This window comes from Pinus tabuliformis, chromosome 6, assembly GCF_031772625.1.
Source record: "Pinus tabuliformis cultivar Carrire ecotype Pingquan chromosome 6, CPIR1, whole genome shotgun sequence".
In the NCBI taxonomy this organism is placed as follows: domain Eukaryota; kingdom Viridiplantae; phylum Streptophyta; class Pinopsida; order Pinales; family Pinaceae; genus Pinus; species Pinus tabuliformis.
Window position 1 is genome coordinate 1,096,233,162 of NC_142292.1, and position 72,089 is coordinate 1,096,305,250.

A 72,089-nucleotide genomic window follows, 5' to 3' on the forward strand; every position below is an offset into this window, starting at 1 on the left:
ATTTTGAAGTTTAACGATGGCCAAGTGAAAGGTTTCCTGGCCCATATGCCCATATTTGTCTAAAACTAGATTCCGGTGCGATCTCTTGGAACAAACTTGTTTTGAGGGGAATGATTCATTCTGAGTTTCGACCAGACTCCATCTGGGGATAGCAAAAGGCAATAGATTTTTTGAAGGACGTTAGCCCCAAAACTAAGATTGTACCACCGAAAATAGGAGACGCTGATAGACCACGAGAGTGGAATTAGATTCCTGAAACAATATAAGGAAAGGCAGCGGATTGCTATGAGCCAATTGTTTCATCAAAGCTTCCAGATTACGATCCTGCAAACCAGCCAAAGTCCTCGTGTGTCAATTCTTTCAATAGAGAGCCAATTCTTTCAATAGAGAGCCAAGCAAGGGGGTTGAAGACGTCATATTATTTAGGTTCTTATAGGAGGATAGTACAAAATCAGTTTTAGAGCTACCACTAGCCTTTCATAGTTTGGCCAAGTGAAAAGATACCCTCAGAGGAAAAAAGAGAGGGATAAATGATATATTAATGATTATTCAGAACCCCGATTGGGAGATTTAACCTGATGTCGCATATATGTAGATAAGTTCATACAGTTAGGTTTGTATTTGGGCTAACTTCTAATAGTGGCCATTAGCTGTTTAGATTAAATCCTCGGGTCAAGTGTTGCGTATTAGAAAAAAAATTTCGACTCTGTCGAGTTCTTGGACCCAAACATGGTCGCTATGGCAAGAGATTACTGTTAATTTTAAGTAGTTGGGAATATATAAATTATTATCTGAAAAATCATGGAAGGGTCCAATTTGACGTTTTTTACCTCATTTTGATTGGAATTTCTAGGAAGAACAGCTACTTATCAGTTAATTCCGTTCGGTCATTTCCTTTTTCTCCTCAAGCGAATTAGCTAGTTATTTCAAGAATTGCGAGACAAAAACCTGAGCACACAAATTATATAAAAACGGCCAACCACTGAAGTGATTTCAAAAACTCTAATTCAAGGTAGCAGCATGACAGCTCCGCAACATCATGCCTGCCCGCAACCCTAACAAATGGTAACACCCTGATTGGCAAATGGTAACACCATAGACAAACTATTAATCAATACAAAATACCATCAAATACAATCTTATCAGATGCCGGATGATAACATGTAAATTTTTTATGAGCATTTTCATTTCATTGTGAGTCTCCATTGTGCCTTTAAGGCATTCAACTCGTGCGAATGATAACGTATACTTAGAAAGGTGTTTCCAGGCTCTCCATACAACTGACTGGCACTGTGTAATAGTCACGAAGCCAATAAAAAGAATAAGTACTAAGTCACAGATTACCAAAAAAAACAGGAGTAGCCCATCTCTTCAGAAGTTCAACCTCGATGCACCACCTGGTGGGAAAATCATTTGAAATAACATACAAAATAGACAATACCAAATCTGAATACCCTTTCAGATGATGTAGATGATCATTTTCTTGTAATTTTGCATAGAGACTCACATGCCAAATAGGAGGGTAGACAACAGCTCCTTCGTTGTGCTGTTACAGTTTGGAGGATTGCCAAAACTTCTTCTGACATATCATAAGCTTTCCTTTTAGACCTTTACTGTCCTCTGTCCTGCAATCCCATCTCATGGCAGAGGCGAGAATTAATGTTCTATTCACAAAATAAGAAGAATCGTGCATGATGACATAGCCATTTGGACGAAGCATTCTATCCATTTCCAGCAGCACAAATTTCATCTCACATCTGTCTTGCAGGACAACAGACAGCACCATTATAGTTTTTTGTCACATGCCCTGCAAGCTGACTTTCTTAAAACATATATGAACCAAGGTATCCTAAATCCCCCCCAAGATAAACCACATAACCTTTAGGAGCTACTTTGTGTGTGCAAGTGATATGACTCCACTTATGTCCTAGAGCCACAAGTGGCAAGTACACCTGCTAATCACTACCCACCCTTTCTCAATCTTCAAACATTTCAATTATGGGACTCAATCACCCACCTGTGACTTTCAGCAGTGAAAAGGCCGTCTAGATGCAGCAAATCATAGGTTCTAGGATAGGTCGAAAACGCCTGACACCTGGGGCAAGAAAAAAAACGAACTAAGATATGAACTGCTCCCTTAAAATGGTGCAACAAAGAAATCTAACCAAATGTATAAAATCAAGTGCACAAAAAGACAATCTTACCAATCATTGAATGTACCAATTAAGCCTCGATCATAGATCACGCTTAAAGAATTCGGACTATAGGTTGAGACCACATTCATGACCCAGACAGGATCATCTATTAATGCCGCAGCAAAACCTCCATAAAGAGTGTTCATATCCATCACATTCCTTATTGTGTCTCTTCCAAGCTCAGGGAGCAAAGTCTTGTAGTACTTAACTCGATCCATCCATTTGGCTGTATCCTTTTTAAATGCATGTGCATTACCCTGTGTGAACTCGTTCTGGGGGAACATTTAGACGCTCTGGCCACTTAGGAGTCTGCCCTACACCCAGTCTCTTTAAGAAAAGATTAAGAGTCACAATACATGGCCTCAAAGGAACATACCTGCAGGAAAAAGTAAAGGAAAAATCATTGCTGCAGTTAAAGCCAAGGACTGCCGATAAGTAAGTCCAGTCCAAATGAGAATAAGGCCTTGTGTGCAAAAGAACTGCCAGGAATGCCACTTCACTTAAAGAGATAACGAAGAGTCATCGATGACTCCAAACTTTACCATGCTGCATCTGGCTCTAGACTGCCATCACATTTGGGAGGATATGCTGTCTCTCCACGGCTATCATAGCACATATTATCCATTGGTTTCTGCCACACAGCAATATTATCCTTCTTCTTGTACAGCTTGTAACACATATTGGTCAGAAGATTTTGGAGGGAATCAAAACTGGCCTTCTGCTCTTCTATGGTTGTGTTCCAACCTTGCCAACGGTTTTCATAATTTATTGGTGGGCCAGATAACACCCAGAATCCTCCTGGTCTCAATACTCTATCAATTTCCAATAGGTAAACTCCACCTGCAGAAGATCAAACTATTATTTCAAAGTTTATATTGAAGGTAGACATTAGACTGTATCTAGTACCAATTATAACTCATTATTCCCCATTAAAATTAGTGTTTTAAGTAACACACATGCTCACCATGCTCATTAGACATACGCATTGACTTTATATTGGAGATACCTTACGCAGTGCACCTTGACACATAACCTTGCTCGTTTGGCTCTCTTTGGACGGCAGAATTTTATTTCTCAGTGGTTGTAACATCTGATTTGGATTTGGATTCAAGAATTTGAAGTGCTCCATTCTTTGAGGAACGCACATTTGGACATTTTCTAATGCTTGACTTCTTCAAAGCATGTACAGTTGGACCAGCCTTATACATACCAGAGATGAAACATGCTTTTCTCAATAGCAGAGGCTAACTCCCATTTTCTATGAAAGATAAGAAAACTATTGAGTAAAACTTGTGTGGAAATTTTTCTCTTCAATTTTTCAAATGAATGACCATTGGCATTGAGCGGGTACTAGCCTCTGCAATTTGCTACATCTCTCGCTGCTCTAGAAGAGTAATAAAAGAATTTTAACTATTAATAGAAACAAGTATAGACTAAATGCACTACAGTGTTCTTTCATATCGTCATTCGGCAACAAAAGGCCTTCTGAGACTTGCCATTGCAAATTCTTAAGCAGAGGGACCATTAAAGCACCTAAAGACTTTTTGAGATGCTACAAATACTAAAATCTCAATCCTCTAAATACAACAAGAGACATAATCCAAATCCTCCAAACACTGACTAAGCTAACAGAGAATCATGACTCAGTTTTTTTTAGTCTTAACTACAAAGAATATTTGGTTCAAGTCAAAATACAATAGCAGACCGATTAAATGGGAAAACTAAGTTGACCACAGCCTGAAGAAGAGGAATTCAATCTGTTTGACAACAATCTATGTTTCACAACGGTCAGGGGATCACAATGGGCAACTCAAATAGGTGAATCCATACTGTTATACCATGTCAGATTGTGATATATGGATATTTGTAATACATTGTAGAGCTGCAGTTCAAATTTCAACAAAACAATATCAGGTTAAGATATGATCTTATCTATTGAAAAAAGTGTTGGGCATAGGCAAAGATCAATAGAAAGAGATACAATAAACACTACCAATTTCCTTGACAAGACCATAAATCAGGATCTCTACGGTAGGCTAATCATGAGATGTTACAATTCCCGTTTTTCAAAGAAGGTACTTGTAAATTGTAATATCAGCATTCATTTCGACAATCTTCTAACCTTCTTGCCTTCTCAAAACAGCTAAAGCCAGTGAAAGCATTTGCCTCTCTAAATGCTGTAGTTTGGGTCATATGTATTTAAGTGCCTTGAGACAAATCTCTTTTGATTTTACAGTATAGACTAGAGCATAGACTCTTTTGTGTTTAGAATAACTTCAAAGACAGAAAAATAACTATAAAGCAAATATCTGGCATACCAAAATCTGTCCAAGGAATAAGACACCGTGAACAGTGAGCCATGTCGAATGCACTGGAGGGGTAAGGCAACCTCTGCGTAGCTATGATGCCCAACATTGCAGGAATTCCACGTTCAAGGGCAAATTGCACTTGAGCTTCATGGTTATCTCTGGGTGCCAGTGACATGGATAAGATTCCACGATCCAGTAGGTAGCCACCCCAGCTTGCAACCTGATTGGAGAACATCAAAGCATGTTTAGGCATAGAACAAAGCAAGAGCTATACTTGTCCGATACAAATTTTCGTTACTTTAAAGGGGAAATTGACGAGTCATAACATAAAATTGTCCATAAAATGAGATGCTATAATCTAAGCACGGGAAATGCCATGACGACTCCTACTGTCCTACATGCTCCCCAAACTTCCTTTTCAACAAAGGATACAACTTGTATTTACCCCTAGCAAATGCAGCTAAACAAGAAAAGACGTTGATTAAATGGGAACTTAAAATGAACCTATTTTTACCAAATGCATTGAGGCAACGAGCAGGACACTATAACATTTAAAACGTTTATCCTACCTGCAATAACTATCACAAGGATCATTATTTCATGATTCCGATAAACACAAAATAAAGTACAAAATTACTCACCCCACATCCAGTATCAAGCGCTGTTCTAACACTGCCATCTTTCATTCCAGGAATAAGCTCTTCCATTAAATCAAGGTATTCATTAACACCCCTGGGAAACATTGTCCCTCCACCTGGAAAAAGGAACTTTTCCCCTTTCTTCTTTAGCCAGTTTTGATTTGATTTTACAGTATTAATCCATTCATAGGGGACATTCCTGAAACGAAAAATAGATCATCAGTTGCGAGTACCACTAAAAATAAAGTAACAATCTCACAAACAATTCAGTTCAGACAAAGCTAAGAAATCTGAGACAGCCTTACATTCAAGTAGGGAATATTTTCAACATCATTTCATACACAATAATTGGCAAAAATTTTGTTTGATGGCATACCTGTACCAACACTCATCCCTGCTGCGAGGCCATCTGATGGGTATCTTATAGCCCTCTGGAGGAAGGATTAAGCATTCAACTCTTTTGGATGGTGAAGGACAGTGGCGTTCTAGAAATGCAAATCGATGGCGATCATATATTTTCCATCTCTGTCAATAAACAAGATGAGATACCATTAGAAATAGAAACTGAACATAATATTGAGTGGGCATCCTTAATGGAAATCTCTATTGCATTATATCACATTCCGATAACAGATACATCAAGCAAACCCAATTTAAAAAGACTACGTATGCTTACCTCAAAACATCAAATACATCCTACACAATATATATGATATGTATAAATTATGCATTAAAAGGACAAGATCCAAGGTCATAATCAAATATTGAGCTAAACAATATATGATATGTATAAATTATGCATTAAAAGGACAAGATCCAAGGTTATGATCAAAGATTGAGCTAAACAGCCCCACCGAATGGCAATGCTTATCGATATGGAGCTTTTGGGCTGACATACAAACCAGCATAGATCCATCTTAAGTATGGATTTAACATGAGCCGAGAGGGATCAAATTTCTTCACGTGTAAACTTCTTTAGAGTGTAAAATACAATGTGTTATTTTTCATTGTTGAAATTGTATTTTTGAATGCTAAATAGAGTATCTAATATATATAGTACCAAATAAACGTTTTAACCATAAAAACTTAATTTTTTCATGATATATACATAAAAAAATTTAAATGATATATAATGTATAGACAGTTGACATTAAAATATTCTCCATAACATGTACATTTAGACATTTATGACGCAAATTAAAATGGTTTTTTATTATTAACATATTTTTAAGTATATGTCAATATTAATTTGTATTAAAATATTTTATCAATAACCAAATTATAAGATTTAAACATCTTACTCACACCTTTTTTTTTACTTCTAATTACTTTATAACATGTTCATTTCTTTTTATTATAGCTGACATTATTTTTCTATTTAGAACATAAATTTTAACTTTTATTTTTATTTTAAAGGGGAACTGACAAACGGACAAACTTACAAATCCCTCTCATACTGGGCTGTAGAATGAGCCTTTTGGCTCAATAACGAAGTAGGACTCAGAAACCTCCTTGATGATCCAACTACCATTTTGAAATGAATACATATCATCTCAGAAGTTGTTAAAACCAATACAAATGCAAACAAACATTTTTAGAAGATAATGCACATAATTTTTCAGACCGTATAGGGTTTAACACAGCTTGCTAACAAGTGTATATGTATTTTTAGATTATAACTGTCCAAGATACACAGCTAATAATGCTGGATTCAGCTCCCTGGAAATCAGCAATAATCCAGAAATACATATGTATGTTGAACACATACCGTTTGTTGGAGGTTACTGCTGCTCATTAGGATGGGCATCCCTTCAATGGAATGTGCACCTTTCAGAAACTACTATCTTAATTCACACAATTCCTAATAGAAGATTTTAGCAGATCCAACAACCTATATCCCATTATCCATACTACAAAGAATGGATAAGTAGCAGATATTTTGTAAGAGAACATAAAATCAGTGAGAGTTCCACCGCCAAGTTACCTTCTGGCTATTCAGCAGCAGGTGAATTGTAAAATTGTCATGTCCCTTCTCACACACATTTGTAACAAGGTGCTGCTACACAATTTTGCACAATTTTAGCTAAGGAAGAGAAGCCATAATTTTTGACTTAGGGACTTAGGAGGCAATTCGACTTAATTTGGTTGCTAGTGGAATGTGGGGGCCACCCACATGGGAATTCCAATTGGCCCATTCGAATAGCATGGAGGGAAAGTCGAATAGGTGGATGGAGGGACCCACATGAGGCAAGGGAGGCCCAAGGAGTAAGGAGGGAGCAGCGCTCATTTTTGGATTTTTTTCATACATCTTGCAAACAAAATCACTTTATTGTTCACTTTGTTGTTTAGGTGAGTCAACCAACTGTTTAGCCATGAATCTCTCAAGCAGGAGATTCAACCTCTACTTCGGGGGACCATCCGTGCCCGCCCTAGAGAGACAGTTCTACAAAGATTTCAGGAGTTCTGCAGCAAGTGACATAGTACCACCAACTAGCGCAGAGCAGGGAGCGTATTTATGGGCAGCGAGAGAATACGCAGAGGGAGATAGAGGCCAGCAGGGATCAGATTGTTTACCGAAGAGTTAGAGAGTTGAGATAGTAGCAATAGACCAGCATTCTTGCTGAGTTTACAGCCAGCATTCCAGCAGTTCGAATTGCTGGGCTAGGGGACAGCGCAGAGGCCACTCAACAGTTATTAGTGGAGCTTAGGGGCAGGTGTCTTAGGCCAAGAGCTCACCCAGGGAGTCGGGGATTGGATAGAAAGGGTCAGTCCAGCACTTTGGGGGCATTTCTGGGAGGATTTACAGGCAGTTTGCAGCAGGCCAAGTTTTGCAGTTGCAGCTGAGGCTGAGCTCCAAGGGGGTCGAATTTCAGAAGTCTAAACCAGCCAAAATCCTTTCTGGGTTTTTGACAAGGATCCCAAATATAAAGTTTCATAATTTTCTGAGTTTTGGGGGTGGGGTTTTAAGCCATATCCTTGCAACAGACAATGTAGAATTGTTGGGGATTGAATAGTGCCTTTGGGAGTCGATTTTGGGAAGTCAAAATCGGTCTAAACCATTTCTGGGTTTTTGTGAGTTTTGGCCAAGGAGTTTGTGGCTGAAGTTTCATCATTTTCTGAGCATTGAGGGAGGAGTTTCTTGCAGTCCCTTTCCAGGCAGCAGTGAAGTTTTCTTGGCAACGCAGAGCATTAGAGGAGTAGTCATTTCCAGCATTTGAGATCATTGTATTATCACCTGGGTTCTGTCATTGAGGCAAGCCCAAGTGCATTCCTCCATACTATTGTACTTGCTCCATTGATTAATAAAATGGATGGTTCTTAATTCCAGAGTTTTTATGAGCATTTGCTGATTGTTTAAAAATTTTGTGTTGTAAATTGGTTTTGCTTTGCATATCACTATTTATTTAAGTTTGGAACATTACAGTGGTATCAAAGCATGATCTTGGCCCAATTGTGGGAAATTAGCCAAAATATCATGGAAGCTTTGGGTATGAGTGCATAGTAACGGGTGAAACCGGAGACAAACCCATGGCTCAAGGGAAATCCAGTATGCAGAAATTTTGGGGTAGAATTCATTGGGACAATGAGAGGTTGGCCCAGTTGAAGAGGGTGATAGACCAAACCCATCCTCACCCTTACAACAAAGACGCTAGAGGTGAGCAGGTCGTGGGGGCGCAGCCATCTACATCGTGTGGGGAAATTCGACCAGATCGGGGCACTAGATCTCCTGAAAAGGAGCAGACAGGACAAAGACGGTTAGAGGGTGAGACCAAGGGGCGCCTTTGCTAGTGGAGACCTAGCTTTAGATATCAAGAGCCTAAGGAGGAGGTTGAGCATGATGTTGAGAGACCACAGGATGGTGAGGAGCACATCGATATACCCAGTGTGGCGCAGGAGTCACCTTTATTAAAGACCCTGGTGGAGACGATAGAGCCTACTCGCATAGAGCCATTTGTTGAGGGGGTGACATCCTTGGACGAGATGCCAACAGTTGCTAAGGTATCTAGAGCCGTGACCGAGTTTACAGGTGATAGATTCCCACGAAGGTTCCATCAGTTTCAAGCCGACCTTCTAGCATTAAAAAGAAAGGTCGCGTTAGTGCGAGAAGCAATTCTGCAGCAGAATGAGGAGCTGGAGGGCATGAGAGCAGTTTGTGCTGAGTCCACGACCAAATTGACTCACGTTGAGGAGCAGTCGGATTCCCTACTGGTGCAACTAGAGTGCACTTTGGAGCGTGAGAAGAGCCCTCTTCGGGCATACATAGACAGGGTTGGCAGCACTGTTAGGTTACCTTGGCCCATTGGACAAAGGGAGACAGAGCTACCTAGTCAGATTGTATGTATTGACCAGGATAGCGAGATGAGACGACCTAAGTTGCACAGGGTGCAACACCCGCATGTTGGGGTTGTTATATGTGCAGGAGTTCGTGCATTCGATCCCTCTCTTGGGGTTGGGTGGCGAGAGATTCTGAGTTGGTACTTGGTGGAGTGGACTATGGAGATGGTAGTGGACCCAGGTGGAGCTCAACAGGAGTTTCTAGGCACTAGGGATGCTGGAAGCCCCGACTGGCATTGGGATCTGGGAGGGATTACCTATCATTTCCCATGTATGCTGGTTGACTACAACCGGGATAGTGTAGTGGACGTAGCAGTTGAGCATGCACATTTGTTAGGGAAGTCTCGGTCAGCACAAGTGGCCGACAAGTTTATGGACAAACCCTTTTGGTTTTCTTGGTATGGCATTTGTACACGGGATCTGATCACCATACTCTGGCAGGAGTTTGTCGGAGGAGGTCACATTGGTAGGCCACCAAACGGTGCCTTGCATGGAGTTGGGGGCTCTTCACTTTTGTGCGGGGCACAGAGGACGCAGAGGAGCGACGCAGTGGTGGCATCACTGTTGACACATAGGGAGAGTCATTTCTCGAATCCCTCAGGGGGAATTTGGAGGGAAGATCCATTCATCGACGGGGATACTGATGCAATGGTGGAGGTGATGATACTGATCGGGTGTGGCCTGACACGTAGAGACATGGCTCTATACCATCATATCCAGGGATGTGTGGGAGCATCTAGCATTAAGCAGTGGTCTACAGGTGGGCATGGAGATGCATAGTGGTGTGTTGTAGTGTGTTGGACTGCATTGCGGAGTGGGAGTGCCTCACATCGCAGTGAGTACATGCAGGGAGTGACAGGTGCAGTGACACAGGTAGGAAGTAGGACGGTACAGGATGGCATAGCTGCAGCCGAGGGTATCCAGCAATGTACAGGGGTAGGTCGCGATGTACAGTGGCATGTGCAGGAACACTGGGCTGATCAGCGGTATGCAGAGGCGTATGATGTTGCACAACGAGGTCCTAGAGTGTTGCCTCCAAGGACATCCATGGACGAAGATATCGAGCATACCTTTGGGTGTAGTTCACTCTGATCGATGGGGACACAGATGAGCTATACTTGATGGTATTTGCGGGGAATCACACTCCTGACCCTCTTCTACGTCACTTACAGGAACAGGTGATCTGGTTGTTGTCCTTTGACACTAGGTAGAAGCAGTAGGGAACGGGGAGCTCACCCAAGATATTTGGATGACACTTGGTGCGATAGAGGGGAGACTTCTCAGTGGGGGCATCAAGTTGGTGCGCGAGTTGACAGGCATAGGTCGAGGGATGAGGTGATCACCGACAGGGATGGCATATCATTCATCACTGATCCTATCCCTGGGGAGCTGCTCACATGGGAGACATGTTTCACTCTTTCCACAGGGCATGTCTACACCATGCATGAGCAAAGGATACCGTGCAGCTGAGATAGTTGTCTACTATGTATCCGGGTTCTCGACATTGTATCGACACATTCCCCAGGGGGCAGGTAGCCGAACCAGTGGCGATGGTTGGTAGGAGCAGGATGGATACACTTAGTGGATTGCGCATATCAAATACCCATCTATTGGTTGCATTCAGGGGGTAGTGTGGTTTCCAGTGGTCATCAGTACTACACAGTGGCAAGCACCTGAGAGTTTAGCATGCCTCAAATTAGTTCATGATATATGGAGCGTATATATGGATGGCATGCAGGGACTAGAGACGAGGGCCAAAGGGATTCCATCAGTGTCCAAGGCTATGCCACAGCAGGTCTGCCTATGGGATGCAGGGATTCAGTTGATCAATAGATCACTCGTGATGAGTGAGTCATGGCAGAGAGTGATATAGTTCACTCTTGGGATGACACATGGGGGTTCACAGAGAGTTTCATCATATGGGGAGGCAGACATTTTCTATTGCTACACAGGTTCGGAGTTAGATTTGGATGGGTAGGCCTTGGTGCCAGGGAGATGCCCATGCAGGATATGTCTCTCCTCTTTCAGTATTCCACCATCAAGTTCCAAGAGAGCAGGATACTGTCTGCGCATGATGGGGAGTATGACATAGTCAAGGTAGCACAACGTCATCATGGTGGCACCACTCTAGGACTAGCAAGAAACTGGGGCATCATAGCTCGTCACAACTCAATAACCTTTAGGGATGCATCGGCTACTGCAGGGGGAGATCATATAGATCTTCCATTGGGCTTTAGCGAGTCACTGATGGAGCAAGGGACTTCTGGTACTTGCACCGGGCAGGATAGTGAGTGGAACAAGGGGAGCTTCAAGTTGGACAAGATGGCTTGGGATCTTGGTATTGAAGGATTCTTTCATATCAAGGCAATGTTGAGGTCAGGGACGATTCAATGGCACATCTGGGACCCTAGCACATGTTGCAGTGACAGTGGGGAGCAACAGTTAGAGAGGATGCTCGTTCAGGCATTGCTCGAGGACAAGCAACTTTTGGAGCGTTGGAAGAGCTTGTTGGATGAAGATGCCACCTGGGAGCGTGAGCACATATTGGAGCACCCATCTTTGAAGTTGCTTGAGGGAAAGCAACATTTGAGAGGGGAGGACTGTCATGTCCCTTCTCAAACAAATTTGTAACAAGGCATTGCTACACAATTTTGCACAATTTTGGCTAGGGAAGAGAACCCATCATTTTCGACTTAGGGACATAGGAGGCAATTCGACTTAATTTGGTTGTTAATGGAATGTGGGGGCCACCCACATGGGAATTCGAATTGGCCCATTCGAAGAGCTTGGAGGGAAAGTCGAATAGGTGGATGAAGGGGCCCACATGAGGCAAGGGAGGCCCAAGGAGTTATAAGGAGGGAGCAGCTCTCATTTTTGGATTTTTTTCATACACCTTGCAAACAAAATCACTTTATTGTTCACTCTGCTAATTAGCTGAGTCAACCGGTTGTTTAGCCACGAATCTCTCAAGCAGGAGATTCAACCTCTACTTCGAGGGATCCTCTGTGCCCGCCCTAGAGAGGCAATTCTACAAGGATTTCAAGAGTTATGGGGCAAGTGACATAGCACCACCAACTAGCGCAGAGAAAGGAGTGTGTATTTCTGGGTAGCCAAAGAATACGCAGAGGGAGATAGAGGCCAACAGAGATCAGATTGTTTACTGGAGAGTTAAAGAGTTGAGATAGCAGCAATAGACTAGCGTTCTTCCTGAGTTTCACAGCCAGCATTCCAGCAATTCGAATCGCTGGGCTAGGGGACATCGTAGAGGCCACTCAACAATTTTTCATGGAGCTTAGGGGCAGGTTTCTTAGGCCAAGAGCTCACCCAGGAAGTCAAGGATTGGATAGACAGGGTCAACCCAACACTTTGGAGACATTTCCGAGAGGATTGTTTACCGGAGAGTTAGAGAGTTGAGATAGCAGCAATAGACCAGCATTCTTGCTGAATATTTGTAACAACCCATCTCAAATCACGAACAACATAGCAATATTAGCATGCATGTGAGGCATACATATGATAGCTACATATGCATGCATCATATACATTGCACTAGTATATATATATACATCGGCTATATATCGACTATTCATGGAGAATGTCTAAATATAAAAAAAATGAATTAATTATCAAAGGTGTAAATTAAATACCTAATTCTCGTAAATAGAAGAAATATACACTCAGTAAGAAATATAGTTGAGTTTATTCATATGTTTACATATATAACCCAAAATGTGTACTAATAAAACTAAACCCATAAACCTTATGATTAAACTTGATATTTTATAAAACATAAAATAATATGTAATATTTAAAATCATCATGGTCTTATACTATTTAAATTAAAGTACCAACTGTCATAATTAAAGTGACACCATTCGATGTTGTGAGGATCTGATTCAATTAAAGGCAAATATCATGACAAAGCAGTCACCGCCTAACAAAATCTTATCCTTTCATAAAGGCGGTGAACAGATGCGTAGAGAGGGAGGAACCTCTGCTATTTAAAGGGAGGAAGGAGGATTTCAAAGGGGGGGTGTTCTTTGCCTGTGGATGGGGAAGGTTGTATTTTCTGTGAGTGGAAAAAAAAACTGAACCGGGTGCTGTTGAAGGAAGAAGGAGAGGAAATTTATCCATACCGCTTATAATTCGGAACTATTGAGCCTTACTTGTTTTGAAGTCTCTGGGCACGGGGGAACGGTATGCATCGGTTGAGAAGCATACTGGATTGAGTATCTAGGTATACTCGGTTTGGCTGGGTGGTTTTGGTCATTCGGTAACGAGAGCGCTGGAGAAGTTCTGCAGCATCCTCATCGCAACAGCCGTAGCAGATCAGGTAAGTACTTCGTCAAATCTATTAATACCATTTCAGACAGTTTCAGCAATCTTTACAGTTTCACAGTTCAGTAATGACTCTTAATTTAGTACGGCCACTACATATGGTATCAGAGCCCGTCGTTCAAACCCTGCGACCTCACAGGCCCTACGGTCGTGTAGATTTTGTGGTTAAAATCTGCTGGGTAAAATTGGCCATTGTGAAGCTTGATTTTGTGAAATTTCTAACCTATTTGGTACTGGTATTGCTCCCGTGATGCAATTTCAAACCCCTGCCCTTGTGACCAGGGAAATTTTATTAAATAAGCATAAAGGTTTAGTAATCGAAGCCTCTCGAAGGCTAAACATGCTGTAAAATGCAGAGCTTTGAGGAATTTATGAAACGCAGGCAGAAGGAATTGCAGCGTAGTGTGGTTCTTTGACAGTTACTGTGCTTTATTTGAAGAAAATTAGTATTATTTTTGAAGTTTTATAAACCTAGGGTCCGGAAAATGGCCGCAGAGGAAGTTTGCTGCAACGCAAAGTTCTGGATTTATATTCTCATAATTCTGCTGCTGGTTCTTTTCGCGGGTATGATGTCCGGCTTGACTCTCGGTCTCATGTCGCTCAGCTTGATGGATTTGGAGGTTCTATCCAAATCTGGAACACCGGAGGATCGCAAGCACGCCGGTGTGTATTCGATTGCCTGTTCTTGGATTAAGACTGATTTGGATGATTTTTCCCGTTTTTTTATGGTGGACGATTTTAAGCTTAGTATTATTGCGGCGAATTCGCGCAGAGATTTAGTTTAGAATTTATTTCTTTGTTTTTTTTTAATTAATTAAATTATCTATCTGAGCCTGAATTTTGAGAAAAATACGGCAAATTGAGAGGGAGCTCTAGCTTGGAATTCATTTTATTGTTTATTCTTGGTTAAATTTTTTTTGGAAATATTTACGTCAAATTAGTGCGGAGATTTAGCTTGGATTTCTTTTCAGTAAATTTATAAATCAATAATCTCCTCTAAGTCAATTATATATGCTTAAAGATCTTGTAAATTTAAAATATTACGGCAAATTCTTGTACCCCATTATGTTGTTTTATTTTGTGTCTGAGAAAAGCGAGGCTCCGAACTTGAAAAAGAGGAAGAATTGCCCTGATTTCAGATGGGTCTCCTTCTCAATCTACATTTGATCAATCTGGATGTGACGATGTTGTTGACGCGTTTAAATTGGGTGAATGCCGCATCTGCCAAGAGGAAGACGAGGAGAAGAACATGGAGGGCCCCTGTGCCTGCAGCGGCAGTCTAAAGTTTGCACATCGAAAATGCGTACAACGATGGTGCAATGAGAAGGGAAGTATTATATGTGAGATATGCCATCAGCCATATAGTCCTGGTTACACGGCCCCTCCTCAGCCAGCACATTCCGATGACACTCCCATTGATTTGAGTAACAGTTGGGGTGTTCCTGGAGCACGGTTAGACCTTCATGATCCTCGCTTGTTAGCAATGCCTGCTACAGAGCGACATTTTTTTTTTTGGAAGCGAATATGATGAATATGCGGCAGCTAATGCAAGTGGTGCTGCATTCTGCCGTTCAACCGCATTGATTCTCATGGCACTTCTACTTCTACGACATGCTCTTGTTATAAATAATCCTGATGGAGACGATGATTCTTCAGCATATTTATCTCTCTTTTTTTCTGAGAGTTGCTGGATTTCTCTTGCCGTGTTATATCATGGCATGGGCAGTAATCATTTTGCAGCGCCGGAGGCCGAGACAGGAGGCAACTATGGCAGCTTGAGGAGGATTGTGATGAGAAATTGAAATTATGAAGTATTTAATATTGTAGTTCTACTGGCAATTTCTAAATAGCATTGGTTGTTTTTTGGTTTGCATAGAACTAGCTAGGTTAGCAGCTAAATGCTTGGCAACAGTGCAAGCATATGATAATGCAGCTGCAGATAGTGAGGCATTGAGCTTGGCACAGCTCAAGTTTGATGATATACTCAGTTCACCATCATTAGATGCCGCATGCAAAAAGATAGATAACCTGGCAAAGGCAAATCAACTTGATTCGACATTAATGTTGTATATCACTAAAGCATGGGCATCTGCAAAAGATTCAACAATGATGAAGGATGAGGTATGAAAGGTTTTTTTTTAAGTCTTATTAATATTTTGATGGTGACATTTTGAAGTAGTCCTTGAAACTCTATTTATATAAGAAATTATTCGTCTCTAATACTTAAGTAACATGAGCTATTTCCCTCCTGGATTATATAGTAATTTGTCACCTAAATTGTAATGGAAATATAACAAGCTGGTTAACTACTGCGATAAGTCATAGTTAGTTTGTTAGTTGCCAAGGTTGAGTTGTAAATTAGTTCTGTACTTGTCATTCTAAAAGGTCTCATTTCTTGCATGATCAACCTTGTGGTTTTAGTTATCTAGACATGCATTTTATTGATACTTGATATTTGTATATGCCATGGTTTTGTGTTACTTCTATGACCGACATTCTTTCATTATTGAAATAAATCGATTACTAAGCTACAATGGTTTATTCTCGAGCTGGAAAGGTTTCTTATGGAAACAATCTCTCGGGATCTTATTGCCTGATTCCACCTCCCCAGCTGGATGCTTGGCGACCTTGGAAAGCTTGTCTGCAGAGCGCCCAACTGCCTATGTCTCTCTTTCCTGATTTATATGGGCGTTCTTTACTGTGTGATTAAGGGTTCATCCTTCTTTTTACATACTTTTACTGTTTAAATACAATCCTGCATTGTTTGGTCATTCCCCAGAGAGGATTTATCATAACTAAACACTTAGTCCCATTGACAGAACTTTAGTCACCTGTGGGCATGAATATAATTTCTTTCTATCTTTCCCATTCTCGTCTTGTAGATATGCCTAGCTAACTAAAATATGCTTATTTATGTAAGTCTTAACTAAACGCAATTACTTGGATGAATGCACATGGAAAATAATAAATGACATCAGATTTGTTGAATTTTTTTTACAAACATCAAGCAGCCACTCCCTGTCCTTCGTGGAATCATAGCTTTTACTTGCTTGCATGGGTTGAACTTGAGAGATCCTTTTTGAAACTATAACCACTATGATGCCAAATAGAGAGCTCGTAGTTAGTCAACAAAAGTGTATGCTACTATGCAGGTATTCAATACTGGGAAATTGGAATTGATTTTAAGGAGCTTTTGTAGTTTGAATCAAAGGACGAAGGGTGTTGACATATTGAAGGTAGGTATGAGTGTAATGAAGAGGCTTTATTTATAGGTGCTTTCCTTACTCTCTGATTGAGGGTTCATCCTTTTTTTGTGTTTAAAGCTCGACTTTGTATTATTGCTTGGGAAAATTACATTAAATATGACTCTGTGTTATTGGCAGCCCTGAAGGGAAACTGACCCAATACCACAGATTGAGTTTCTTCAGATTACAAGTGTTCTTTCTGATGAGTTTTTCAGACAAAATGAAAGAGTGGCTATGATGCCTATTACTATGCCTTAGATTGTCTATCACCTGATATAGATGTATCACCTATTGTTCCAGCACTAAAGGGCTTCTTTGATAAATGCGCTAAATGCAGCTGTCAGCGAGCTGAACTTTAAAACTATTGTGGAAATTCTTATGGGGACATCATTTATTATCCTTATTTTGCTTGAGGTGAATTGCTTTTGCTAAAACTGATAAGTACCTACTCCTCATTCTTTGTACCAGACTCTCTTAAAATAAGACTCAGTTTTGAATTGTAAGAATCACTGTGATGGCTTCGATATTTACTTCTATTTTTAGACAGGATTATTTCTTAGTGTGAGCTTACCATTAATTGGAAACCCAGCTCTTGCAATTTAAAAGAATATATGTTGCATATATAAAGGGCATAGAAGTGTGTACTAGACCAAATTGGAGTTTTACGATCTACTGATTAGATGTATTTGGAAATGACTTCTATTCCTTAATCTTAGTGTCATGTGCTGAAAAGTATACACAATATTTCCTAAATTATGCACTGTATAAGGTCATACATGCAGTTTTGTGCTTCTGTACTTCAATTCGAAATCCCTGTTTTTAAATAAACTAATCCCAAGTATACCTAAGGTGAAACTGAATGGTCCATTGAGCAAATTTTGACTATCTTGAGGTGGCATGAAGAAATCAGTATATATATATATATATATAGAGAGAGAGAGAGAGAGTCTACAGTTCCATGCGAAAGGTCTTGACTGCCTCCCTAGGGATTTAAGATGTAGTATGGGCCATATCTATATGTTTCATATCTGAAAACTGAGAATAATGGAAGGAGAATGAAGAAATATAACAGATTCCTTCAATATTCACCTGAATATATCGGCTATCTGATATATCAGAAAGCAAGAACAAATTTGATTGGGAAACTATATCGAAGAATACAAATGTAGAAGATTGTAGATTAAAAAGAGAAAGGGACTCAAATACCAAGGATGCTGTGAATTGGGATGCAGTCAGATATGCTGATCTTGAAGATACTGCAGATGCCATCAAGGACCGAGGGATGAACAATGTTCTTGCAGGGAGAATAAAACGGTTTCTTGAGATGCTTCACACAGACATTGGCAGCATTGACCTAGAGTGGTTGAAGGATATTCCACCTGATGATGCAAACTGGCCTTTCCTGCCGATGATGATATGGACTCCTTGATGCTGTGAATTCCTTGATGATATGGACTTCCTGATGATGATAATATGGACGAGATTAACTCCTTGAAGAGTTGAACGAAAAGGAGTTGACTTATTCTCTAGAGATAAGTACTTTCTTGAATATTTTGATATTATGCTTTTAATTATTATTAGTCTCTTGTAATTGTAAATTTTGCTTGGATGGATTCGTTTTTACTATTATTTATGCTCCAGTAACAAACAAGTGGTAATGATGTTTATATTCTTACAAACTTCTAGATATTCATTTTGTTTAGTCATCCTCCTTTATAATTACTAGGGGACTCACTCCTCAACCTGTCTTCTTCTATCTTGCATAGAAACCACAAGTTGTTGAATGGTTAGAATCTGCTCTTGCCTTTTATAATCAATGGTGCTCTGTAATGATATATTCTTCACTGTTGGATTGATGCAATTTAGGAACATCTTTAACAATTGTTTGAAGGCTAGTTCTGTTGTTACATGCCTACCTCATACATGAACAGAACCATCACATAAACCTTAAACCTCACACATTCTACTGCTGGTGCATTTGATTACAGTTAATACAGTCTTTTTTTATTGGCTCCTGTAGTTAATGTTCGGGACATTTCAATCTCTAAGATATTTTGCTGAGATGTGATGATAATTCTACTCTACTACAACCACGTAGATATTCCTCCTTGATAATTGAGTTTGTATAAAGTTCCTCTATGAGACCTTTCTTCAAGTTCGTATGAAAACTTCTGTAGGTGTTTTCTTAATAGTTTTTACTTCAGAAAATATATATATACTGTGGACAAATAACATTCAATGAGGCCTCTAAAGAGTCACATATAATATCTTCCTTACTCAAAATTACCCCAGCTGTTATACATAATTTAGCCATATTATTATCACAATACCACAGTAAAAGATGTAGGATTCCCTCCTGTATATTCTCTTAGTTTCTAATAAATTTCTGAGTTTTGTGTGAAGGTTACAGTGATCCCTTTTTGCACATCAGTTGTTATCTGTTAGCTGTAGGTAAACAGTTTTCCACTATACTTCCAGTTAAATGATAACAGAACCAGCCAATTGAGCTCAAGCGGTTATATATACCATTCACAATTATTCAACAAGGAATACACTGCTATTAAACACCATGTGATGAGGAACTAACTCAGAATTGCAAACAGCCATTAACTCATTCATATAGAGGCATAAAAATAACTGGTATAATGCATAGAACTTGCGCTGGCAATGTGCGCTGGCAAAAGATCTGGAAACAGTAGTTCACTTGGCATGAATATCAACTCCTTGGTAGTGAAACAGTCAATAGGATCGGATACTACGCAACATTCAGACCTAATTTAGCAATAAGATAAGTGATGAATACAACCTGAGCAAAGGTTCCATGAGCATAAATTCAACCCATAGGGCCAAGGTATTGAAAGAGTACTACCATTTAAACATAGAGCAATGTTCGGTGTATTATTGTTAAAGGAAATGTTGAGTTCAAAATATGTTCCCCAAATGTGTTGCATACCATACTTTGAGCTAGGTATTTCAATCAATTTATATATAAAAGAACACAACAAATAACAGTATTGTTAAAAAGAAGGAATTGAGATTTGTCTTTGCTAATGACTGTCCATATGATGCATTTTGTTACCAAGTAAGACAATAACCCAGTTAGTTGTTACCAATGTTTTACAACTCGGACTCGGATTCGGACTCGGCCGAGGATCGACTCGGACTCTGACTCGGACTCGGTAATGACTCGGCCGGCTCGATTTCAATGACTCGGTCGTTGTAAAAAATACATTAAATATTTATTTTTTTTATAAAAAAACATAATTTTAAATATTTTAAACATAATTTTAAAGATTTTCATTCAAGTTTCCAAACACACAACATTATAATATACATGGAAGACAACATATGATCAAAGTAGGCTCATGAACCAATCCATTATATCAAAATGGTACGGTGTACCCAATGGCAATAGTAAATACATAGTCAACTGTAGTCTGTCATACATGATCAAAGACTCAAGAGTCAAAACAAAATACAAATAACCAAGGAGGCTAGTAGCTACTGCCAGAGGAGCCAAGATCATCTCGACCAATCTCTGGATCATCATCATCAGAGTCAGACAAGGGGCCCCATGGCTCCTCCTCATCATCATCGTCTCCAACTGCAACTGTAGAAGTGGTGCCAGTACCACTAGGCTGTGCAGCAGATGCAAGCTGAGATAGAGTACAAATGCGGCTGCGCTTCTGTCGTGGCTGAGCAGAGGAAGGCGAAGCACCTACAACTGGAGTCCTACTAGCTGGCTGTGAGACTGAGGCTGGTGGATTGGGATCTGCATTCAACTGAACACGCTGCAGTGGATCTCCAACATCAATTTCATCAAGATCCTCATCAGGATCAAACTCTGGTAGACGACTCTCCACTACCCAATCTGATGTTGGATCAATGTCTTCCAACACAATGGGATCTGAATCAGGTCTTTTGTTCAGCAATTGGTTCCGTCTGAGCCGAAGGTTGTATTGGACAAAAACTAGATCATTCAACCGTTTTTGCTCCAAACGGTTTCTCTTCTTTGTGTGAATCCTCTCAAAGACAGACCAATTGCGCTCACACCCAGATGCACTGCAAGTTTGACTCAAAATACGAATTGCAAACCTTTGCAATTCAGGGCACTGGCCACCAAAGGCCTCCCACCATTGTGCTGCAAAAAACATAGGAGTGTAATGAATTATGAGTTAGATGAAGGCTGAAGCTCAACAAAATTACAAATTATATCTAACTTTCAAATTATAAATGATTTAACAAACTTTAATAAAAAAAGTAAAACCATTAAGAAATTGAAAATTGAAATTTTTGTTTACCTCGCTCATCTGCTTCTCTTGCAATCTTTGCTAGGTTCTTCCCAAAGGTACCTGTTGCATTGCTGAAGGATGTGACCTGCTGATGTATCAGCAGCTGATCAGACTCCGATGGGACCATGCGCTCAATGCAATCAACCAGTCCATCTCTGACCTCCCCCCTCAAAGCTCCTGACTCCTTAGCTTTATAATGATACCGTGGGTTCAAAAAATACCCAGCTGCATGTATAGGGCGATGGAGTTGATTGTTCCATCTTTCATCAATGATTGCCCAAATGGGCCCATACTTTGCCACTCTATCCTTGTATGCTGTCTTTATTTGCTCCTTTGCTTGATCCATAGCCTCATAAATGAAGCCCATAGCCAACCTTTCCCCATCCACCAACCGCAACACCTTAACTAGTGGCTCAGCAACCTTCACAATCTCTGCTGCCTTTCTCCAAAAAGTTTCATCATGGACTTTCCTTTTCAATTCTCTGCCTTCTGGTTTGTTAGACCAACTGCTTTGATTCCAATCATCACTGGAAAACATCTTTTGCAAGTTTCTATGTTGGGAAAGCATAGATTGCAATGTCAAAAAATGTGTAGCAAATCTAGTGATGGCAGGCCTAATAATATCCTTGCCTCCAGTGTGTTTCCTCATGAGACTCAAAACCAGTGTATGATTGTAGATAAATTTTGTTATGCTTTTGGCATTATCTACAGTGTTTCTGACCCAATCTAATTTTCCAATATCCTCAAGCATGAGGTCTATGCAATGTGCAGCGCATGGGGTCCAAAAGATGGTCTTGTGTTTTTCCTCTAACAGTCTACCAGCAAGAACATAGTTAGAGGCATTGTCTGTGATGATTTGAACAACATTAGCCACCCCCACATCCTGAATAACCTCATCCAATAGCTGAAACAACAAGTGGCCATCTTTTACCTTATCAGATGCATCAACTGATTTTAAAAACATGGTTCCCTGTGGGCAGAAGACAAGAAAGTTTATGATGGTACGGTTTCTTTGATCAGTCCATCCATCTGACATGATGGTACACCCTGTTCTTGCCCATGATTCCTTGAAATCTTGCAAATACTCATTAATTGATGTAATTTCTTTCTGCAAACGAAACCCCCTTAGCTCTTGCATAGTAGGGCCTTTGAAGCCTTTTCCAGCAGCATGTATGGCCTCAAACATAGGCTCATAATATGGTGAACGAGCAGCATTAAAGGGGATATCAGCATCATACCACCATCTAGCTATGTAGTCACAAGCAGTCTCCCTCAATTCTTTCTTCCAATGGTCATCTAAAGTGGGCTGAGCAAGACCTTTACTAACTTCAGGACCATGTGCATCTGATGGAGAGGAGCCTGAGTGAGTGAAAAAACTTTTGATAGTCCCATCACCCTTCATTCTACCCTTTCCCTTATCTTGAACAGAAGCAAAAGAGGGAGGAACATAACGGAAAGGGTTTGATGCATCAGTTTGAGGGATAGAGGAAGAACCCTCAAACTCATAGTGGGGGTTGGCAGCCATCATTCTTTGTATCTCCCTCTTCCTCCCAATTTCAGCCTGTATCTCTTTTTGCCTAGTCTTTTCTGCATTAAATTTTTCAAAGCTTTCCAACAAATTCTTTCTAATCTCCCCAATTTCCTCAGATTTACATGCAGTAATATTGCCTTTAATCCCTGCCAAGTGTTGTTTCAGCCTATTAATCCCCCCAGGACCTGACTTAATTTTCCTATGGCAAAACTTGCAACACATCTCATCATCAACCATTTCAACATATGCCCAAGCAGGATCTTTTGCTCTAGGTGCCATTTTTTGACTAGGAAAACAATCTGAAAATGAAAAAAAAAAAAAAAAAATTGATTCAATGTTCATTTATTTGACTAAAAACACTCTCTAAGCTATCTTCATATGCACCTAAAATTTACTAAGTAAAAACAGATTTATAGAGGTGGAAAAAAATACCTCCAGGCACAAACTGCCTCCTCAAGCTTGCTCCAAAAATCAGCTCCTCAATGCTGCTCCAAATGGCTGCCCAAGAAGCTCCTCACTCCAGCTACAATGCTCCTCCAAGACTCCTCACTGCTGCTCCAAAACAAGCTCAAGAACTGCTCACTAACTCTCAAAGAAGACTCTCACTCAAATGCATAAGACTGCTGTGAGTGAAATGAGAGCATTTGGCTGTCTTAAATAGAGTTTGGGAGGGGGAAATGGACCCCAAAAGCATTAAACAAATCACAATAACCCTTTCAGCTCCACAAACCCTAACTAACTTTATAAAAAATCTGCAAAAAAATGATTTTTTTTTGGTAAAAACGCTGCCCCAGCCGGACTTGAGTGAAACGGCCGAGTCATGACGGGACCCGGCCGGGTTGACCGGGTCAGCTATGACTCGGCCGAGTCATTGGCTGACTCGGCCGAGTCATTGGCTGACTCGGCCGAGTCATAGCTGACCCGGTCAACCGAGCCGGGTCATGGGCCGGGTCAAGCTGGGGGCTATTGAAACGGAACGAAACGGCCGTTTCCGTTTCGGTTCGGCCGTTTCGTAAAACTATGGTTGTTACTGGAGCAAACACATACAGATCAATGAAAGTTTGGAACATAACGATATGTGCTTGTAAGATCAAATATCAAGTGTCAGTTAGCAATTTAAAGTCACGAGTTTTCTGCACGAACAATACACGAAAGAATGATTATATTGTAAATATGAAAGCTAATGACATGAATAGATTATGGCAAGGTATGTTGTACTTTAGACGACATGTATGAAATATACATAAGCTATGCGTTTTTGAAAATATTAATGCACATGTTATAAATGCATGGACAAGTGTTTATGATTGCAGATAAAATCCGTTACCAAAATGACCACGTAATGACAGAAACTTCAGAACAATTAAGGCTCAAAGAGATTCCATGATAGGGTATTAACCCTGATTCTACTGGGAGGGGTGGAGGTGTTGCCCACCGTTTATCCTCTAAAACCTGGGGTCATGGGAGGATTGTGCGAGTCACGCTCCCCTAGACGTGTGATGATGATTGCCGGATGCCTACTGGGAAATCAGGTCGACATAGTCGACGCTGCCATCCTTAGAGTTTATGCATGGTTAGGTCAGTATAGCTGACGCCATGGCATACTCCAGTAGAGGACGGATAGGATGGGAGCGGAAGAGATTAGGAAGGATAGGATGATTTTAGAATAGCTTGGGAACCTGGTTTGGGCAAGGCATGACCATTAAAATTAGAAATCTATCAGCGTTCAAAATCACAAATTTTAAAGTGTCCTCACGATCATAAATGAAAATTCAATCACATAATACAATCCTTACATACCCTAAAGGAATTATCAATATACTTTATAAACCCTTAACTTCGGGACGAAGTTCTTTTGAAGGAGGGGTGTATGTAACAACCCATCTCAAATCACGAACAACATAGCAATATTAGCATGCATGTGAGGCATACATATGATAGCTACATATGCATGCATCATATACATTGCACTAGTATATATATATATATATATATATATATATATATATACATCGGCTATATATCGACTATTCATGGAGAATGTCTAAATATAAGATAAATGAATTAATTATCAAAGGTGTAAATTAAATACCTAATTCTCGTAAATAGAAGAAATATAAAACTCAGTAAGAAATATAGTTGAGTTTATTCATATGTTTACATATATAACCCAAAATGTGTACTAATAAAACTAAACCCATAAACCTTATGATTAAACTTGATATTTTATAAAACATAAAATAATATGTAATATTTAAAATCATCATGGTCTTATACTATTTAAATTAAAGTACCAACTGTCATAATTAAAGTGACACCATTCGATGTTGTGAGGATCTGATTCAATTAAAGGCAAATATCATGACAAAGCAGTCACCGCCTAACAAAATCTTATCCTTTCATAAAGGCGGTGAACAGATGCGTAGAGAGGGAGGAACCTCTGCTATTTAAAGGGAGGAAGGAGGATTTCAAAGGGGGGGTGTTCTTTGCCTGTGGATGGGGAAGGTTGTATTTTCTGTGAGTGGAAAAAACTGAACCGGGTGCTGTTGAAGGAAGAAGGAGAGTGTTGTTGAAGGAAGAAGGAGAGGAAATTTATCCATACCGCTTATAATTCGGAACTATTGAGCCTTACTTGTTTTGAAGTCTCTGGGCACGGGGGAACGGTATGCATCGATTGAGAAGCATACTGGATTGAGTATCTAGGTATACTCGGTTTGGCTAGGTGGTTTTGGTCATTCGTTAACGAGAGCGCTGGGGAAGTTCTGCAGCATCCTCATCGCAACAGCCGTAGCAGATCAGGTAAGTACTTCGTCAAATCTATTAATACCATTTCAGACAGTTTCAGCAATCTTTACAGTTTCACAGTTTAGTAATGACTCTTAATTTAGTACGGCCACTACAATATTACAGCGAACATTCTAGCAGTTCGAATTGTTGGGCTAGGGGACAGCACAGAGGCCACTCAACAGTTTTTCGTGGAGCTTAGGGGCAAGTGTCTTAGGCCAAGAGCTCACCCGAGGAGTCGGGGATGGATAGAAAGGGTCAGCCCAACACTTTGGGGGAATTACCAGGAGGACTTACAGGCAGTTTCCAGCCGGCCGAGTTTTGCAGTGGCAGCTAAGGCTGGGCTCCAAGGGGGTCGAATTTCAGAAGTCTAAATCAGCCAAAATCCTTTTCGGGTTTTTGACAAGGATCCCAAATATAAAGTTTCATAATTTTCTGAGCTTTGGGGGTGGGGTTTTAAGCCGTATCCTTGCAGCAAATAGTGTAGAATTTTTGAGGATTGAATAGTGCCTTTGGGGGTCGATTTTGGGAAGTCCAAATCGGGCCAAACCATTTTTGGGCTTTTGTGAGTTTTGGCCAATGAGTTTGTGGCTGAAGTTTCATCATTTTCTGAGCACCGGAGGAGGAGTTTATTGCAGTCCCTTTCCAGGCAGCAGTGAAGTTTTCTGGGCAACGCAGAGCATTAGAGGAGCAGTCATTTCTAGCATTTGAGATCATTGTATTATCACCTGGGTTCTGTCACGCTTGCCATTGAGGCAAGCCCAAGCGCATTCCTCCATAGTATTGCCCTTGCTCCATTGATTAATAAAATGGCTCAGCTGGTTCTTAATTCCAGAGTTTTTATGAGCATTTGTTGATTGTTTAAAATTTTTGTGCTGTAAATCCTTTTTGCTTTGCATATCCCTATTTATTTAAGTTTGCAACAATACAAAAATGGAAGCCATGGTGCATAAAATTACCCAACAAACAACAACAATACAAAAAACAAAGAAAAAAAAAACCCAGTGTTGTGAGACACGACCAAGACCCACAAGTCTTGTCAAATCAATCCTGAAATGAGTAGCTAGTGAAAACCTGGCCTGAAACTCACTTGGAAATTAAACTAATGAAAACCTGTTGAACCTGGCTTCAACTCATTAGAGTCTTCAAAAACCAGCAAAGCTTTCCCAAAACTCACCGAGCAAGCAAACACAGCCACCACATGGTATTGACTTGGAGAAAAGGCCAATAATGCATTTTTGTAGGGAGAAAAAACAGCAGGAACACAGAAACAGGAACCAAAAGATTCATAACCCAAAAACAAGACTCATTCACTGTTATTTGGCCATTTCATCTTTAGCAATTTATGTTTCATTTTTTTGAGACAGATTCCGAGAGCGAGATTTTACATCTGATGAGATGGATTAATGGATAAGCTGTAATTTCATCAAATAGATTTGATGGATGGAAATATCATTAGCACAAAATTTAACGTGTTTTCAGGTTTTTTTTCTCTATTTGCCAAGTTTTTCCATGTCTAGAACCAAGTTTTGTCAAGTCCCAAGCTGGTCCAGTTTTTTCCAAGTCTCACAACCTTGCATATAAATAATGAAACTTCAGATTATAGAAATTGAACTATTTTATCAAAATTCACAGATATTTTTAAAGAATCTGTTGTAGACAAGAAGCACTACACACTGGTACTTTCAAGTGGTAATAACTCAAGTACTAGTAAAGAAAAATCTCTAAGAATCGTAATCATGGATTTCCCTTCTAGAATGATCATTTAAGCACCAATTGTAATAGATTATCACTATCATATCGATACTCATTCAGCCAAATTATTACTATAATCCAGTGATGGTCAAATCTAATTGATTCACACGGGAGTGGCAAGTGTGTATGTGTGTGTTGGGGGAGGGGGCAGGAATCGACCTACACCAGGGGCTTAAGGGAGACATCTAAAAACCAGGCAGAAGCATTATCCATTTACCAATGTCTCAAACTTATGCAAACAAGACAAGTCAAGAACATAATTGTCATCTGTAACTCTCTACTTATCATTTGGTAAATCATAAGTCCAGTTTCTACTAAATCCTCAAGTCTAGTCAGAATGATTTACCAAGTTCAAAGGATTGCCAGGTTATTTGGATTTAATAGAGTACTTTCATATCCTTCGCCATCACAATTCGCAAGCGGATTTCTCGGAAAACAAAGGTGTGATCTTAAATCAATGACAATTGTGCAAATACAGGGAAGAAACAACTCTTGAATGTCTTCCATGATTAGATTCAACAAGAACTTTAGGCATTGTTATCACAAAATCTAGCACCTTATTGCAAAGCCTTCACAAGGGGCCAAAACCAGTGGAACATTACAAGTGTTACCATTGTCACCTAGGTAACAACTTCCCTCATTTTAGTGAAGAATGAATCCAACACAAGAGAGGCTTCCCTAGTAGGGCTTAGAACTCATAAGGCAAGGCATAATCAAATCTAAGGCCCCACTACGTGCCTACACAAATTACCACCAATGGAATATCAAACAATGTGAGGAAAAGATGGTTATTCAAAGTAATTTCCAGATTTCAGTAGTTGTGGATCTAGGTCTGTTTAGAAGGCTTATCAAGTCAATATCTAATGCAAGATGATCCCCAAACACTACAAATCAAGAAAAGACATATAGGCTATAGCTATTGCAAAACTGGTATGAAAATTGATCCATTACAGTAGTGAAACAAATTATAACAGCAACAAATTCAGTCCTTGAAACAAGTAATAAGAAAGTAAAAATAGGGATTAAATGATGGATGAAACTAGGGTTTATACAGCTGACAGATTCTGAAATGCACATAACAACCAATTTGGCTGTAAATAAAATCAGGAAGCTAATTTATGATGCTAATATGCTTTTCAAGTCAAATACATGCACAGATACCAAGATGTCGCAGTCTTTCGTGGCTGAAAATGTATATATATGCTATCATAAAACCCTAACCTTACTCCTAAAACATAAAAAAAGATTAAAATTTAGGTTTATAATTGACAAAAAGGAAGAAGACTAGTGCCTACTAGATTTTTTAAGACATGGGGGTCAATTAAGAACTACCTTGTGATGCTCTACAAATAGATTTAAGGTAATATCTAGGGTTGCACTACAAACCCTAAAAAATCACCTAATACCTTACTAATAACTTCAAGATGATTCAATAGGAGATACTCAACTAGTATCATTCAAAGAGCTCAGAAAAGAGGTATTTGTTTAAGAAGAAATAAAGAGAATGCACAACCACCACTAGAGATGTACAATTACATCAACTTTCGTTCATAAACAAAATCCACAAGATAAAGTGAGACCACTTGCTCTAGAAATATTTCAATCTTCAAAACTCTAGGAATGAGCATCCATAAATACGTAAAGCCATCCACAATACTATCTCCTCAAGAAGTCACTCTAACTATCCATCCATAGTTTTTTTAAAGAGAATTAATAGACAAGTAGCGATGTTTCTCAACAAGTAGCAATGATTTACAAATGAGAAGTGTTTCTCTTATTTATACGAGAGAACACTGCTAATAATAATAATATCCCTTCTCATTAAAATAATAATATCTGTAAAAATTTCACTACTGAAATTTTATTGCAACAACTAGAATTATTTCTTCTAACTGTACATTAATTTAGCAGTTTATTGCTATGGAAACAATGAATTAATCACATTGCAATCTTTACAAAAAAAATACTACGGAAGATAAACTGCAAACTGAGAAAATACGGGCACACACATAAAAATATAACACTGTTATTTTTGGACAAATGTCCCCAGAAAAACCCAATGTGGGAAAAAAGGTTGCAACAGCTAAGGGCTTTTATTATTAAGCAGTAGTGAGAAAATTATGAGTACAACAAATGTCGTCAAAATGGTGAATTTATTCGAGAGAAATACTGGCAAAAATTTACTGAGGGATTTTACCCTCTCTCTGAGCAATCCCAACACTGTCTAAACTCTAAAAAGCTAGCCATCCAAGTCGTCTACGCAGGTTCTACATCAACCCTACGCTGCCTACCAAACGCACTGCCTAAAACGGTTGCCAATCTAGCCATTTTGCCTACTTCTGACTAAGAAAATGCTTCTCTGACCCTTTGGAAAATATTCTCGACCTCTAGAACTGAAAACGTCCTCCCTTTCAGCTGAATCGAATTGCTCACTTGAGGTTTTACACAGCCTCCTAGAGATAATTTTCGACCTCCTCTTTCTAACTCTCCAAAACTGAAAAACTTCCTCCAAACTCACTGTCTCTACCCCTCTCTGTCTCTCCGTCCCCTCTCTGGCTCAAACTCTTCTAGCAGGATGTCGTTGCTCCCTAGAGAGTCGAACTACCCAAGGAAATCAATCTCAAGTGCGTACCTCCATTTACCCATCGACTTCTTCTTATAATCTCACTGTGGGACTCATGTTCGAGGTTGCGGTAGAAAATTTCCATGAAATTATTTTCAAGCCAGATGCTTTCAGGGATATTCTGCTTGACAAGATTGGTTTCAGGTCAATGGAAATGATCAGTATGCAATGTGCATGTACCAAATAGCACAGCTAGATTTAATAGGCCAATTTATTTGCTTTGGAAATGATTTACAGGATTTGGAAGAAATTACGAGTAACTAGTTGTAAGTTGTAACTGATTATTGTTTTACAGAGTAAATTATATTGATGGTTGGTAAGAAAATTATGATTGAACAAGAAATGGTAGAGGAATGGGCCGTTGTTTCTAACCCGGTCGAGTTAACGCGGGCTCGACCATGCTGGCTCAATATTAAACCGGCCGACCGAACCGTTTTCTAGGCCAAGTCAAAGTTTGAGGGCCTGGCTCGGACCAACTCGGCCGAGTTGGTTCTGAGCCGACCAGTTTTGAAAACATTGAGAACAGCAGATAATGGAAGACAGCTATGTGTGCTTTCGAAAACAATAACCAAAGTCATGCATTTCTTACTTGATAAAAACCCTAAACCCAGCTGCCATGCAGGTTTTCCCTTCCAGAATTCACCATTTTCCTGCTGAAGCCTATCAAGAATTTCATCTCCAATTCTATCCACATCTTCATTTCCTGCCTTTTCTGAAATGGAACTCCTAAGAAAAACACGTTGAGACACAACACAACTCAAATCAAGGCATTTTTCCCTTTTAAAAACCCCAACAATATGAATCCTAACAATATCCTAGTTGATCAGACTCTTAGGATCTGCTTTGTTTTTGGAAATAATCTCAGAAAAAACCAATGATCCAGCAATTGGGTTGCGAATGCTTGAGTCTTTAATCAATCCAAATTATCTACAATGCATTGCAGTTTACAGATTCTACCCTTAACAGACCTCCCATCAATACCTTCATTATCCAGATCTTGCGTTTGAATTGCATGTGAGACAAGTTTAGAATCATAATTTTGTTGTTGTTGTATGACAGCCAACATTTTTCCATTAGAGGTCCATGCGATTTCGGGGGACTCTGTAAGCTCATTCTGATTTGAATGAAAAACAAGATAAGCTACTTCTTTTTTTCATATTCCCAATTGGATTCGGATATTGAGTGGTCTTCTTCTCTAGTTTTCATATACCCACTTTGACTATCCTTCTCATCACGATCGTTTTTGAGATCATTTTCATCTTCATGTGGATCTTCTTCATCATCTTCTTCATTGTTATGATATTGTTCATCTTTTTGTTTGTCAAGATAGTCCTCATCTTCTAAGCGAATCTTGAATATCCTCCGGGGCGACAAGAAATCTGAACCCTCATTTTTATTTCCATGATCACTTTCTTCTTTAGGTTCTTCTGCAATATTTTTCTCTTCACCATCATAAATGTCATCTGATCATCATCTTGATTGATATCCTTTTCATTTTCATCATTATCTATCACATCTTCTCGTTTGATATCCTTTTCATTTTCATCATTACCTATCACATCTTCTTGTTCATTATCATCATTCTCATCAAAATTTTCTTCTTTTGCTTCCCCTTGTTCTGTTTCTCCATGTTTGCTATCATTTTCCCTATTATCGATTTCCTTTCGACATGCTTTAACTTCTGCATATGATTTTTCTAGACGCTGAAATGCTTCTTGAATTTTACTAAACTTCTCAACACAATCAGGACGTGAACGTAATGGCACATTGTGCGTCGAACAACGTTCAAAGAGCCGCATGATTATATTGTGTGCCATGGCTCTGATACCACTGAAGCATAAAAACTGTTACTGAAGCATGAAAACTGATAGCTTGGAAACTTGAATGTAAAAATACACGAGGTATTTTAATAATAATTTATTAATATATAAAAATGTATAAGTGATAAATATTACAATGAGAACCCGCATATATATACCTAAGCAAGTGTCCTTTCATGACTAGGCATGTCTTTTAGACATGCTTTTTCACTTAACTTAATGACTATTTAACATAATCAATATTTAATTATTTAATATTTACATTTAATTTATTTATTTACTTGTTATGAATTATATTCTTAACATATCTCCTACTACAATCATGAATCATCCCACTTGAATAAAGCATCTTTCATCAACAAGTTGTTCATTGGTTTAACAAGTTCAAAAAAATTCAAAATGAATCTTCTTATAAAGTTAATTTTACGGAAGAATGATTGTAAAGATTTCTTATTATCTAGAAAAGGGATTTTCTTTATGGATTCTAACCTTGATGGATGAATACAAACACCATCTTTAGAAACAATGTGACCCAACAATTTCCCTTGATCTCCACCAAATTTTGACGTCTTGCGATTGAGTGAGATTCCATACATTCTACATCACTTACAACACTTTTCTAAGATGATGGGCATGGGCATTTCTTTCTTTGGACACCATGATATAATTGTCTTGGTAAAACTCTATCACTTTCTTACCAAATCCCTAGAGGCAAAGTCCATTAACCTCTAAAAGGATGATCCAACACTCAACAAAGCAAAGGCCATTCTTAAGTATTTGTAGGTTCCCCATGGGGTGGTAAAGGTTATCTTGAGTTGGACTTCTTCTTTAACCATAACTCGATTATAAAATAAGAAATCATCTAACATAGCATCCCAACCCCAATGACCCTTTGCAATAAGTGTTCCATATTGGGGAGCAAATAATTGCCTTTTGAGTGGAAGTTGATTAAGATTTCTAAAGTAGACACACAACTAGATGTCACCATTCTTCTTTTGAACTATTACAAGGTTGGCTACCCAGGAGGAATGTCTAATGGGATCTATAATTTTGTATTTTAGCATCATTCATAGTTCCTTTTTGGATCAAGGGGGATAACTTGGGGTTAATATTTCATTTTTTTTCCTAAAAGGTTTTGTCCTTAAGAGGAATGATGTGTTGGATAATGTCTCCTTTATACACCTTCAAATCATCATATGACCAAGCAAAGACATCCTTGTACTAATGAATGAGATTCATAATGTCTCTTCTTGCATCAAGAGTAGCATTTTTCCTATTTTGATCATCCTAGGGCTATAGTATTTGAAGTTTGAACCAATATTAATCTCGACTTCTTCAAATTTATCAACAACATGTTTCCTTTTGTGCATATCATGTCTATCAAAGCTTCTCCCTAAGGGAACTACTCCTTTTGGGATTAAGTTATTTGGTAAGTCTTCAATTTCTACATCATGATTTTCGATTTGACAATTTACTTGGTTTTCTAAGAATTCTTTCAATCTAATGCAAAAACTGAATAATTTGGTCATCATCATTAAAAAATTGCCAGTATTCAAGATTACCAAGGATGATCATATAAAAGTAACTTCCATTTTGCATTGACAATAAAACATTTCAGAGCAAGGTTGCAAAATGGGCACTGCTACAACCAATGCATTAGCAATAATAATTTCTTCTGTTGGAATTGTTTTGACAACAAATGCAACAAAGAGTTCCATGATGTCTAAAACTACAATCCTATATCTTCTTAACCTCTTTTTCTTAGCAGCAAAAACTTTCTTCACTTGAAAGACAACAAGATCAAAATCCCCAATCACCTTTAGACAATTAATCTTCATATCCAAAGCTAAATCCAACCCCAATCTTAAGGCTTCATATTCATCAATGTTATTAGTACAATCAAACTCAAGCCTATAACAAAAAAGCATGGTAATAGATGTAGAAGACACGAAGACAATCCCAACACTAGCTCCTGTCCAAGAATGGTCACCATCAAAATACATAGGCCAAATACCATCATGACCCACTCTTTCTTTTGGTAACATTGAAATTGCAAAATCACACAAGTTACCAAATCCTTCATTAACACACATCAACTCATTCATAGGGTCATTTGGATCTTCTAATTAGTATCTCACACCGGGCTGCCTATAAAGGGTAATGAAGGTCCGTCATAAGTTGGGATGCTAGCATAAAATAAATTCATTTGAATACTACCCCCCCAAAGTTGCAACACATTTTCTCTACAACATACCCCAAGCATCAAGAACATATAACTACAACATTCCATCAAGAGAGAGATAACCAAATATGTAGCTAGAAAGACCTTCAAATCCTTAATTAGACCACAAACTTTGATTGATCTTATACTGCATACATTCCTATATAGTCTTGCAATTTTCAATCCTAATTGGTTCATGACCTTTAAAGACATCACATTGGTGGAAGCCCCAGAATCCAACATACAATTACGAAGAAGGAGCTTATTCACTACCAAGGTGATAAAGAAAGGTGCATGTCCTCCATTATTTCTATCGTAATTCATAGTTTGTAAGACCATAGGAGGCTCTTCAAGCTCATATCCAATGGTTAAGAACGTTCTAACCTTATCCAATTGTGAAGGGATCTTGATTAACTCAGTAAGAGGGAAAGGGATAGTAGTCTTAGCCAAAACATTTGACACGTCAAAGTTCAATTGCACAACATCATTCTTATGTGACATTGATGGAGGAGTAGGATTGGTGTCCAATGGTAAAGGGTATCTAGTCCACTTTCTTGCAAGAGTTTCAAAGTCATTAGGTTGAGAAGTTTCAGGTTCTTTGTTCCTTCTATAAATTGCAAGTATTTTTCTTTCCTAAGCTTATCCTTAGATTTTTTATCCATGACGTTCAATGTTTCCAACCTAGCCATTCCAACAACCTCAAGACTCTTTTGTTCGACTAGCTCCATTTTCCTTTTAGTGACAATGTATGTTTCTTGCAATTATATGGCACAAATGGAAGCTAGGTCTTCAACTAAGTTCATCCCTTCAAAATTACCAAGGTATTCACTTTCTTGCTCAATTGTATTAGAAGGGGTATGACCATCAAGAATTCTTGGTTCAATGGGGAGGTCTACTAGTATTCCATCCTTGATATCCCCTAAATTGGTTGTCATTGTATTAAGGTCTGGGGGGAGTGAATTTTGTCATTGAGCCCCTTCCCTTTCCAAGATAGTTATTCTACTTAAGAAAGTAGCTTGGGTTTGCATGATTTGCATTGTCAATGGCCAAACCTTTGATTAAAAACTATCATAGGATCTAAGGTAGGATCAACATGATTTGCAACCCTAGGCTTAGTCTCAACCTTAGCATGAGTACATTAGAGGATGCTATCTTGGAAGTTAACATGTTTTCTTTAATTTTACCATCCCATTCTTGAGCTTCTTTCAGGGTATTTGGGAACTTATCACTTGGTATAAAAAGGCATTGTCATTCAAAATCATGGGTATATTGCAATAAGATAGCACCATCTCTTGGCTTAAGGTCATCAAAGATTTGCTAAACCTCATATCAAAATCCATAACACATTGATTTTCCTTCCTTTCAACTTAACTGAATTGGGTTATTATTCATCTATTTCCCGTCTTTTCATGAAGGCATCATGGAAGGCTTGCAAAGACTCAATGCTTCTTTCAGGAAGATTGTTACACCATATCTTGCATTTTCTTCCAAAGATATAGAAAATACTCATAACTACATCCTCATGCTCATTTGGACAAGATGATGTTCGAAAACACCATAGAATGCGAACAAGCACTCTTTAGCAATAATGACATTATTGCCAAAAAAACTTAGGTAACCATTTATCAACTACATCAAGCATATTATGAGGGCAACCTTTAATTCCAAACATGTCTACGGCCTTGTAGGCATTAGCGACCCATGGTTGCAAAAGCAATTGGAGTTTCTTTTGGAGGATTAGAGAAGAGAGTTATTCTAACAAGAGAGTTTGGATGGACTCTTCATTATAGGCCTTTATAGGATTAGCATATCTACAAAAAGGTCTTTGGTTGGAACTTGGAACTTCCAACTTTTGGGTTCTCCTAAAGGTGGAGTCACCAAAGGAGCACACTAAGTTAGGCTTTGGTATAAAATCACCAATAAAGTTTGAATCATAGACTTTAGATATCCAAGGAGAATGACTCAAGTCTCCCTAGCAATGACGCCAAAATTTTATCACAAAATCTAACACCTTAGTGCAAAGCCTTCCCAAGGTGCCAAGACTTAGTGGAACATTAGAAGTGTTACCACTGTCACCTAGGTAACAAATTTATTCATTTTAGTGAAGGAAGAAATCCAACATAAAGGAGGCTTCCCTAGTAGGGCTTATGACTCCTAAAGGCAAGACACAATCAAGTCTAAGGCCTCCCTAAGTGCCTACACAAATTACCACCAATAGAATATATCAAACAAGGTGAGGAGAAGGTGGTTATTCAAAGTAATTTCCAGATTCGAGTAGATGCATATCTAGGGCTATTTAGAAGGCTTATCAAGTCAACATTTAATGCAAGGTGATCCACAAACACTACAAATCAAGAAAATACTAAAAGCTATTGCAAAACTTGTCTGAAAAATGATAAATACAGTAGTGAAACAAATTACAACAGTAGTCCACGGGGTCTTGGAGAGACGGTGATCAGATGCGTTGTTAAGGCACTCCTAGATGTTAAGTCATCGGCTCAATTCCCCGCCCTATTAGGGTGTTATTCTTGGACATGACCATGATGTAGCCTCACCATTCCCAAACTTATAAAAAAAACATATTACAACAATAGCAATAAATTCAACCCTTGAAATAAGTAATAAGCAAGTATCATTTAATTGATGGACAAAATTAGGATTTATACAACTAACAAATTCTGAAATATTCAATTCATACAACAGCCAATAAATCCTAGACATCCAGCCCTAATTGGGCTATAAATAAAATTAGCAAATTAATTTATGATACTAAGATGATTTTCAAGTAAAATACATGCACAAATACCAAGATGTCTTGGTAATTTATGGCAAAAAGATATACAGTGTTTTAAAAATCAGCCGATTTGAACCGGTAACCAGTCAAACCGATCGGTTCACTAGCCAACCAAGTCAAACCGGCAGAAAAACCAAGTTGGACCCCTCCCTTCACCCAAAATTTAGAAAAATCAGTCCTAACCAGCAGGTTTAGGACGGAACCGGCCAGTTTATTGTCAAACCATCCGATTTCGTCCTAAACCGAGCAGTTAGCTACCAAGGCCAATGCAAGTTAGAAATGCAATTAGAGTGCAATGCAAGGGTTAGCATCCAGATCTAAGTTAGATGGAGTTAGTGAGTTAGTGATTTCTCCCTTTTAAATAAGGAGAGAAGGATGCCAAGGGATGAAGATCCCAAGCTCCCCAAAAGAGAAATAAACACTTTTTTATTAATGATATTACCCTCTAGACAAAGGAGGAAGGCTCTTTTTCAAGGAACTTCTCTACAAGGTGATAACCTGTCAAAAACAGATCCACTTAAGATGGTCCAAAACTGCTTCAAGGGTCAGACTATGAATGACTTACAGCCTTCCAGCAAGATGATGACAACAGGAAATTTCTTGGCCTAAGGAGCAAGATCTTCAAATGCAATAGACGATAAGAATGCCAAGTCTTTGCTGCAAGAGGAGCTTGAAATCCAGTGATGAAGAGTCCTGCAATTAAAGCTAGACAATCACCTTATACCAGTGATTGGAATGCCAAGGGATTTTCTGAGTAGAAAAATGCAATAGGCCAACAATTCTCCTCCAAAGGTTCTGCTCAAAAGTATTAGTAGTTTAATTCTGCAAGATGATGAAATCACAATTCTGGGAACAAAATAGATCACTCTAATAGGAAAATGAGCAATGTTGAATGACTTGTACTTGCAACACGGGATAGGTCACTGAAACATTACAAGATCATGTACCTTTGGCTAAAGTATTCTTTTACTCTAGGAAACAATGTCTAGGAACCAGTGAGATAACTCAAATAATTGAAATTTGCTAACAAGGAAGAAATGAATACCACCACTCAGATTAGCCAATTGTACCCACTTATTTCATTTTTTTGGACTTTATAGGCCATTTAGAGCCTCATTGCTTATGTATTTTGTTGATGATATGTATTGCACTCAATGCCATTTTGATATATTCACTTTTACATTGTATATAAATGAACAAACTTTGCATATTTTGTCTCTATTGGCTTGGAATCATGGTTTTAAATCTTAAAAATAGTTTTTTCATTAAAAATTAATTATTTAATGTATTTTTTTTAAACCGGTTCATTTAGACCTGACCAATGTCGGTTTGACCGGTTCCAATTTGAAACCCGGTTTATTAGGTGGACCGGCCGATCACCGGTTCCAATTTTTAAAACTATGGGTATATATGTTGTCATAAAACCCTAGTTTTACCCTAAAACATAAAATGAAAAGCCAAATTTAAGTTTATGATTGACTAAAAGGGAGAAGACTAGTGCCTACTATATTTCTTTGGAAGCATATGGGGTCAATCAATTTAGGATAATATCTAGGGTTGTCCACTACAAACCCTAAAAAATCACTTGATACCTTACTAATAACTTCAAGATGATTAAAGGAAAGGCACTAGTAACCTTCCAAGAGCTTTGAAAAGAGGGATATGTGAAAGAAGAAATAAAGAGAATGCACAACCAACACTACAAAAGTACAATTATACTAGCATATATTCATAGACAAAATCCACAAGATATAAGTGAGACCACTTATTAAAGAAATTTTTCAATCTTCAAAACCCTAGCATGAGCATCCATAAACAAGTGAAGCCATCCACAAGACTATCTCCTCAAGAAATCACTCTAACTATCCATCCATAATTTTTTTACTAGACAGGGAGTAGACAAGTAGTGATGTTTCTTCACAAGTGACAATGATTTACAAATGAGAAGCACTTCTCTTATTTATATGTGAGACCAAGCACCCTTCTCATTAAAATAGTAAAACCTCCTAACAAAAGCCCTAAGAACATAAAATAATGCCTTGATTTCTTACAAACCTTAGAGATAAGGCCACAATACATAAAATATCCATGATACAAGAGTGGGTAGGCCTTAAAGATCTCAATAATGCTCCCAAAATGAAGCAAAAATGCACTAAATCCAAGACATCTATCATAAATGCAAGCCCATGTTCACATGTGTGGCATGTGTGGTCTCCCAAGGTGGACAGCTCACTCAAAATGGCTTGAAGAGGCATGTGCACAAGTTCCAAAGGGAACCCTTCCCTCCAAAGGGTGCAACATTTCACCCTCCTACTGTAAAGTCACCTCTAAAAAAGTGCAACATCCCCTCCAACCAAGTGCCACATCCTCTCTCAAGGTGCTAGGCCATCTCCATGTGTGATACCCTTAAGAAAACGATCCAATGTCCTCCATAAAGTGTGGGAACTACCTCAATCAAGTGTGCAAGAAACCTTTTCAACATCCTCCAAACAACTCAAGGCTCATGTCCACATCATATCAATGCAAAGTGAATGTCCAAGGACAGGAGGATCATTATTAACCCCTATTAGGTGTGCTAGTACCCAAGAAGAGTAGTATTTCCCAAGAAACCCATCAAGGAGCGTGTGTAAACTAATCATAGATGGAATGATTCAGCATTTAACATCCCGAGTGGCATTACATAGTCATGTGAGGTTATGTAAGATATTCATCCACATGAGTATGTGTTAAGGGAGTGCTTATGGATTGAGTTGCCCTTTCCTCCACACTATCTCTTACTATACCTTTCTTAACATTTTCTTGTTTTCTGGTATTCCCCTTTCTTTTACTTCATTCCATAGAGTTCTCTTTTCTTGCACATGCATTTTATTGCATTGAAGTTTGGGATAATTTCACTTAATCCTTTTTGTTTCACTACATAAAACTTGGGGCAATGGCCTCATAGCAAAGGGGTGAGCTTAAGCTTTTCTTTGGCTTTTGATTTATCATTCATATCCCTTCATTTTCCATTGCATTTTGAACTTTATATCTTATTTTTTCCTTTTTTTAATAAAATTGCATCAACCTCAAGCATTCAAGATCCGTCTTCTCATGGGATTATAAAGCATGAACCTATAAGTGTGACATATAACAACCAACTCAGAAGGAGGGATAATAGAAATGGGAAGGATGGAGCATGTTATGTATGGATTTTAACATGGACATGTTACCCCTATCATAGTCCCCCAGTAGTACCTCTAACCAAGAGTGACAATGCTTGACTAGGAGATGATGATAACCACCAAGGTGAAGCAAGGCAAGAGGCACAATTTATAACTTCAAATTATCATGATCCATTATCCAATTTCAATCCATAGTCACTACTTTTATGCCAAATACATATGCCATTAACAATTAATATAAAAAAATGAATAAATGTACCCCATGTATGTCGGACACCAAACCATCAATTGAGTAAGCTGAGAATAGCCTGGGAAGCATCTCTGGGCAACTGTACGTGGAGAAACATGGATGTCAACTGAGGAACCACTATCTGTGATCAGGATCATAGGAGAAAAAATCTCTAGTTACCCCTCAATGTGGACACCTCTAATTAAAAATATTTGACAAGTGGCATTTGAATTCAATTTGCATGCAAATGGGACTAAAGCCTCACAGCCCCCTGTACCTCTCTCATGTTTGAGCAGAGGAAGCAATTAATAGAGGTCAGGATGGGTGTTTGTCATGAAGGTGGGACTTTTGTTTTACAAGGGAGTTTGCTTTGCAACTTTCTTGACATGGTGTGGACACCTGTAGAGGCTTCAATTGGAGCAAGGATTCATCCTGCATATGGAGGCTTGAATGAACCTTGGATGGCATAATCCCTTGACAGGAAGCTGGTGCATTTCTCCTATTTCATGGCAGTGGAACAGAGAAGAATACTCAATCTGGGGCCTAGCAGATTGGACCTCTTCTTCACAGCTCTGTATTTGAATCCTTAGGATACAGTTCGCCCTTCGGATTGGTGTTTACATTGCCCCATTAAGGAAACTCTAGCTTTCAGTGTGGATGAATGTCAACACCACTGTGGGTGTAATCCTTGTGGCATTGCATAATTTCACTGAATCATAAGGAGCCTGGTCCATCAAAGTTCAAACAGAGGATCTCCAGGAAGCAGTTTCACATCTAAATGAGAGCACATTGTGCAGTTTGAAGAATTAAAGGCAAGAAATGCAAACTTGGAGATCTGGTCAAAATACCCAGATTGAAAGGCCAATTTCTGAGCACAACATGTTTGCACAGATAATTCCAGACCCTATTAGAAGCCCCAATAGCTCCATAGGTTCTGCCAACAATGCAGCAATGGAGAAAGATAGAGTGCATCCGGCTCAGGAAAACATGGAAGTTGAAGAAACCGATGAAAAGAACAAAGCAGGGAACAAGGGGAACATCTACAGTGGGAAAATTTTCAAATATCTAATCCAGGTTTTACATTTTACAAATCTACGTATATGCTAGGGCAGTTTGTTCAAACTTACAATACCAGGAATGACAGTTTTATGAGGAAAACTGTAAAAGGAAGGTGGCTTAAAGGCCTTCCGATAGCCCCCTTGCATATTTTATATTTTTTGAAGTTGCAAAACAAGACTCTCTTCTTTTGGATTGCATTAATTTGCTGGACAGTACAGCCACTGCTTCCTTTCAATATAATTTATAGCTGTTTCGGTTAAAAAGAAAGAAAAACTATAATCAATTGATACATACCATAGCCAGTATTCTATAAATCACGTATAAATACCTCAAATACTATCGATCATTTGGTATTTGTGTTTTTGCTAAGGGTATAAAAGGATAGGTCATATCAAAAGGTTGAAAGGCAAAACACAGAAGTGGTATAACAGAGATCTCTCATTGGCAGGGAAGCAGTATAACAAGATCTCTCATTAGGAGACAGCCTCATCGTTGTGTCTTGCATTTTGGAAGTCAACAAAATTTTCTACTTATCCTATTTGTTACTTAATTCGTTGAACTACCTCAGATTAGAAAGCAACCTGCTTAATTACTTGTGGGGTAAAGCTGGAGATAAAAAGGGTCTCCTTCTGGTTGCTTGGGATATGGAAAGTGGATATAATTGACATTCATGAACAGGATTAGCTCTGCAGATAAGTAGGTGATCAGAACACTGGGTCAAACATGCAGCCTATTAGGTATGGACATACATTGATGCCTGTACAGGGTGGAATTAAAGGCGTGATTACTCTGGCTAACATGATTACCAACATAGTATAAATTCAGGGTCATTGGTCCAGAAGTGAACTGAAAGGCATTGATGATGTCAGTTAGTCCACTTTCTTTTGGGAGTTTCAAGGGTCCCCAAGGGATGGGATCTTGGGAACAACAACATCTGGTGTTTCAAGGCTTCTGACAGATCCTCAGGCTTAACCCCCGTGTTGAGAAGAAAAATAATTAAATAAAAAACTCTACTCCAATGGCATATTATGACATAAGGTATGTAGATAAAGATAATTAGTATTCCGGAGTGTTATTCTTAGAAAAACAGTTATGAAAAATTACATAAACCATCCTATCTAGACTTGGTTAATATCCTCAATCTAGGGAACACATTTCGAGGAGCCTCTTATAGAGAAGGGCCCAACTAGATGGATTCAAGTTAACCCAATAAACTGTTAAGACACATCTATATATGATTCAATCAGACCAGAATTCAGAGAGCTTTATAAGTTAAACTTCAGATGAAAGGCACAAGTTGCATAAACCAAATGGATCCATTGAATAAAATCTATTTGGATTTAAACTCGGCGTGGTTTAGGAAGTTTCCGGGCTGTTTTGGAGGGAAAATAAGGGTTGTTTCCCTCCAAAAACACCCTCTTCGAGGCTTTAAAAGGAGCTCCCCCTCTCATTTGCCTCACACATCTCATTTGGAGTTTTTGTGGGTTTGATTGGGAGCTTGTCTTCGTGCAATACAACCTTTGACTAAGGCAAAATCAAATGATGAACAGAATACCTGATCTAGATCCCATTGTGTTGGACAATATTGATCCAACATCCGAATGGGTCGAGAAGACTGAAGATCCTGTGTTTGATGTTGATTTTGATATTGACATGGCATTAGGGGGGATGAAGCAGATTTGGTAGCGCCATCAGAACTAGGATTAGTAGCCGCATCAAGCAAAGGCAAACAACCAATGGAAGGCAGTAGTCGTGCAGCTCAACGAACTCGAGTTTCCATTAGGTCCACTTCTATTGTTATTGGTGGTAGTGTTACTAGTTAGTAGTGAGGTTGCAGATGAGGTTGAGGCATCCTCAGAGTCTGAACCAAATGATGTCTATGTAGCTCCTATTGATGATCCTGTGTACTAGTAGTGATGATGAATTTGATGATTGATCATGTGTAGACTTGTAGTCTTGTAGTAGGCCAATGACCTCATAGCTTGTAGCATTGTTTTTGAACTTTATAGGCCATTTAGAGCCTCATTGCTTATGTAATTTGTCGATGATATGTATTGCACTCAGTGCCATTTTGATATATTCACCTTTACATGGTATATAGATTAGCAAACTTTTCATATTTTGTCTCTATTGGCTTGGAATCATGGTTTTAAATCTTATAAATAGTTTTTTTTCATTAAAAGATAGTTATTTAATGTATTTTTTTAAAACCGGTTCATTGAGATCTAACCAGTCCCGGTTTGACCGATTCCGATTTGAAACCCGGTTTATTAGGTGGACCGGTCCGGTCACTGGTTCTGATTTGAAACCCGGTTTATTAGGTGGACCGGTCTGGTCACTGGTTCCGGTTTTTAAAACTATGCCCATTTCACACATCCATCTCATGATTCTTCTCTCTGAAATAGCCGCAGAAGATCTCCCGCAATGGAAGAAAGGCTTGGTTGACATCATTAATGGGCTGTTTGATAAGCCGTACTCCTCAAGCAGGAGGCCAAGGAAGTTGGGGGCAGTTTGGGCTGATTGGAGAACTGTTCTGGGCCGAGTTCACTCCCTTTTGCAGGCCGAGATACTACAGGAAGGCAGCCGCATGCTTAAGGATTGTTTGGGACATGTTTCAGGGCTATTGTATCTAGGGTTTCTCTTCTACAGGTGGGCCGCAGAATTGTGAGGATGATTCAGTTTGGCCGCAGGCCTAAAAGACTTTGATCATGGGTCAAATGAGTGGGAGATTACCTAGGGTTGGCCGTAGACTCTACATTGGACAGCAGGTGAGTCTTGTGGAATCTTGAAGGAATGAATCTAGCCCAAATCAGCTCAAGGGTATAGGCACATTTACTAGAAGAGGAGCCGCTGTCTTAAAAGTAGATCTGGAGGTGTGAAGAGCAGTTGAAGCAGTCAGTCAATTAACCCTAACCAGGATACAGTCTACTGTTGAAGAAGTCCATTGAATGATTGATGTTGACAGAGTGCTAGAATTGCAGTATAGATTGAGCCATCCTCTTATCTAAGGACAGTGATGTTGGATCTTCTATTTGGCAAGTCAATTTTGACTCTGAATTATTGTATTCTCTCTCTGAACATTTGATATTGATAATAAGAAGAACTTATCAAGGGTTTTCCCCATCGTGGGGTTTTTCCCTGGCTTGAGCCATATCTTTGTGTTCTCTTGTCTTGGCTTGTCATCTGCATCTATCAATTATGCTCTTTCATTAGTTACTGTTAATGTAATAATGACTCGTGTGATTGCAAATGGATTCAAGTGGTCTGATGAATGGACTAAGATGGAACATTAAAGTAACTATCCTAAGCAAAGAACGTGTTAACCTAAAATTAACAGGGAGCCTCTTGAATCCCAATATCGGCAGTCATAGCATACTCTGATCTCAGCGTATAGGGGGCACCTAAAAAGGAAGTGCATCTCTGTCTCTGGCTCCTATAGGTGGCACATTGGTAGATCCTATGGTGGTATATGGAATAAATATCTTGTAGGAATTGGGGCATTCTCTAGAGAGTAGCTCTCTTTACACAAGTTTTGTGACTGACTTGGAAATTCCAATTCATCCTTAAAGTCATAGGTATCTCCTTCAAGTAGTAGGTAAGATATAAAGTTGGTTGCAATGTAATTAAAAAATTAGTCAGACAGAAATTTCATTATTTTCATGGATAACTTCACGACCAAGTATGTGCTAAGCACTATATTGTTAATATGTGCTAAAACCCATATTCTCAAGAGATTAAAGATATTGATCTCAAGGCTAAATGATGGGTAGGTAAGGTTATGGGAGGGAAGTAAAATTCTGCATGGTTCCCGACCTTGCACCATTGCTTTTATTGTATAATATATGATTCAGGCTTTTGAAGAAACAGAGAAAAGCCCTGCTATTTTTGCAAATTAAGCCCCTCATTAAGTTATGTATGATGGCTCTCAGAAGAAATACCTTTGGGTCTGTGCAGGGAGTGTAATCTTGATACTCAATGCTGCATTCATTAAATGCCACAGGTTTGACTTCGGCCACTGCACAGTCTGCTTTTAGAGATGGATGTGATGTTTCATTTTCCAAGAGCATTAATTTCTCTTTCTCTGAGAAAAACAAGCCACCAAGATAAAATGAAACAGCAAAAAGGGAAATGCTCATCAAAATGAGAGGTATCAGCATTGATGCCCTTTCTGAATTCATTCCTAGCTTTCAGTCTCTTTCCTTCACGTTTCGATTTAAGAGTGACCCTGCACGTAGAGATGTTCACAGTCAATTATTACAATCGACAAAGAAAAAAGCATTCAAATTGGGCTCAGTAAAAACTTTCAACAAGTAAAATTTGCGAAAAAACAACAAAGGATACAACTAATCACAATCATCCGCAAGTCAGATTCAATTAAAGAACAGTATTCTAATTTCAAACATCCATATCTACAGAGTGTATCTCATAAATAAAAATAACTGTGTTGAACTCCCTTGCTTCCTAACCATTCCAAACCAGACTACAAAAACTTGATTTGAATATGACTCTAACAAAGGGTAGAAAAAGTTACATATGGAAAGAAGAGTATGGCTTGATGGAATATAGCCATAATCATAAATTCAATCTAGAAACCTAATCAAGAATTTCAATTACAATACGCAATTCTTACAAGATGACCTAATAGTGTATACTGTTAATCTATTGGTAAGAACCATTGTATTTCACAGGAGAACTGGAGAACGTCAAATACGCACGCTATTGTGTGTTCTTGTGCGGGGCTCCTTCCACAACCTATAGCTAGTTTTCTATTTTTGCCTAACACAACTATCCCCTATTCAGTATAGAGAGGAATAGCCAGAAACATAGCTTCTTTTGAATACACAAATATCTTCTCTTGCAGCGGATGGAACTAATATTTATAGAAATCAACTAAAACCCAAGCAGAGAAGGAAAATATTGCCTGATCCAATTGTTTGTTAATGAATTGTCTCTAAAACCAAAAAGGGTGGCATCTAATTGAAGACAGAGAGACATGATCAATACTCTAAAAACAGTTAAAAACTGGAATGTGGTTTCTCGGATGCAGATGATCGCACACAGTCAACCAACAATCCAAGTATCCCTCGACATTTGCCCGGCCAATGAAATAAATGTCATATAAATTGCCTATAAAACCTCAATTAAGCTAATTTCACCTAACATCATGACTTACCTTACCTTACGACCATAACCAGAAGATGCATGTGACCACCATTCCTTTTAACAATCCCCACTCTCACCGAACCAACTATAAAAGCTTAACCCTATCCCGCAATTGTAAAACTTCCTGAAAGAATGAAAAATCAGGAATCAAGAAGCAGTCATCCCTCTATAAGATTTAGCCACAACAACTGTGACTACCGATAAAAGAGTGGGGAATTTTTTTCATCAAAATCAACATAATAAAAACTTGCAAGACTGAATTGAACACGATCAACCCAAGACAAAAGCAGTGCATTCCAGTCCAGTCCAGTCCAATGAAAAATATGATTCCTACCTTTCGGGAGGTAGCTAATAATACAAATCAAGTCGAATGAGTCGGTTGCAGTCCAGTGGTAAATGAAGAATCCCAGGGACATGCTAGGTTCGTGTGGAGATTTAGGTGGAAATCTCGTGAAACGAGACGAATTAATGGCACGAGCAATATAATAATCCAGACTGGTAAGATCAATTTAATAGTCCTTCTGAGATAGGTGGATTTCTCGTTTTAATAGGTGTCTGGTAAATTCCATGTATAGGCTGGGCCATGGGAGCATTGTAAAAGCTTGGTTTGATTGTCTACCTCTATCAATCGCACTGTGTACCAATGATCGTCACTCTTTCTCTCTCACGTTTGGGGAGGCGGTTAACATTCAAAAGTCTTCGAGTACGTCATTTGGGTTTTAACCTTCAAAGTTTGGGGACGCGGTTAACATGTACGCCATTTGTGGTGGGCCGTTCGCTTCGCTTCCCCTGGACCCGGTTAGATTGATAGATGTGTTATTTTTGGCAAATCTTTATCGGATGAACCTGGAACTTGTTGTGGGCCCTCCTTTATCCGGCCAAACGTGAACAGGGAGCTTCTTGTGAGGCTTCATTTATCCGCACGCACTCATTTAACTTGTTGTGGGCCCTCCTTTATCCGGCCAAACGTGAACAGGGAGCTTCTTGTGAGGCTTCATTTATCCGCACGCACTCATTTATTGCAGGACTCGGTTTCATTATATTCGTTCGCTATTTTTTTTACGCGTACTCTAACGATCGTTCGCTATTTTTTTTACGCGTACTCTAACGAGGCGGAGGAGTTGTTCGGAAAATTATGGAAATTCCGGTTATATTTAGAGAAAATCGGTCAAGATTTTTGTAAATCCAAGTTATAATTGGTAAACTTCAAATTTTGGATGTCCTAGAAGTTTTTGATGGTGCTAATCCATTTCCACCATAAAAAACAGGATTCAAACATTGTCTCTCCAAGATTTTTTGAAATTTTTTTATCGAGATTCCTGCCAATTTTGACCAAAAATTGTCTCATTGTAATTTTTTTTATTTTTTAATAGAATTATCTAATTGTAATTTTTTGAAGAAAAAAAATTTGAAGAAAAAAAATTGGTTTATTTTTAAGTTTGTTTTGAATTTGACCGTGATTAATTGAAATCATAAATTTAATGAATAAATTTTGAACCTTCAAAATAATATTAAATTTATATAAAATCAAAAAAAAATAATTTAAATAAGACAAATAAAGTTTTTATCATACAAAATTTCAGCTAAATTCCAACGAAAAAAACTCCAAAACAATCACCTAAAAACGACTTTACCCATAGATGTACAAATTCTCGGTTTGCATCCGGTGAAAATACGATAGATGTACAAATTCTCCGTTTGCATCCGGTGAAAATTCGATAGATGTACAAATTCTCGGTTTGCATCCGGTGAAAATACGATACAGTGGATAGTGATTACGTATTTATTGTGAGGGGATTACCCCCTATGTACTGCATTGATAGCTGAGTATCTGCTATGTGTGGACGCTGTCTACATTTATGGGAAATAATTGACATTTTTAAATGAGCTGGAAAATATTTTTGACTGTGGGTTGAAATTTAGAATGAAGTTATTTTAGATTTATAAAGATTAAAAAGTGCGAGTGATTTAGTCATATGGCAACATTCAGAGCACTTTTCCAGCGCCATCTCAGGGGGCAGAGCCAAAGCTCCGACTCGTCAGGAACCCTCCAAGAATTATGTGGTTTTCGAGATGTAATGGTTCTTTGTTGCAAGTTTTGGATGAGTTCATATGCCATGGTTGCCTTTGGAATTCATCCGTTTTGTTAGTTTTTTTCTGTTTTCTTCTCTTGTTGTCCATGGCGGTATGTGAGTCTCAGTTTGGTTACTATTGGTTTTTGTCAACCCCAGAATGTCCCTGCCGCCTGGGTGGTGTGCCTTGGGGTTCTCTTGAAGTTCTTTTTGGTCATGACGAGTTCTATGTGGTTTAGAAAAGCAGTCCTTTGTCTCCAGGAGCAGACCATTTTATAAATATGTATCATTGTTTTAATAGAAAATGCTAATTTACACTTTAAAAAAAAATTTGTGACTTCTTGTTATTTAAAAAGTATTTTTGAATACATAAATAGATTCAATACTCTTAAAAAAAACCCTAAAACACTCAAAATTTTAGACAAAAACTAATGAAAAAAATAATCATTTCTTTTATTAATTAAGCTACTCTAAAAAAATATTTAAATAATTTTAAAATCCCTAAACTATATAATCACAATTATATATATTTTTATATTATAATAAATTATTTTAATAATTTTAAAATCCTAAAAAAATAAAAATCGTGATCAATTATTAAAATGTGTTTTTAAAACTCTTTAATTACTCTTAAAAAAAATTATAACCTAATTTTAAATAAATAAATAAAATTATCATAATTTTGAAAACCCTTAGTTACTATTAAGTAAAAGATTTTACTCCTATAATTTTGAAAGCCTAAAAATGTTAATAATAAAATAATAAATGCTGACCATCTTTTATTAGGTTTTACGTAGTGATAGATTATTCCCAGGAATTTTTTCACTCCTTAATTGCCATCCAGAAAGAGATTTATCATAAGTGTGGTTCTTTTTTCAATTTCTAAAGGAGTTAGAAGGGAGATAGTGGTCAAAAACAATTATTTTTTATGATTTTGGATATCTAGTTTTAAGTTATAAATATTTTAATATTCTAATTTGAGGTGATTTTATGGATATCGGTCAAAAACAATTAATTTTTTATGATTTTGGATATCTAGTTTTAAGTTATAAATATTTTAATATTCTAATTTGAGGTGATTTTATGTATTTTTTTTTAATGATAGTTAGAATTAATATGTATATGTTTGTATTATTATTTTTGAATATGGATGAATTTATATGTTTAGTTTTTTATTTAGATGTAGTTTAGTATTTGGGGGAAATGTTTTTATTTTATTAATTGAAGTAAAAAATAAATATGGCAATAAAATAGTAAAAATAAAGAGAGTTAAATTAGAGTTTGCTCTCTAAAATCAATAAAAATTTATTTCGCCGGGTACTCAATATCAAATCACTTAGTTTAGGCGAGTTCTTTCATCAATATCAAATATTATTATTTATTAGGAGAGGATAATAATGAAGAAGTAAAATGATGGGCTAATTTTGGGTAACTCTAAAGGAGGGGAAACTTATGGTTAATGGTACATTTAATCAACTTATGGTTATTGGTACATTTAATCAACAAATCATCCCTAATTACGGATGAGTACAAAAACACATTTAGCCTTATTAATCCAACACATGGCATGCAACCATGGTCACATAAACATGGGTCGCAACACAGGCCATTTCATTAAGCATTTGAATAGTTATGAGAAGGGACATGAATCCCTCATGTGCAAAACCTTGAATTCATATGCTTATGTCTATTGGGTTTTTATTTCTTCGACTCACAATGGGATAACGGCACTAATGTTTGAGAGGTTAAGGCGCATGACAAGCCTTCTTGCTAAGTAAGAAATTTCAAGAATTTATGGTATAATGGCACTAATGTTTGAGAGGTTAAGGGGCATGACAAGCCTTCTTGCTAAGTAAGAAATTTCAAGAATTTATGGTTGTTTTTTGGGCTTTTGTTGTTTAATTAGAAGTTTGCAAAGGAGCCACCCCCTTAGTGGTATATTAGCACACAGGGGCATGGCAGCGTCAGGATAGAGTCAGCTTTAACTTTAGAATTCTCTCAAACTATGCCTCTCGAAAATCTTCAATCATTTACTTTGAATATAGGGAAATGTTTCTAGTTTTCAAAACCAAAACATAGGAACAGTCTCAAGTCTTAGGAAAAATGGTGTGGGAGGGGGATTGTAGACAACATGGAATACTTTTTTCCACCATAAGTTATTGGTTAGAGCGGGTGCCTAATGGATTCTCGATAATTCCAAGAAATTCATGAGATAGAACACTAAATTACAACCTAAATAACATCAATCATGTGGTCTCTAGAAGCAAAATTTAAGCAATAGTTGGTAGTTCTAGAAGCAAAATGCAATCTCCTTTAAAATCTTGCACTGATTTTAAGGAATGGTCCCCAATCTATGGTATCAAACCAAAAAAAATTGGCTAGCTCATCTAGGGGTGAGCTCAAGGAGGATGAATGATGACAAAATGGAAATTGTGAATCAAGAACCTAAACCAACAAGTATAGGTCTAGAAGAAGTAGCTAGTTTCTATGCTCTTTATTAATTTCTATGTTTTTTGAGATTATAAGAATCTTAGACATATATTTTAAAATAGATAAATTGTTAAGGTGTAATAATTAGTTTTGTAATAAGGACAAAACTAATCTATATTTTGGGCTTGCAGTAAAACTCTTTTTTTAATTTGTAATAGTTATTTTAAAACTTAGTAGAAGAACATTGTAATGTAATTTTTTACTTTAATATAATTTACTAGTTTGTTTAATCAATTAAATAAAGGAAAAGGGGGGATAGAAAGGATGAAGTCTGCAACAGAAGGTTTCGGTTAGGGTTTTCTCTCTGCAGCGGTTCTCAGACCGGCCGCTGTATCCCGCCCGGTTCGCATTCCGTTTTCTGTCGCTACTCTCCGCCCTCAGTTTACCTGTCGCGGTCGCTACACCGGAGGCATCTGTACTGTGCGGGTTTCACGGGTCTTTTTCTCTCTGTCTCCTCAACCGCTCCTCTCGTGGCGTGCCTGCGGTTACTGTGTTGACCGGTTCGAGGGTGTCTGCTTTCCGTTTCCTGCGGTCGAAAGAAGGGCTTCTCCGTTCCTAGGCGCAGCTGTCACCATGGAGGACTTGGATGCCGTTGATTACTCCGATGACCCGTTGGAAGGGGTTTCCATCTGGTGTACCCCATTTTCCACGTCGACCTGCTTATTCAGCTCCGGATTCTCCCTGGCTGAACCCTCCCGGCCTCCTGTGGTCCTGCCGGACGATCCCCCCACCTGGCCAGCTCTCTCCACCCCTCCGGCATCTCCGTCCTCACTTGGGTTTGTCTCCACTTGTCTAAACCCTAACCCTAGTTTAGACCCCCCTTTCCCGGGCTCAAACCCTAGTCTTCTGCCTCCGGTGACCGACTTCGCTTCTGCACCGTACAATTTCACTTCTCAGGCCCCCCCATCAGGCAGTTACTCTGCAGTCCCGCCGCTCGTCGGATCCCTCCAATCTGCTGATCTGCCCCCCTCCTCGCATAGCCACCGACCTACCCACTCTCCACCAGGTCCGTCTCATAGCAGGGCTCCGCCCCCCCACCCCCCACAGGGTTCAAAGAAGAAGCATAAGTGCTTTAAGTCCAAGGCAGACGACATATTCTTGAGACTGGAAGAGGACATTCAGTGGGGAGAAGCCATGGACTTTGCGGACAGAGTCCTTGTTGGTCGCATCAGGGGAAGAAATTACTCGGCCGCGCGACTGAAGACCTGGGCAACTGAGGTATGGGGTCACCATCTGGTCGACATCCCATTCGTGCAGACCTTTGTGAGGGGATGGTTCGCCCTAAGATTCGCTCGTGCCGACCACACAAATTGGGTCCTATCCTCATACTGGCATTTCGAGCATGCCCCGGTATTGCTGAAGCGTTGGACACCACTTTTTGACCCCGAGACTGAGCAGATCGGTATTGGACCTGTATGGATTCGATTGCCAGGCCTCCCTCTGCAATACTGGTCCGAGGACATCTTCAAACGGATTGGTAACGCCATCGGCACTTATATGGAATACGACAAATCATATCTGCAAACAGGTATGATGGCCTACGCTCGAATTCTTATTAATCTCGACACCAGAGGAGGCCTATTGGAATACATCACCATCCAATGGCGGGACACATCCCGCAAGCAGATTATTGATTACGAAGGCATTCCATATCGCTGCCGCAGATGTCACAAGGTTGGACACCTATTCAGGGACTGCCCCCTCCTCCACAAAAAAAGGGGCCCTGAGCAGAACCGAGATCCGGATTCGACGGAGGGTGGACCAACACAGCCCCAGGAGAAGGAAGGAGAGCCATCACATCTACCGGCGGATGATGCACCAGGCAATCCAAGAGACTTACAGGGCACTTCTGCTACAAAGGCAGCTGATAAGCGTCCTGCGGACTCCATACCTGCCTCGCCTCCTCCGCCCATCAGCTCAGGCACCACTAGAGATGTCGCCTCGACCGCGGGTACGTTCTTCCCTACTTCATCATCTGTATCTGGCATATCTCATATTTTTACATCGCTCTCTTGCATGGGTATCTCTTCCCCCCCCCCCCCCCCCCCACCCCTCTGGCTCCCTCCAGTTTCCCCCCTCCCACTGGGCATCTCCCCCCCTCCTCCCTCCTATGCACACTTCCCTTTCCCTCACTCTCCCCCTCCCTCTGTCCCCCCTCCCTGATATCCTCCCCCTCCCCTTCCTTTCCACCCCCCCCTCTTCCCTCCTTACCCCCCCTCTCCCACTCCTCCATCCCCCCTCCCTCTTCCCCTCGATACCCTCTGCGATCCAGAACAAAGGGAAAGGATGCCGACGCGATAGGCATTGAACCTACTCACCCCCCGACCTCCTCTAAATCGGCTAGAGGCCGCCCCTCCCGACTCACTAAGGCCAGACATACAGCGGGGGAAGAAGTTGCCCTTGGGCGACAACAAACGATTGACAGGGCCCTTAGAGCTAGAGACGGCCCTCAGCCTATCCCTCCATGAAATTTCTATCCTTTAACTGTCGAGGGGTTGCTAGTCCCCATAAAAAACTAGCCCTACGAAGACTGCTCACCTCGACTGCCCTGGAAGTGATCTTTCTTCAGGAAACCCTCTGCCCGGCTGACACCCTCATTCCTATTCTTCGCTCTTGGCTTCCGAACTGGACATTCCATGCTTTGGATGCATCTGGGAGATCGGGGGGTATTGCTATCGGTTTCTGTAATAAATCCTTGGTTCTTCGAAACTCCTGGGGAGGCAGAGGCTACATCGGTATGGACTTATTGGACCGCTCTCTTAACACTGAGTTTCGTATCATCAATGTTTACGGACCTTGTGTGGATAGAGAACCTTTTTGGAGAACCTTGTTTGCTTCTGAACTCTTCCGGGCAGACAACATCATCCTGGGAGGAGATTTGAACTTCTCCTTGGGCCACTGTGAATCCTGGGGACACTCGGCCCAAGCGGATAACCTGTCCGACTTGATTTCTACCTTACTTGAAGACCATCATTGGGTTGACATCCCTCCTGTCAGATTACATTATACCTGGTCCAATAATAGAAGTGGTGATCAGAGCCTAGCTAGAAGACTAGACAGATTCCTCATAAAAGAGGCTTTCCTCACTCTCCTCCCTCGCATTAGACAGTGGGTTGGAACCGGGGGTTTATCTGACCACAGACCTATCTTCCTGGAACTCTCTGAGGATACCCCGAGGATTAAAAGCCCTTTTAAATTCAATGCATCTTGGCTCAAGGATCCCAGCTATCATCAGCTTGTATCGGAGTATTGGAGATCAAATCCTATCACGGAAGAGGAGGAGCATACTACTAGTTTCTTAAGGAAATTATCTAAACTCAAAAGCCTCTCCAGAAATTGGGCACGCTTGAAGCGGATTAATGATGACAAGATACTGAAGGAGGCCGAACGAGCCATTGCAACATTTGAGGATTCGTCAGATGGCACCTTCACAGCACCGGAAAACAAGGATCTATATTCTACTCTTATATCTAAGCGCACACAAATTCTAAAGGAAAGAGAGGAGAGCTGGCGCCTTAGAAGTAGAGCCATATGGCTGTCTGATGGAGACAATAACACCAAGTTCTTCCACAAATTTGCAAATGGCAGAAAAGCCATTAACACCATCTGGGAACTACAAAATGCTCAGGGGCAGAGGATTACTGATCAGCAGGGTCTAGCTAGACTTGCTAACGAACATTTCAAATCCATTTACAAGGCACCCGGTATGGCAAACATACTTGAGATAATGCGGGTAGCTGAATACTTCCCCAGATTTGTGGAACAAGAGGATTCGGAGAACCTGACGATGGCTGTATCGAAGGAGGAACTAGAGGCCACCATTAAATGGTTCAAAAAAGACAAGAGCCCTGGACCAGATGGGTGGACCATCGAATTCTTTATTGCATTTTTTGACATTTTGGGAGATGATCTACTCAGAATCGTGGAGGAAAGTAGGAGGAAAGGTAGTATTCATGCAACCATCAAGTCCACTTTCATTGCCCTTATTCCGAAATATGATTCTCCTACCTCCTTTAATGACTTTAGACCCATCTCTCTCTGTAATGTTCTATACAAAATTATAGCAAATCGCCTGAAGCCTATACTGTATGGTCATATATCCCCCGAACAATTTGCTTTTCTCCAACACCGACAGATACATGAAGCGATTGCCACTGCTCAAGAACTCCTCCACACTCTGAAGACTAAGAAGCAGAAGGGCATGATTCTCAAGGTGGACCTCTCTAAGGCATTTGACAGGGCAAATTGGCTCTACATCAGATTAATTCTTACCCACCTTGGCTTCCCTTATGCCTACATTAAATGGATTATGAGTTGTATCAAGGATGTTTCCTATAGTGTACTTCTTAACGGTGAAGCTACCCCCTTCTTCCTATCAGAAAGGGGACTCAGACAGGGTTGTCCCCTCTCCCCGCTACTCTTCCTCCTCATTATGGAAGGTCTGAGCAGATCCATCAATGTGGCGAAGGATAGACAACAGCGTACTGGCATCAAGATCTCGGATAATTTCTATCTGACTCATCTTCTATTTGTTGATGATGTTCTGATCTTTTTAAACGGAAGCATCAGAGATTCTTCAATTATGTACAATATTTTCAAGCTCTTCCAACAGGCTACGGGCATGATGATAAATGAAGGTAAATCCACCATCACCATTATTGGTTGCTCTCAGCATGAGTCTATTTATACTACCCAGCGTTTTCCTTTTTCTGCTCTTAACTTGGATGATGGGCTTAAATATCTGGGCTTTCGTTTAAAGCCTCTCGGGTATAGGATAGCAGACTGGACATGGCTTATTGCAAAAGTGGAGAAAAGATTACAGATCTGGTACCACAAATATCTATCCAGGGCTGGCAGATTAACCCTCATCAAGGCTGTTATTGAGGCCACTCCAGTTTTCTGGATGACGCTTGCATGGATCCCAAAAGGCATACTTAACAGACTACAAAACATTTGTTGCAGATTCTTATGGAAGGGAAATCAACCTGGGAAAACTTTTGCTTGGGTAAAATGGGATCGCATCGCTATTCCTAAACGATGGGGAGGATGGGGCATAAAAAGGCTTGAGTTATTCTCGAAAGCCTTGGCTGCTAAACTGGGCTGGCAGCTCATCAGCTCTAATAGTCTCTGGACCCGGGTAGCACTAGCAAAATATATATGGCCTACAACTTTGATGGATTGGCTCAGACAGTCTCGTCCCCCAGCTAGCAATATCTCCAACATATGGAAGGCAATGATGAACGCTCTCCCCATGCTGCGACTTGGAATTACCTGGAGAATTAAGGAAGGAAACGTTGTCCGCATTGGATCGGACCCTTGGGTAGGATGCGGAAACGCTCACAGGTTACCTGCCGCTTTAATTAGCTACCTAAATGATAGAGGCATCATATACATCAAGCACATTGGCGACCACCACAACACCACTGTCTTTCAACAAGCTTGGAAAACAGCTTATGATTTGGACATACCTGTGCATTGGAGACAAGACTGGCAGCTATATATAGAAGCCCTCACACAGGCCCACATTCGCTTAACAGAGGAACCCGACGAAATCATCTGGGCCCTTGCCAAGTCTGGTCTTTACTCCCCGAAAGAAGGATACATCTGCCTTATGGAACCCCATAAACCTCAATCTATTGACCCTACTTGGAAATCCTTTTGGAAACTCAAGGCCGCCCCACGCACCCGCCTGTTAATGTGGAATATACTCTTAGACAAGATCCCTACGGGTGCCAATCTGATGAAGAGATCCTTCCACGGCCCCTTTTGATGCGATTTCTGTCGTATGGCTAATGAGAACACGAACATCTCTTCCTGAAATGCCCTTCATCTAAAGAGTTATGGAACGGTATATCTGCTCATTACCCTTCCTTACTCCCCTGGCAAGGCAACAACATTCAAGATGCTTGGAACTTATGGTGCCTTGCTCATAAAGGCAAAGCCCGAAACATGCCTCTCCTTGTCAACTGGGCCATCTGGATAGCTAGGAATCAATCCATCTTCAATCTCAGAGAACCACACTGGCCATCCATCACTCAGCACATAATCTCAGATTATGATCTCCTTCCAGAAGAAGACCCCGTTGCCCCTCAGCGCATCATCTCCCCGGAGATCATAGATAAATCTAAACCTTGGGCATATTTTGATGGCTCTGCCCAGGAAGCTGGATGTGGAGGGGGACTGATTTTACACCTGAATGATAAACACTGCTTCAAAATCCAAATAAACTTGGGGATGGGCACGAACAATTTTGCCGAACTCTGCTCTGCAAAACACCTCATACATTTTGCATTATCTCATCATTGCACACACCTGCAGTTATTTGGTGATTCAAAAATCGTATGTAATTGGCTCAATAATACATCTCAATGCAATGCATATTCTCTCAGACATATTATGGAGGAAGCTCACAGGTTGATAAACATATTTGACTCTTTTGTCTGTCGACATATCTACAGGGAACAAAACACGGAGGCTGACCAACTTTCAAAAGAGGCAACGCATCTTCAGGACAATGTCTGGTTGATACAGGAGGAGATTGATGGTACCCACCATCAATATTACCACAGACCGTTTATAGAACAGGGACAAATTGGGCTCTAAGCTCATGTTTTTTGAAGTGCTTATTGTATAAACATGTATTAGTTTTTTCTATCAGTCGGCTGTAAAAACAGTTTATGTATAGACAGACATAGTACTCTCTCTGTACAGAGGAGAAATATATATTTTGCTTCTTTTTCCCTCTAGCTGTAGAGGGCAGTTTTGATTAACACTGACTACAGACTCCCTGCGAGGAGATCTACCACTCAGCAGTCAAAATTTTTGTAAACAGACTTATATGTCTCCTAATAAGGCAAGTAAAGCCTCCATATGCATATGCCTCGGCATCTACAAAATGTAATTTCTTAAGTTAATAGAAATTATGACTTTTTCCAAGAGAAAAAAAAAAAAATAAAGGAAAAAAATGGTTTTCATTAAATTTGTAGTATATTAATTGGATGGAAAGAAGCTCACTAGTCTAATATGGAAGAGATGTTGTATTGTAAAAAAAAAATGTTTTTCATCAAACTTGTAATATATTAATTGGGCCTAGAGAAGCTCAATAGTCTAATATGGAAAAGATGTTGTAATGTCATGGTATGGTATGTTATCTAAACATTTTGACTCAGTAAAATTACACACACACACAAATATATATAACTATAATTATTAATGAAAACATTTTGACTCAATCAAATTACATAAAAAATAAAATAAAATAAATTAAATTATTAATAATTAAACCAACCTAAATTCATCTTAACTCAAGATCTATAAGTGCCAAAAGAGATCAAATCTCTCGAGGTGCAAACCTTTTTAACATGTACAAAATAACAAAACTCAACCAACATTAAAAATAAATAAATAAATAAATTATATATATATATAAAATTTATATTGTAAAATTATGTTTTTTCTTGGTTTATTTAATGGCAAGAGCAAATTGCTTGTATGTATTAAACATTATCGAACTAGTTATTTATAGGTACTAACATTTTCGAAGAAAATTTATAGCATATATGAATACAAGCAATCAAATCCTTGGTATTTTTATTTGTCCTACTTATATTAAATCGAGGAGCTGCTAATTTAAGATGCTTAATTCGATTTTCAACTTGAATCATATATCCTGAATGGATTAAGGGTGTGGTTCTCAACGGTTGGTTGGCACTAGCTAGGCCACTAACTCTGTGCAGGCCTCGCAGGTTCTCAATTATTCTAGCAACCATGTTGAGGAACACTTGGATCCTTTCCCCACTATTGATCAACAGGATCTGTAATCCGACGACGCTAATCGTTTCTAGTTGGTGATGGGTAACTACCCAATTTTCTGGCTCAGTTAACCAGTCATTATTACGCTCCTACAGCTGAAAATGCTCAACCTGCCAAACCCTCTCTCAGCTAGGGTTTCTTCAACTGCAATAGGGAAGGCATGTACAATTTGAATTGTCATTGAAGGTTTTGATTACAGTTTAACCCTCCTACTATAGTTTATCTCTTTTGTTTTGTTTTAAGTCTCAGGTTGCAGTCAGTGGAACAACCAGTAATTTTAAGTTTCCAGTCTCCTTTCGGTTTAAGAACATACAGAACGATGGTAAGTAGAATGTTTTTGTTCTTTTTTTCTACCAAGCTACATTTTCTTTCGATGTTATTGGTTCATCACATGTACTCATGATTGTTGGCCCTTCAACGTTTAGCATCGCGGCTCATGTATTTTATGCTCGTTTTTCCGCCATTGGAAGTATGGTTATAAAATCTCCCTTAACATGTTTACTTGTTGCATTTGAGTTTTCTCTTTATCTCGCAGATGATAGGTCTAACTTGAGTTCTCTGTTGTTGTAGGAACTACCAGGTTGGCTCAAAACCCTCCACCTAGTCAAAGCATCTTAATCAAGGGTTGCATTTCCACGTCCTCATATCAATAATGTTTATTGCTCGGTTACAGGTTCTCATTACTCCTTCTCTCCGTCATGGTTGACCTAAGGGTTCAATCTATTATGCGCTCTGTAATAGTTGTGGCCACGAGCATGTACAAGTTTTAATGTTATTATGTTATGAATTACATTTAGTGATTTTTCTTTGTTGTTGCATGTAATCCTCGAGCAATCAAGCTCTTTCCGGGCTTAATATATTTCCTCTCTAAAGTTATGCTCTGGATATTGGAGCTAATCAAGTATTGTAATATATTGTTTGTTATTTAAGTTGCCAACCCCTTGAGGTTGTGTACATTTTTTTGTTAAGGAGTGATATTTCTTTAACAATGTTTATTTGGTCGTTCTTTTTGGCAACTTTCGTAGACATCACATATTTTGTTCTTCTCTTGAGTTTAGAACCAGGGTTTACATGATTTCTTGCAAAACTATAAAAGAACGTATGAGTAATAATATTATTCTTATGTTCTTAGTTTTTCATTATAGGGTGCAACGAAGATGCATGTATTTGGATCTATTTTAGAAGATATAATCTAAAATTCTTCTCTTTCTTAGGCTAGCACGTATCTCCTAACAACCCTGGCTTGTACCACTCATCCTGCCTTTTGACACAGAAAATCGACTTCCAAAACCATTTCCTTGGTCATTGGTGAACTGATTGGGCTAGGGAATAAATCTAGAAAGTTGTCCACTAAAGGTTCTTGTTCTCACCTGAGGAAGCGTTCCCTTTCTAATCTTTAATATAGAACATAAGTATTTCCTTAATGTTTTCCATAAGGTGGTTTATCCTTTCTTGTCGATTTATAATAATTGTTTTCTTTTTTTAATTCTTTTCCCTACATTATGATAATAGATTGTAAACATTGTCGTTACAGAATTATACTTTGTTTTTACAGAGTCATTTTTCTTCTTTTTGGGGTATACATTCTTTATAAGTCTTAGTAGGGTTACCGCTCCCTATTTACCAAGTTCCATAGGGGTTCCATCTGAAAATTTGCAGAACTTATTTATGTATATTATCCGTATTCTCTTTTTTTCATCTTTTACAAAAACTACTAATAAATTCCTTCCACAATACATTTTCACATACTATTTTAAGAAGGAAATAACTTACACAGTTTACACACAAAACCCCCTTTTTTTATTACAAAAGAGTATCTAAAAAAAATTCCTACCGGTTCTTTTTTTTTTTTAATAAAACAACCCACACACATATTTATCTGTTATGTTGTTTGTCCAAGAATTTACAGGCAAGACCAAACCACCCTACCAATGAGAATTGCCAATTATGTTCAATTTCTCCCCCCCAGCTCCTCAGCTCCAGAACAGTCACTTAGACAGTAATTTTCAGATCAAATTCACTGGCCTCAGGATCACTCAGTCCAGTATCCTGGAGTTTCCATTGGCCCTGGTCTAGCTCAAGAATACTCCACAGGCAACCTCCTGCCCACCTTCCCAATTTCCTGTTCTGGTCTTCTCTTTTCTCTGATGCCTCCAGTAGTTTTCCAAAAATCCTATCCTTGGCATCCTCCTTCACACCAAGATGTTTTTTAATCTCTAGGGAAAGAAAAGAGAAGATAATTGTCTTTAACTGTCTAGTAATTGAGAATTTACGAAGGTCTCATCCGTCAATTCTAAGACTCAACATAGTTCTTTAAACAACTGAGTTTTTTTATAAATAATCCAATTTTATTAGTACTCAACAACCTTACTCTAACTATATGAATTACCAAGTCCATTTAAGTAAAAGTAAATATCAAATATTTACAATACTTGGGGGTGTCACATCCCCCCCTGAGCGAAGCATCGCCCTCGATGTTCATTTATTTTCCTGCTTCTTGGAAGAACTCGGGATATGCCTCCTACATAAAGTTTGTATATTCCCAGGTGGCTTTCCCCTGGCCATAATGTCTCCACTACACTTTAACTTGTATGATAGCTTGCCTCCTTAACATTTTTCTCTCTAGCCAAGAATATGCAGAGTTTCTACCAGAAACTCTCCGTCTGATTTGACCTGTTAAACAATCATGACATAGTCATTATTCCAACTTACCCATCGCATTAAAATTGATTTCGAAGTCATATTGACTTAGAAAAACAGTCCATCTGGCTTGTCGTGCATTGAAACTAGGTTGCTTAAAGAAATTGGTCAAACTACTATGATCTGTCATTAAAAGGAATCTTTTCCCTAATAAATAATTCCTTCATGCCTTCAAAGCGTGGACTACCACAGTTATATATATGTGTGTGTGTGAAAAAAAAACTTTACATTGTACAATTAAGCTTTTCCTTGGTTTTATTTAATGGCAAGAGAAAATTGCTTGTATGTATTAAAAATTATCGAACTAGTTACTTATATGTACTAAACATTTTCGAAAAAATTGTATAGCATATATGAATACAAGCAATGAGATCCTTAGTATTTTTATTTGTCCTACTTATATTAAATTGCAGAGTTGCTAATTTAATATGCTTAATTCGATTTTCAACTTGAATCAAATATCCCACATGGATTATGGGCGTGGTTCTCAAGGGTGGGTTGGTGCCCACTGGGCCACTAACTCTGTGCAATTTTGTCGAGTTCTTGACTATTCTGGCACCCGTGTCGAGGAACACTTGGATCCTCTCCCCACCATTGATCAACAAGATCTATAATCTGGCAACACTAATTGTTTCTAGTTTGAAAGATAGAAGATAGATGTTCAAGAGAGAATGCTGAAGAAGGAAGACAAAAGAATTGTCATGAGTAACAGTCACAAGAGAAAGGAGGTGATAATGAGAATTCAGATGATTGACACTGCAAAAGAAGAGTGGACTACAGTGGACAAAAGCAGAGAGATATCATTGAAGAAGATGGTATGAAAGAGAGACTGATGGACAGTCTCACGAATTCAGTTGAGAGTTCAAATCAGCATACTGATGTGCTGACAGAGGAGGAAAAAACAGTGCAACAAACTGAATTGTTGCCAAAGGAAAACAAGGCACAACAACCTTGTGTTTTTAATTCTAACAAGTGTTTTGTGAGTGCAGGTTTTGTTGCAAATGCTGGAGGAGATTTGGCACAGCTAAGCCACTTAAAGATGGAAGAAGGAGATTTTGTGGAAGAATTCAATCCATGGAGCAGGGATGTTAAATTGCTGGAGAGAGTGCTGAACAATCATGATTCAGTGCAAGAGGGTAAGGATGATAGGGAGGCAACAAGCAAAGTTAAAGTCAACATAGGAGTCACATCAAGCGCAAGCAAACCAAAAGTTGGAGCAAGCAAAATAGAAGTCAGTAAAGTGACCAAGGCAAAAGTTGAAGCAAGCAAAGGAGAAATCGGCAAAGCAAGAGTCAGCATAGAAGACAACAACAACCTGAAACAAAGAGAAGGAGACAGAAGTAAGAAGAAGAATATGGACCAGTCCAAAGATGTGCTGGAAACAGAGATTGAAGAAATGTGGCAAATGATGATGAAGCAGTTCAAATGGAGGAAAATGGTAGCAGCAGGAAGCAAGATCAATCAGAACTTGAATTTGATTGACAAGAAGAAGAAAATGGAGCAAAAGATAGCAAAAGTGCAGCAACAACAAGGGAACAAAGCATGTGGATAGTTACAGAACAAAGTGTGGGATCCAGGAAGACAAAGACCAGAAGACACATGATCAGGAGATCATGAATACTTTCTACTTCGGGAGTCTGATGCAGGAGCATTCAGCCCAAGGAAAATCATTGTAATTAAAGTAGACATAAGGGGGTCATGTATTTTTAGGAAATAGTTTTCCTAAGTCTTAAGTTAATGTAATTTAGGCCTTTTAGTGATTTAATTAGATAATGAAAGAAATTGTAAGTGCTCTCAAATAAATGAGAACATGAGTGGGCAGTAATGTCAAAAGAGTCCAAAGTAGAGCAAAGAGAGGATGTGGACCATCGAGCTGAATAAGGGGACTTTTCTGTTTTAAAATAGAGAAAAGATGGAATGGATAAGTCTCTCGAAGACTTATTAATTATAATCTGCCACAAATGTATGCATGTAGTGAGCTTTAGGGCTTTAGTTGAGTGATTCGAGGAAAGGATGTGATCGGATCCTTCACAATGAGCCGATCCAATGTTTCCATATAAATATATGTGTGATGAACCTGCGCGTTCAAGATACAGAAGAGATAGAGAGCGAGACAGATAAATATATGTAAGCCTACAGGCAAGAAATAAGAGGCCACTGATAGTAGAAGATCAAGCCTATGCGAGACCAAGGAGTCTCAAATGTAATCTTGTGTTTTTCACATATATATATACAGAGTTTTATCCTGACTGTGTCAATTTGTGTTGAAGAGTATTTCATAAATGAATTACTTGTGAATTTGTAGGCTCTGTACAGGTACAAACAGAATTCTGAAGGATGCAGAGGGAGAGAATGATTTAGGGGAACCATAACGGGATCATTGAATCCAAGTGAAAGACAGAGTTTTCTTTGGAGAGGAGTTGCGAAGCAAGAATTCGCTAAGGAGTCCAGCTCAGAGAAAGTTGAACAGTGGAAGCAGAAGGCAGAGTTTGAAGGACGCGCAGAGAAGAAGAGCGATTCAAAGAAATCGTATTGATCCACTTGAAAGATCAAGAGTTTCTTTGAAGTAGAGGTGCATGCAAAGTGAAGCTCAGAAGGAAGAGTCGCAGCGAAATAGCGAAGGAGGAAGAACCTCTGAAGAACCCAAAAGAGCCGCAGAAACCATTGAAAATGGCATAAATTCTAAGTAAAGGGATGAGCGGAGAAGTAAAGAATTGATGCTCAGCAATCGTTGGATCTTCAAAGATCAACGACCATGATTGAAAGTCGCAATCGCATTTCATAGGTTCCAAGGAATGGTGACAACTGAAATAGCAAACTTCGACGAGTGATGTGGCGATATCATTGATAGACCGATTGACAATCACGTAATCGGAGGTTTGCAGCGGAAGAAGTTAGGCATGGGTGAAGAAGCGATAGCCAATAGCGATTATTGGAATATCGGAGCTCGGACCCATCGAAGTTCGGCGCAGTGGAAGCGTGGAGTAAGTAGAGACTGGACCCGACGATAATCATAGTCGCGGGTCTATAGTATTTGAAGTCCGTGTATGTTGTTCAGAGGGGAATTTCCTTTGTATTCCTGTGTATTATCGTGCGCGATAGTTGATATGGTTCTGAGGGTTCCTTGGAAAAAGCGCTAATAATGTTTCCGATAGCAATTGTGTAGTCGCATGTCGGAGGAAAAGGGGTGATATGGCACACAAGTGGTAAGACCGTGGAACTTGCGATGTCTGAATGCGATAAAGGGAAAAGATAGCCTCGGAATTTGTGCAGGAGCCGTATAAAGGCGGAAAAGGTGGGTTTGTGTATGTGTTTTCCTTTGGAAAAGGAAAAGGTGTTATATATATACGGTCGAGGAGTTAACCAAAGGCATAACTTATGGTTCATGGGTTTTAAAGTCCCGATAAGGAAGAATTAATAGAAAGCTTTAATAAAAAGGAGATTGAACGTTGTGAAGGATTTAAAGCCAGATAGGAGGTTTTGGCAGGGTGATTGAAGTTCCGATAAAAGGAACTTATAAAGGGGTCATAACCATTAAATGGTTGAAGATTTGACTCCATTTCAAAGTTAAATACTTGGGCAGTTGTGGATGCATTTTTAATATGCATACTGTGGGTATATGCTGGGTAACCCTGGCATCATTTTGTTAAGTATGGTTATATGTCGGGGACTCGTGCATCACTTTCCTTTCCGTCTCTGGTGTAAGTATGGTGATGAGAGCTTGCCTCGACTCTTTCCTTGCAATGAAAATTGTCATGGGATGATGGGGATGTGTTCCCATCATTCTCTTTCCTCGACGATTTCGACGATGTAATCTGACACATTCGAGCATTCCCCTTTGGTGTATCTCGAGCCTGCAAATTGAGGTCTCTGCACAACCTCCAATGGTTGAGTTATGCCTTGGTTATTAACACCAAGTTCTTTTTCCTCCTCATGCCTTGTCCTAGTAAGGAGCCTCATGTTTGTCCCTATAATTGGGATCTCCAAATCTCCAACAGAAATCATACTATGTGAAGACGAAACCGAAAGGAAATAAACATTATTTACCTCCTCTTTCGATTTGGAAAGAACTGATGAGGGCTTCTCATCATCTGTTGTTGGTGGTTTGCTAGTTGTCTCGGTGCATTCCCCAACTTCCTTTCTGACATACCCAAGTCCTGCCTGATGGGGTAATTCTTCTACTTTGATGGGGTTGACAATGCCTTGGCCATTAACGCCTAAGCCTTTTCCTTCATACCCCATTTTCTTCAACAATTTGGAGCCAATTCCTGTGGTATGATTTTCAAAAACAGCGAAATCATCATCAGGAAACATACATGAATTCGGAGAATTACATTTTACCTCACATGGGTCACGTTGCAGCTTTTCAAAGGCCTCATCCTTTGCTTGCAGTTGTCATTGAAAAATATGTTTCTCCTCTTTCTCTTCATGTAGAAGCATCTTCAATTCAGCGTTCTCTGTTTGAAGATTATGTTTGTTGTGCTTCAATTCTTCTAAGGCCTCTTCTGTGGCTCACAATTGAAGCTGCAATCGCTCCTTTTCCTCTGTCTCTTTCTGTAGAGTTTCATACATTATTTCCACCCTTTTGGAAATTTTGAGCATGTTCTTGTACATCGCTTTTTCATCCTTTTTCGTTGCACGTTCCATTGTTCACGCTGCAATTCACATCCATGCAAAGACCGCTCTAATACCACTTGATCCAGGTTCGGGTGTGACAAAGGACCCTTCCAAGACCTTTTACTTTCGTGATGTGTTAAATTGCATTTCTAAAAGAACATAAATGAATACATTTGCATGTTGTAAATAAGAGGAACACGTCAATCATCAGCACATGAAACTCAAGACGTTGATAATGGAGTTCGTCCAAGAGGGACTATGTCTCTGGGCCCTGGTGTCAAGATGGTGTAGGCCGCTACATTAAGTGCTGTCAATAGTGATGATGTACATAAGAGGTGACATTGTTATCATATAAGGAAAATTCCCTCACGCAGGAGTAGCTCCAAGAGATGTTCTGATATAGGAACTCTCAGTCAAAAAGGACTCCTATCAGTATGACACAAAACTCATGCATGATGAGCATCCCGCCAACATGGCATAAAAGGGATCTCAATGCAAACATACATGGCGACACATGAGCATCCCATCAACATGACGACAAAGGGATCTCGAACAAAACATGACGATTCATGACAACAAGTACATCACACAGATGATTCCGCATCACATCAAGCAGGAATCATGAAAACAAGTAAGAGATGAGATCCCACGTCAAGCATCAAATAGGGATCTGTGCAGCGCAATACATAACAAAAGAAGTACATGAATACACTGGATATACCTCACATCCAAGGGCCATTTGAAGAAGAGGATGTCAAACTGCTGAAGCTGTTTGGACCATCGATCTCACGGCATCGAATCGCATGGAAATGACTGCTCACACATGAACGCTGACACCTGCACTCCACTTAGAAAAGTGGCTGAAAAATAGAATGATCAAATGGAAAATCTGAACACACCATCAGATTTGTGGCGTCGAATAGTGCAAAATCGACTGTCAAATTTCTGAATTCTGAGAAAGTGGAAATCTGGGGCTCAAGGAATATTTTAGATTCCCCCTAGATTCCTCAAAGATTCCCTCCTCCGGGTCCTCTGCAAATCTACTGCTCAGATCAGGAAACTGACTGCGCCATCGGGTTCGTGTCGCTGAGAGGTGTAGGATCGACATAAAATTTGTACAATTTGGACACTACAAAAATTTCACCCTCCTGGATTTTTCGCTCAGTCATGGTTCTGCCTGCATTAAAAAATTAATTAAAAAATATTCTGCCTCGTTTTCCATGCCCTCTCCTGGTTCCTCCATCTGCCTAGGCGCACTGTGCAAATGAAAGTTTATATTAATTCTTGGGCAAAGTTGTCAATGAAATGTGGTTTCGCAGGTTGGTATGAGATCCAAATTATAAGGATGAGGTTAGGTGGTCAAACCTCGACCCCTCCATATTAACCAAAAATCTATTTTTAATAACCGCATATAATTTTTATTTTTATTTATTTATTTATTATTATTATTATTTTATTTTTATTATTATTATTATTATTTATTTTTTTAACAAAGAATCTGCATGTTTCGGGGTCGGGTCTGCATTGGGCGGCCCGCCCCTTAATTCCCGCAGCAAGGTTGGCACATTGATTTGTTGTATTAAAATTTTGGAGCGTCGTTGGTTTTTTATGGTACACGATAGATGGAGGCGTGTTGTTTTATGTGTGACACATGGTTCATTTATGGGGTCACCCAGTGGGGGCTGGCCCACGTTGGTCGGGCGGGTTCAGTCCCCGCCGGCCCCGCATTCATATTTACGGCATACGATAAGAGGGTTGGGTCTGGGCCGAGTCCAACGGAGGTGGCCCGCCCACCCCATGTACCATTGTTTTTAACATATGACAGTGAGTTCGGTTGGAGGGCTCGACGGGGTAATGGCCACCGGCTGCCGAGCCACATGTAATTTAAAAAAAAAAAAATTGTGTTGTGAGGTTGAGGGAAAGGCGTGGGGTGGTGGGGGGTGGTGGCCCACCACCCCCCTTTTCATATATATATGTATATATTTTTAACTTTTAGTAATAATAATGCATGTTCGAAAATTTAAAAATTTGGTCGAAGGAGTCAAATTAATCAGGCCACAAATTTGCCCGGATCTGGCCCAGGTTTGCTGGAATCCGGTGGCCGGATTTGGTCCAAATTGCGGCCTCCTTAAGCCTGCCCAGTCAACAAAGTCAACCTGAACTTTGACTGCTCCTAACTTTCGCATACAGACTCGATTTGACGAACCATTTGCAACACCGCGATCACGACGACGAGATCTCTAACATGAACTTGGTTTGAACATAATCCAAACACTTTGACTTTTGAGCTTTAATAAGCCCTCTTTGTCCTGTGTGTGTCTCTGGAGCCACCTAGATCACTTAGTAGGGTTACTGCTCCTTATCTACCAAGTTCCATAAGAGTTTCATCCAAACATTTGTAGAACTTATTTATGTATATTATCCATTTTCTCTGTTTTTCTTTTTTTGTTTGTCTTTGGCAATTACGTCCAATTTTTGCCCTCAAGCTCCTCAGTTCTAGAACAATCACTTAGACAATAATGTTCATATTAAATTCATTGGCATTAGGAACACTTTGTCGAACCTAGAATTTTTCACAGACCAAGTCTGTATTATGGAGTTTCCACTAGCCCTGGTCTAGCTCAAGAATACTCCATAGGCAACATCTTGCCCACCTTCCTAGTTTCCTGTTCAGGTCTTCCCTTTTCTCTGATGTCTCCATTCTTTTTCCAAAAATGCTATCCTTGGCATCCTACTTCCCACTAAAATATTTTTTAATCTTTAGGGAAAGAAAAGAAAAGATAATTGTCTTGTATCTGATAATTTACTAAGGTCTCGTCCATAAATTTTGAGACTCAGCATAGTTCTTTAACAAACTGATTTTTTTAAGAAATAATCCAATTTCCTTCATACTTAATAACCTTACTCCTAGTATATGAATTACTAGGTTCATTGCAGTAAAAGTAAATAGTAAATATTTACAACACTTAGGGTGTCATACCTTCCCTCAAGTTTTGCACTCAAAAAAGGGGTTTGCATCTTGAGATATTTTATCCCTCTGGACACTTGATAGATCCAAAGTCAAGATGGATATGGGTAGGTTTACTTAAAACAAAATTTAAATATTAAAGAAATGGCTATTATCTTCCTCAAAGTGAGTATGTGAGTATATCTATGGACCAACAACCTCACTCTAACTCTTGGGAAGCCATTACAACAATATTTATCAAGATGACATGTTACTAGTGGGGATTTGAATTTGGATGAAAAAAATAACAACTATTCTACCTAACTATTGGAAATAATCTTAATTATTTGAAAAATATATATAACTTGATTTTTTAAAATTATATAATAAATTTAATTATTAATAGTTTTGAGATTTTTATTTATTATTAAAATAATGATAAATAATTTAAAAATCTATTAAAAAAAAAAATCGTAAAATATATAATCAATCTAAAACACTAGATTTTTTAAAATGATATACCCCTCTATTATTAAAATAATAATAATAATTTTTAAAAATTTATCAATAAGAAAACAAGTCACACACGAATAAAGTAAAATATCCCATCACCCTAAAAATTTAAGAAAAGAAAACGTAAATACATATTTTCATGAAAAATAATTTAAAAAAAACAACAAAATTAATTTACACTAAAATAGCAAATTAAAAAATTAAGAATATAAAACGTATTAAAAGTTATTCTCCGAAAAAGCACCTAAAACTGAAACAATGTTTAAAAAGAAGAAACCTAATTAAAGGTACATAATTTAGAAAAGAAAAAGCTAAACTAAAACCAAGTGACAAGTAAAGGACAGTTAGATGGGCCTCTTAGGAACGCGACTCTATAAAAACCTGAAATAAGAATGTATACACCAAAGAAAAATAAGACGAAAAATGAAACTTACAGGTCGCAATGATAAAGTGAAGTTACTTTTACCATACATGTAAACTACGGAGACATATCTTACCCAGGTAACTCATTTCTCCATACATGTAAACTACGGAGACATATCTTACTCACCTATAGCTCATTATCATGTTATATGATTTTTGGCTTTCTCATTTTAATAGCCCCGCTTATGCAGCTTCAATAGTATGTATTTGATTTTGATAAGCCCTTTCATATTCTTAATACAAAGTTATTTTTTAATCGTCTACCAACGCAAATGAATGCACATAATTATTATTGATTTCATTTTTGAATGACTATTGTTGGTTTCATTTTTTTCATTAAACATATTATTTCTTTATTTACGGTGAGTAAGTAAATAGGATTAGAATTTTAATGTTTATTTATTATTTTATATAAATTTAAGTTTATCAAATATTTTTTTGGAAAAAGTCATATTGAAGATTTTGGTTGAAGAGTTTCGAACTAACAAGTGTGGTTCATCTTGAGGGCATGATAAAGAAACAGATCTAGGAAGAAGGTTAAATAGGGAGATCTAGAAAGAATGTTAAATAAGGAGATTGACCAAAGGAAGAAAAGGAAAAATTTAATATTATTTAATTAATTTATTAATTGTTAATTTAATCAATATATATATTCTTTATTTTTGAATGTCAACTTATTAACTCAATGGTTATATTTGACCAGGGTTTTAATAATATTTATTAATTTATAAAAGGATTATACTTGAAACTAAGTATTTATTATTAATATATTATCTTATTATCTCAATGGCTATAATGTTTAATTAATTTATAAAACGACCATTATTAATTTTTCCTTTATTTATTACTTATATATAAATAATTTATAAAATGATTTTTTTTTTTACTAAATAATAATATTACTCATATTGCCAATAATGGATATAAATTTTAATAACACTAAATATTTATATTAATATTAATAATGTTAATAATACTAATATTCATATCACTAATGCTAATATTAATTAGTATTATTATTAGTATTATGTGTTATTAATATTAATATTAGTATTTAGTATTAATCGTATTATTAATATGACTAAATTCTTGGCTTATGATTATTAAACTAATGTTCAATATTAATAATAATAGTATTATTGCAAAACTGTATTGAACAGAGGTTTGGGTGGAAAAGGCTCTACAACTTGATCTAGGGTTGGCGTTAGGGTTTTGACGCTGGGCACCATGGCGGGACGTGCAAGGGGGAGTGCTGCTCCCTCCTACAGTCAAGTAGTTATGGATAGAAGCAAGGATGCAGGAAAGCAACATTTCAAGAAACCCCTAGAGAAGGCAACAGAGGCAAGAAACACAGAAATATTGGGAAGAAACAAACCTCATGAACAGGAAGGGGATCAGCAGGAAGCTAGTAAGGAGAAGGAAAAAGGGGGTAGCAATCAAAAACCTACTTCCATAAGGACAACTAGGGTCCGCAAACCCAAGTCAAACATCATTCCTTGGGTCATCTTAAGCGACCCAACGCTACAAGCGCATAGGGATCATATGACGAAATATGCGGTCATATGTAAATTCATGGGGATATGGCCGATGGAGAGGGTGCTGCACCTATGGATAAGGAGTCACTGGAAGCCAAAGGGGGAATACACCTCCATCTAGGATCTAAGGGCTTCTTCACAGTAGTATTCACAAGCCTAAAGGATAAAGACAGAGTGTTCGAAGGAGGACCATATTTCTATGTTGCGGTAGGCCTCTACATGCGGCCATGGATGATGAATTTTGTCCCGGAACGCGAGACATTCACATTGGTACCGGTATGGACCAGACTATACTCCCTTCCTCTGGATTATTGGCTATTGGAATCTCTGAAAACAATAGGCAACAAACTGGGGCATTTTCTAAAGATATCAGATGCGACTCTAAAAGGAAAATACACCTCCTTCACCCGGATATGTGTGGAAATGGACTTATCTAGAGCACTTCCGGACGCGATAATTTTAGAAGTATATGATGAAGAATGGGCGCA

At 38.8% G+C, this 72,089-nt stretch overlaps 2 protein-coding genes, 2 long non-coding RNA genes and 1 pseudogene across 4 annotated transcripts; 4 read left to right on the forward strand and 1 right to left on the reverse strand.

The window, feature by feature from the left end:
* Window positions 1-1,157: 1,157 nt before the first annotated feature.
* LOC149262736 (putative methyltransferase PMT20) lies at window positions 1,158-47,181 on the reverse strand. Its single transcript, XM_089425127.1, is given in 11 exon segments — window positions 1,158-1,757; window positions 2,018-2,095; window positions 2,205-2,462; window positions 2,464-2,571; window positions 2,738-3,035; window positions 4,514-4,724; window positions 5,146-5,341; window positions 5,519-5,667; window positions 45,268-45,554; window positions 46,503-46,616; window positions 46,827-47,181. Coding segments are annotated over 9 exon segments (1,746 nt in total). The 5' UTR covers window positions 45,508-45,554; window positions 46,503-46,616; window positions 46,827-47,181; the 3' UTR covers window positions 1,158-1,549.
* LOC149262737 (uncharacterized) lies at window positions 13,884-15,617 on the forward strand (annotated as a pseudogene).
* Window positions 15,732-17,440, forward strand: LOC149262738 (uncharacterized). The gene is made up of 3 exons (XR_016249530.1): window positions 15,732-15,936; window positions 16,968-17,051; window positions 17,199-17,440. It is a non-coding gene; the product is annotated as an uncharacterized LOC149262738 (long non-coding RNA).
* Window positions 47,182-50,987: 3,806 nt separating the features above from the next.
* Window positions 50,988-56,824, forward strand: LOC149262739 (uncharacterized). Its single transcript, XM_089381741.1, has 4 exons — window positions 50,988-51,021; window positions 51,365-53,031; window positions 53,624-54,847; window positions 55,190-56,824. The coding sequence occupies exons 1-4, from the start codon at window positions 50,988-50,990 to the stop codon at window positions 56,822-56,824; spliced, it is 4,560 nt and encodes a 1,519-aa protein (XP_089237867.1).
* Window positions 56,825-58,663: 1,839 nt separating this feature from the next.
* Window positions 58,664-59,738, forward strand: LOC149262740 (uncharacterized). The gene is made up of 3 exons (XR_016249539.1): window positions 58,664-59,024; window positions 59,116-59,188; window positions 59,437-59,738. It is a non-coding gene; the product is annotated as an uncharacterized LOC149262740 (long non-coding RNA).
* The last annotated feature ends 12,351 nt before the right edge of the window (window positions 59,739-72,089 follow it).

Bases quoted from the DNA above. Each gene is read 5' to 3' on its own strand.
- LOC149262739 (XM_089381741.1), top strand. From the start codon at position 50,988: ATGGAAATTGTGAATCAAGAACCTAAACCAACAA. The intron at 51,022-51,364 runs GTATAGGTCTAG...TTCTCTCTGCAG, and splicing joins TCAAGAACCTAAACCAACAA to CGGTTCTCAGACCGGCCGCT. The intron at 53,032-53,623 runs GTATCTGGCATA...ATCTTTCTTCAG, and splicing joins TCTTCCCTACTTCATCATCT to GAAACCCTCTGCCCGGCTGA.